The 71027-nt window shown below is 40.6% G+C and overlaps 5 protein-coding genes across 10 annotated transcripts in view; 4 read left to right on the forward strand and 1 right to left on the reverse strand.

Annotated features, from left to right (window-relative positions):
• Positions 1-6943, forward strand: part of ppp1r3ab (protein phosphatase 1, regulatory subunit 3Ab) — an 8362-nt gene extending 1419 nt beyond the window's left edge. The window contains exons 2-4 of the mRNA XM_085282791.1: position 1; positions 110-198; positions 953-6943. The exon at position 1 is cut by the window's left edge and continues 64 nt beyond it. Coding sequence (XP_085138917.1) covers position 1; positions 110-198; positions 953-3916 — 3054 coding nt within the window. The 3' untranslated portion in view covers positions 3917-6943. The remainder of the gene's footprint in view (positions 2-109; positions 199-952) is intronic.
• An 873-nt stretch (positions 6944-7816) lies between these two features.
• On the forward strand, positions 7817-14558 carry samtor (S-adenosylmethionine sensor upstream of mTORC1). The gene is made up of 5 exons (XM_085282798.1): positions 7817-8075; positions 10597-10738; positions 10862-10990; positions 11344-11458; positions 11765-14558. The coding sequence occupies exons 1-5, from the start codon at positions 7916-7918 to the stop codon at positions 12395-12397; spliced, it is 1179 nt and encodes a 392-aa protein (XP_085138924.1). The 5' UTR covers positions 7817-7915; the 3' UTR covers positions 12398-14558.
• A 1848-nt stretch (positions 14559-16406) lies between these two features.
• tmem168b (transmembrane protein 168b) lies at positions 16407-20207 on the forward strand. Of its 3 annotated transcripts, none has more exons than XM_085282794.1 (4): positions 16407-17531; positions 17630-17775; positions 17923-18197; positions 18727-20207. In XM_085282794.1, the coding sequence occupies exons 1-4, from the start codon at positions 16407-16409 to the stop codon at positions 19272-19274; spliced, it is 2094 nt and encodes a 697-aa protein (XP_085138920.1). In that variant the 3' UTR covers positions 19275-20207. The 3 variants fall into 3 exon arrangements, with proteins under 3 accessions (XP_085138920.1, XP_085138919.1, XP_085138921.1); XM_085282793.1 differs by having other exon boundaries at positions 17633-17775; XM_085282795.1 differs by having other exon boundaries at positions 16407-17234; positions 17633-17775.
• Positions 20208-21018: 811 nt separating this feature from the next.
• On the reverse strand, positions 21019-46914 carry ptdss2 (phosphatidylserine synthase 2). Of its 4 annotated transcripts, XM_085282803.1 has the most exons (14): positions 46468-46632; positions 45627-45959; positions 41833-41934; positions 37275-37357; positions 33081-33148; positions 32293-32427; positions 30673-30723; positions 30315-30428; positions 29400-29518; positions 29191-29305; positions 28299-28444; positions 27133-27318; positions 23951-24114; positions 21019-23216 (listed from the first exon to the last, which is right to left on the reverse strand). In XM_085282803.1, exons 2-13 carry the CDS (start codon positions 45830-45832, stop codon positions 23961-23963), a joined length of 1479 nt encoding a protein of 492 aa, XP_085138929.1. In that variant the 5' UTR covers positions 45833-45959; positions 46468-46632; the 3' UTR covers positions 21019-23216; positions 23951-23960. The 4 variants fall into 4 exon arrangements, with proteins under 4 accessions (XP_085138929.1, XP_085138927.1, XP_085138925.1 ...); XM_085282801.1 differs by lacking the exon at positions 46468-46632 and adding an exon at positions 46810-46914 and having other exon boundaries at positions 21019-24114; XM_085282799.1 differs by having other exon boundaries at positions 21019-24114.
• Positions 46915-53166: 6252 nt separating this feature from the next.
• LOC146570032 (cyclin-dependent kinase inhibitor 1C-like) lies at positions 53167-54941 on the forward strand. Its single transcript, XM_085282804.1, has 3 exons — positions 53167-53865; positions 54028-54145; positions 54711-54941. The coding sequence occupies exons 1-2, from the start codon at positions 53355-53357 to the stop codon at positions 54141-54143; spliced, it is 627 nt and encodes a 208-aa protein (XP_085138930.1). The 5' UTR covers positions 53167-53354; the 3' UTR covers positions 54144-54145; positions 54711-54941.
• Positions 54942-71027: the final 16086 nt, after the last annotated feature.

Genomic DNA, 71027 nt, shown 5'->3' on the forward strand with positions numbered 1-71027 from the left:
GGTGAAAATTTTCCTTTTCCCCACTGTGAAATGAAGAAATGACCTGAAATTGAAGAAAACTGCGTTGATAGCCCAGCAGGATCATAGATAAAATGTTTCTTGTCTCCAGATGTGGCCAACAGTGGACTAGAGGGTGACACTTTGAAATCTAAGAATGATCAGTCAGGAATGTCAGAGGAACATGGACAGAAATTACTGGTGAGTGGAAAAAAAATGTTGCCGATATGACTGATGACGCAACAGTTCCAGTTCTGTCCTGACATTGTAAATCCTCACATGCAAAATGTTGTAAAGCAGGGGTATCAAACATAAGTCCCAGGGGCCACAATCGGCCCAGCAAAGACTCCTATCCTTTTATTGTAATTCTGAACATTCGTTACAACCCAAAGAGTAGTGCTGACAGATTCTTTTCATTTTACAGCAACGTTTCTTTATCATGTAGAAAAAAATGAGATGTATTATTAATATTGTACCTTTTTTTTAATAATATCTCAGGGATTAAACATGTAGTTCACTGGTCAGGCCCACGAAACACTGAAGTGGGCCATAATGTAAGATGAGTTTGACATCCCTGCGTTAGGGTTAGGGTTAAGTTTTCTACATATATGATGTATTATTAGCAGTGTAAAGGCATTTAAAGGATCGGTATGACTGTGAGGTGCAGGAGGAGCAGAGAGCTTAACATGACCCTGGTGCACTTTTTCAGAGAGGGTCACATAACTGGAGTTGGGTACCACCAGTATAACATAATGTGCTGTGCACCTAAAAAAAATAAATAAGAAGTGATACTTGCAGTTTGTGCTTTCTCACAGTTTCAATTACATTTAGTCAGGCATGCTTTGTTTTTTTTTAATGTCTTCTTGTTGTGAGAAATGCAGCTTTAAATTTTACCTCACTTGGTTTTCTTTAAGGGGCATGTTGTTGAAATGAATCTATCTGTGTTGGTGGACAGATTGAGAGCGGAGTAAACGACAGCCAAAGGAGTCGCAGAAAGGCTGCACGGATGGCCCGGGTGAGGGACTACTTTGCTCAAAGAAACGGCGACGCCAACAACGCAGATAGAGACGAATCACCTCCAGGGGTACCACAGGCAGCTCGAGAAGAAACCCCAAAGGAAAGCCATACAGATGTGCAACTGTTTGCTGAGAGCAACCGCAAACCAGAAGGTTCCCAAGCAAAGTGCAGCAAACCCCTCCTCAGTGTTTCACATGTTTTGTCACCAGCACTTGACCGAACGTCTGAGAACGAGCCAGAGAAATCTGAGAGCATTGCTTTGGCTGCCTCAGTCACATTAGCAGAAGGTGAGAGTGCCACGGACATCCAAGATGACCTGTTTGATAATTTTGCTCAAGCAGAACAGCAACATACCAAATCTCAGGACAGTAGTCAGGAGGCAGACATGGGTCATGAATACATTAGCAGAACAGCAGTGAGAAATGAAAGCCTTGTTGGCCAGACCAGCAGCTTCACATTTGGCACTGTGGTGGCTCCGCTGTATCACCAGGTGTTTGGCAGAGTGGGAAGTGAAAGTCAGAGAGGAGCTGGCTGGGAAAATCCTGCACGGGCTACACTGAATATTGGAGGCTTACATCCTCACACTGGCATGAGACAGATTAGTTGCACTGTTTCAACAGATATTAAAAGTAACAATAGTAAAGCACTTCGAAATGTGATTAATAACCAGAAATCAAATCAGGAATGCACAGACATAGCACCATGCAATAATCGTGTTGAAGAAGAAGAAGAAGAAGAAGAAGAAGAAGAAGAAGAAGAAGAAGAAGAAGAAGAAGAAGAAGAAGAAGAAGCAAGTTTAAGTCTGACATTAAATGCAGAGACTCTGCAGGTTCTGGCTGGGACTGAAAATACAGACCGGAGATGCACAAGCACACTTAAGGGTTCACAAACTTGTTTAGAAGACACATTAAGCTGTCCTGAGACTGTAAACATTTTATCGCAAGCAGATTTGTTGAATCCACAAATACCGGCTGAGAGTTTACATCCCTGGGGAGAAGCACAGGAAGATAGTGTAACACATGACCCCCAAGGCCAAATTACAGCAGAAACAACACAGTGTCCACTCCCAGAGAATCCATGTACACATGATAAAACTAATCTGGATGAAACGCACGCAAAAAGCGATACACATGAAGTCAGGACCAGTCCGCAAACATCATTTGTAAAACTTGAAAGCTCTGGGGACCTGCTGGGACATGTTAATGAAGAACCTGACCAACAGAGCGCCGACTTAGAAGAAAAACGCCATGAATGTGAGTTAATCAAAGCTCTGTGTCCTGGTAACGCATCTTTTAGTGAGGTTAAACCATGTGAAGACTTGCATAAGTTGAATTTGCACCACAATGACAATTCAGTTACAAAAGCAACTGTTCCTGACTGCAAACTTGTGGAGAAATCAGATTTCACAACACCCGAGACACTTCTGGAAGCTCGAGGAGAAACTAACAACATGGGAGAAGGCAGTAAAATGACACACGGCTCACTCAAAGATGAATCAAAATCCTCTGGTGAAACTGAGGTAACAGGGGAGTTGGCTGAATGCGTGACTACAGAGACACAGGAAAAAACAGAGCATTGCAAAATCAAAGCTAAGGAGGAGGCTCTCTGTTTAGGAGAAATCACTGAAGTGAAGGACTGGGAAATGATGGTTAAAGAAGAAGAAAACAACATTTTAATACACGAAGAAGAAAGGGAGATAGTATATTTAAATCCGGGCGTCTGTGAAGTAAGAGAAAAAGAAATTGAAAATGAGGAATTTGTCAAGGGGAGGGCAGTGACAGGAGTAGAAGAGGACAGCGAAACAATCGGAGAGGCTGTCTCTGGAGAAGATGGTGCCAGTACTGAGGTAGAATGTGCTCAAGTCATAAAGATGAACAAAACAGGTGGAAGGGAAGAATTAACTGAGGAGAACCAAGTACAAGAAACAGAGGGACCAGTAGAGACAGAGCTGCACACAAAAAAACACTTTGCAGGAAAAGAGGTCAGTATTGAATGGGCACACATCCAAGAAAACGAGGAGATAAAGGGAGATGGGAAAATAAACTTGAATAAGGAAGGTGAAGGCGGAGCAGAGTGGGAGAAAGAACCAAAGGAGGGAAACGGAGAGGAGCTGGATCCACGTTACGAATTCCTAAATTACAGAGCAGTAGAGGCGGAGCTTGTAGAATCACATTCACGTGTGGCGAAACAGGAACAAAAAGATCCAGAACTGTGTTTGGAAGAGAAGTTAGAAATTACAGGAAGCAAGGATGGAGAGGTTTTATCTGCTCTGGTGCACAGTGGGCTGAAGGATGGCGACGAGAGCGTACCAGTGAAAGAAAGTATAGGAGAAGAGCAAAGTGCACACATTCAAACTGAAAAACAATGTCTTCACACCACAAAAGCTCAGTCAGAAGATGGAAATGGTTGTGCCGCTGCAGAGGGGGGCGCTTTAACGGATGAACCTGAAAGTGATCAAACAAGCCAGGACAGCGCTTCAGCAGAGTCAGACTCGGGCGATGAGGTGGAGCTGTACATGCACTGCCTGAGGGCCGTCGGCACAGGAGGATGGTCCCACGAAGACAAGAGCACTGTGAGCAAAAGGCCCCGTCTAAGCAGAACCAAACTGCTGTCTGCCACTATGCCGCCCATCACTGAATATCACGATGAAGAACAACACCTCAGTTGCCTTCAGGAGAAGCTTGAAGACAGCAATGCCGCTGTTTCCCCTGCAGAGGAGCGCATGGGTCAGAGTGTTTTGTCCTGGACAGACACGTTTTCCTGTAGCAATATTGCAAAATCACTGCTATATGCAACCCTGCTGGTGGTGTTTTTAGTTGTGGCATACCATTATGACTTTTTTGCCTGTTTGGGCCTCTACTTGATATCTCTGGTTTGGCTCTGCTGCCGAGAAGAGAAGTAACCAGTTAAAAATGACAACACAATGGGCTGAATTAAAATGTAATAATAATAATTTAAAAAAACAATATGTTTGATTTTAAAGGTTTTCAGAGTGTACATGGTACTGATGTGATACCCAATTCTTCTTCCAGTGATGACTAATGCATGATTTAGACTGATTTTTGCAGGAGATCTATGCTGTTACTTATACTGTAAACTCCTTTAACCCTGCACCATAACCTTCCGCGCAACCTGCTGCAAGCCCACCGAAATGTAACTACATGTCGGGGTGTCGCAGCATCGACTCGAACAGCGTGGATGGATGTGGCGTAGGGGGAAAAGGGGCTTCCGGTTACATCGTGAGTTAGGAAGTAGATTTCCAGCAGAAGTCCAAATTAAGCTCAAGAAGACACAGTTAGGCAGATATCACACACGTTTGCTGTCATAAGTCATTATTCTCAATGCTTCACTGTACATAAAACCTACATTACAATGGTTACATTGATCAGTTCTGCAGCTTTTTCAAGGTGAAATACACTACTCACTGAAGCTAATGAGAATATTTAATTTTAATTTTTCGATCATGCTTTAAAAAAATGAAATATTTTTCTGTTATACTACATTTATTTTTTAGTGTAGATGTCATGCGCATGTTTTTTGTTTTTAGGTGTAGCCTTAAAATCAGTATCCATGTGCAGGTTCATCCAGGTCAGGGTAGTCTTGAGAGACTAAGGAAAGGAAGGAAATTGGATTTCTTTGGGTTTGTGATGATGTTTTTCTAATCATCCAAGAGGCTTCTTCGGTTCTAAAAAATGGTAGAGGGTCCAAGTATTTAGACTCTGGTAAAAGGTATGAGTCATTACTGTTACCAGGGATTAAGGGCTGAAACCATTATGAGACCTTTCCCCAATCCATCATGTGACCGACTGAGGTCACCTGAGGTGAGGTAAATGGTTCTTAAATGGTGCTTTTCTGCTCAAGCTGTCAAAACACCGTATGCCACACCCATTCACACACACACATGATACTGAGTTACATCACTTTTTTCCTGCATCTAAGTGCTTTTTAACTAACATTTACAGTCCAGTGAACGCACCGGGAGCAACTCAGCGTTTAGTATCTTCTTTGGCCAGGTCACACTCACCCCAATGATTTGAGTGGGGTCATTGAAGTTCCTGGGATGAATGAATAAACCCAGATAGAAATCAAGTCACTTGGACCCATAACTTTTGTTTTCAACTTTGACTTTTAGCTGTGCAAGCTGAACACAGCTGCTGTATGACTTCAGGGAAAAAAGGATTAGCGTTCCCTTTTAAAAAGAAACACCATAACATTTATAAGCCGGACACACAAAAGGTATAAACAGGGGCTTCTTTTTGATTTGAAGTGTTTCTAAATAAAGACAGGATGGTTCCGAGGTATCATGTGAAACACGTTGTAATGCTGTCTTTTGTCTGGAAGCTCACTGACTTTGTTTAGTTTGCAGCCATGAAACTACCCAGTTAGTTGACCTAAAAAGGTGTTTCTCTCAGAAGTAAACCCTTTAGAGCAATAGCAATGCAGTTTTATTAGCATGGCTGACATGTTGACTAAACCCTATACCTCTTGGATTGTTTAATAACTTTTACAAAGTGAAAGATAGTCAGGCAACTGTCGTCTTTGTCAGACTAACAGGTGCCTATCTGACCTCTTTTTAGGTGTTTTTACTTGGATACAATGATAAATCAAATGTGCCGTGAGAATGGGGATAATGCATTTTTAAAAGTTCATTTCATTAGAAATACTAGCATTAAAAATTATATATATATATATATATATATATATTTCTATTGTGTATTGTGTGAGCCACACTTTATGAAGCATAGAATTGCTTTAGAAGCAAAGGGAAATCAAATTGATACAATAAAAATCATTTAAACCGAGATGAGACGCAATTTAATAAATTGTAACTCATAGGGCCATTTTTTCCTCCACCAAAATATTAGTACATGTCTCGGGTTCCACAATACATCTAATAAGCATATCTCCAGCTAAATAAACAGTGCCTTAGCCACCATGTGATGTGTGATATTTTGGGAGAGAGAAATACTTCACTGTCAGAGGGTTTAAGAATTTATAACTACAACAAAAGTTTAAATAAAGCTACAGTTGTCCTCACTTCATATGAAATCTGTGTTTAAACTGAAAATAAATAGACACCCTCTCCAGACACTTCATAAAGTACACTGTACTAAAATCAGGTTGGACTCCCCTTATCCCTTCAGAGCTGCCTCAATTCACAGATTCAACAAGGTGCTGGAAACACTGCTCAGATAGTTTGGTCCCTATTAACATAGCTTCACACAGTTAGTGTGGATTTGTTGGCTGCATATCTATGATGTGAATATTCTGTTGCACGCTCTATTGGACATAGATCTGGTAACTGTGGACGCCATCTGAGGTCAGTGAACTCACTGTCATGTTCAAGAAGCTGGTTTATAATTATTTGAGCTTTGAGCTCTATTATCCTGCTGGAAGCGTCCACTGGAAAATAGGAATACTGTGGTCATAAAGGGACGGACATGATCAGCCACACACAACAGGAAGGCATCTAAAATTTTATTCATGTTGTAGTATGTAGTCCCTGTGATAAAACTGTAGATTTCTAATATTTGTTATTACCTCGAGTCCATGTGGACATGGTTCTGCTGAACACAGATGTAATAAGTCCACTACCAATGCGGATTTAGTGACTATTTTATTTTCATTGGGGTTACACAGTGTCCACCGTAAGGCATTACCTCATATTCTGAAATGACTGAACATGCAGTTAATAATAGATGTTGTCCTGCAAACAGCATTGACATATATGGTATTTAACTTTTTCCCCTGTTGTTCAGACAGTGTCAGTTTGTTTTCATTAGCCAGAGTCAAATTACCATCTCAGACTATAATGCTCTCCATCAGGATTTTCCAAGCCAATTTCCAGAAACAATAACCATGGATTGGCATCACTTGTGGGTTTTCAAATTCTTAGCCTATTTTAGAAAACATTGCATCATCTTTTCAAAGGTTTAATATCTGTACAGCTTTAGAAATGATCCTTCTTACACTATCCCATTTAACAGGACAGAACATCCTCTCCAGTCACCCTGTCTTAAATCATGATGGGGGTTGGAGGCGGGGGACTAGATCCTATATATGGGTCTGTTATAATATAAAAATCGTTTGGCTTCATGCAAAGAAGGGAAATGATATATAAGGATGGCACGTTGAACTATGTTCACAGTGAGATATTTCTGGAAGTGCTCCTGAGCTTGTGCAGTGATTTACATGACAGTGCTGCCATAGGGCATCCAGTTTTGATTTTCAGCCTCTTCCCTTGCACACAGAGATTTCTCCAGAGTCTCATCACCTGTTGGTGATACTGTATATTGTGATAATGATGACGTTGATGTCATTTTGCATAATATACAGTGTCCCAACTTTTTCAGAACAAGGTTTGTATACATAATGCTAGCAAATTTATTTTACAGGAAGGGCTTCCAGTAGTTTCTTCAACACATGTCCAATATTTTAATTGGAGAACTAATAAAAGAAAGCAAACAACGACAAAAACACACAAAAAGTTATTCAGTTCAGTGGGATATTGTCTAAGAACATACATTTTTTGTAATATACTATCTTTGAATAGTTTTAGGGGTTAAACGAATAAATCAGTTGGCTAAAAAACAAAGTTTAGTTTTCTTTTGTAGATAAAAACTTTTGCAAAACACAAAACAACACTGTCTGATGTGTTGTTTACGATTTTTCAGCAATTTACAGATTTCCAAATGCACCTGAACGCTTCGCAGCACGCACGCCAGCTCAAGAATGCTTCCACGCCTGTGATTGGACGACGCGCTGTCAGTTTATGACGCGTGTATGCTCCAGGTAGCCAATCGGCTTCCCTGTTGTTGGCTCGTGCGCCGGTTCGCCGGTCGGGTTGCAGCCTGGAAAAGGGGAAACGACTGGCGGAGGGTAACATCGGTGGTGCGGTGCTATGGACCCCAGGGACAATGTCGAGACCGGGGAGACGGAAAACCAGTCGGAGCTATTCTACGTGCCAATTCCAAGTGAAGCACCGTGCAAGAAGGAGCAGGAGAAACTGTCGGGAGTCGTCAAAAACGTCCACAGAAAACTGCGTAGGAAATACAGGGAGGGTAAGCAGCCTCAGTGGGCCCCTCTGTTTCTCTGTGGCCCTGCAGCCTATGGGCTGATACTGTTAGTTATCTCACAAATGTTGAAGTAACGTTAAAAAGTTAGCGGTTAATCCGGTAATCACGGATTTGTAAGTTTTTTTTTTTAATTTTTTACTTCTGATTAGCTGTTGTGGTGGCAGACTCCAGTCGACAGCAGCGGGTTGCACCAAGCAAGCGAGGCCTTGATTAAAGCTCCTTAGAAATAAATTGTGGCAGCTTACACAAGGCTCTTCTGCAAACAACATCTTATCTCTCGCTCTCAAACCTAGTCAACACACATGTGACATTTGACTGGTGAAAGAAAAAGAGTAACTTCCGATTGGCTCCCGGTTGTCAATAAAAGATAACTCTGTAGACTGAGCAAACAGTTGCCGCAACTTATACAACCTAATTAGTGTTGTTTCTGAGATTTGCTACCGTTCAGAGCCAGACAGCGAAAATAATTTAATTAAAAGGCACATTGGGATAGGCCAGAACCCCCCCCCCCCCCCCTTTCTAGTGGAGGTTTAACTGTGTCTTGAAGGATAAAAGAGCCAAAGGAGATCTTCAACTGTGGAGCTGAGATTGGGGAAAAGAACCTCGTCTTACTTTTTGCCAGGAGAAAAACCACAAAGACGACACAGCAGGTTAAATCCTGTCTGTGGCTGTTGCTTCCTGCTGTTTCTTTGCACACACGTCATGTAAAGAAGGAAGTTTGTGCAAGTTTGTGGAAGGTGAATCATTCACTTTCTTTAAATTATTGGGGCCACTACATATGAGAGACAAGCATGAGTCTTCTCCTTTTTTATTTTTTGATAAATATTCTCATTTTGGTCACAAGGGAAAACACTGTCTCTTTGTTTACCACTCTAATGAGTTTTATTTCAGGCAATTTGCAATTTGGGGATGATTAAAGAAGCAACAAAGTGTCTGTTTAATAGCAGATTACTGTGATTTCTTTGATTTGTTAATTTGGTGGGTATTAATGTCTCTTTGTTTGGCAAGCCTTGAAACAACATACAAATAAAATGACCAAATCATTATTGGCCCTTTTTATGCAAAACACAATGCAACCACATGCTCTGATGTTTGTGTTCAAGTAGATGAAATGGGAGGAGGTAATGGATCTTTTAGTTGCAATCACTGTATCAGTTCATAAGCATCCAACCATCTGTCTTGCTTCAATTTAAAAAAAAAAAAAAAAAAAAAGGAAGTTTGGAAAACCCCGATCTCAGCTCATCAGCATGCATACGTAGCATCTGTTGTCTTATTTTACAGCCCAATCAGTGCAGTTAACTCCATATTTGAGTTAGCAGTTGAAAGATATATTGATGAAAGATGTATTTTTTAACGTCCTCTGAATTTTAAATTTAACTACAAATCCTACAGAAGCTAGGATTTGTTCTGGTGATGACGTTGTGCTGTGCATAGTGAGGGAATCCATGTGGGAGGAGTGCACAAGAGGTAAATTTAAAATATCTAGAGGAAATAAATCTTTGGATGAGTCAATGGCCAGGACACAACGGTTTGCAAGATTTCTTTATATTTTCTTCTTCCAGTATAAACTAAGAATATGAATTAATCTCCTGCTTGAATGCATGGCTAGTTTGTTTCATTTGAACGGCTCTGAATCAAAATTATACAGTTGGCCATTTCACTGCTCAGAAATATGAAAGAAATCCTGGAAAGTTTTTTTTTTTTTTTTTTTTTTTTTTGAATAGTTAAAATAGTGTCGTAGTAAAATGCAGGCATATTAAAATGTCAAGTCTTGGTGTTATTTGTGTATGCGCTGCCCTACTTTACCACCATAAAACACTGCATAACCCTGGTAGTGTATTTAAAATGAGCTTGGATTAATTTGTGGTTTGAATAAGACCTCAGCACTGGAGAGAGTAGCTGCTTGTTTTGGAGCCTAGAAGAGCATAAAGAAGTCATCCTGCGAGCAGATCTCATGATTGGTTAATAAGCGAAGCATGATCTGGTAGGCTTGGCATGGAATCACAGTGGTCATGTTTTGAAAGCACTGCTGTTTACCACCAACTCCTATATAGTTTTCTTTTCTCCCTTCTGGTCATGGGATTTTTCCCTTGTTGGCATGTTTGCTTGTGCTACTGGCTGTCAACGTCTGAGCAGCTGCAAATGGAAAATTTTGTGGACATAACTTTTATTGTGAAATGACTGTTTTGAGGGTGGGTTTGTTTTGTTTTATTTATTTATTATTTTTAGATGCACAATTCTGCTTCTGTGCAAGCAAAAACAAGTGAGACATAGGCAATATTGAAGTACCAGCAGTGACCTGAGATTTTTCAGCCGTTTTTTTCCCCCCCCTTTTTTCCAAGATCCGGTTTTGGTGATTTAGTGGATAACCAAAACTTGCAAGTAGGTTGTGAATGTTTTTCTGTCGTCATACAAGAGTAAGACTTGAAGTACTTGAAGCTGTTTTTTGCCATGTTTTGGATATTGCTGACCTTATTTTTAAGGGGGGTTTGATTTTCTCACTTAGTGGGCGACTTTGACAAGATCTGGCGTGAGCACTGCGAGGATGAGCAGACACTGAGTGAGTACGCCCTCGCCATGAAGAATCTTGCTGACAACCATTGGATCAAAAAGTGTGAAGGAGAGGGCCGGATTGAATGGTGTCGCAGGTATGAACGCCCCCAAAGGTCTTTGGGCATCTTTTAGGTTTTATAGAGCCTGGTGAAATCGGACTAATCTGAGCCTGTAAAATGAGCTTCTGTAAACGCAGTGTTTTGATGCCACTTCCACAGCGTCTGTCAAGAGTACTTTTTGGATGGTGGAATGAAAAGAGTGTTAGAGAAGGATCAGAAAAGTGCCACGCTTGCTATGGGTGTGGGTACAGCATCTACGAGTGCCCAGCCGTACAGCACCATCCCCAGGTAAGATGAAGTAAGAGTGTTATCTGTCATGAGTATGACAGATAACACTCTATATCATATATATCATAAAGTCTTTGTCCAAAAAACAAGAAAAATGAATTGCTACGACCTGCCCTCACTCTATAGTAATAATAATGTGCAATAAACATACACTGATTCTTCTTTTTATTACTTAAGTTACCGTGTTGTGTCGTGTTGTACGTAGTGCCGATGTGGGACAGTTTTCCAATTTCATTGTACTATTGTACTATGTATGACTGTGCAATTACAAAGAGTTATCTATAGTGTGTGTAATGCATATGATTTTGTGTATTATACTCATCAGGCATTGCATGTTGTTGTTTGTGCTACAGTTCGATTTCTCAGCTGGGGAAAATGCGCCTTCTTGATGTGGGAAGCTGCTTTAACCCTTTCTTGAAGTTTGACGAGTTCCTCACAGTCGGTATTGACATAGTGCCTGCGGTTGAGGTACGAGTGCATATTAATTCTGTTTTACATTTTAATTGACTATGTGCTTTTATACCATTTGTTTATTCACATGAAATGGATACAGTTTCCCACTTGGGTGTTTGCGTTATAGAGCAAAAACAACACCAGAAATGAGTCATGTCCTTTGCCAGTGCTGTGGTTAGACTATGTGAAGAAAATCAGCAGAACACAGAAAAAGTGACGCCCAACAGCTGCAAGTCATGAAAACAAACGAGCTGTGTAGAAATGTTTGCTGGCATAGATCAAGTTTGAACCCTGATTTCTGTTAAATTTGTGCTTTTTCAGAGTGTGTACAAGTGTGACTTCCTCAACCTCCAGCTTCAGCAGCCGCTCCAGCTGGCGGGTGATGCAGTCGAGGCTTTCCTCCGCCAGCTCCATAACCCCATCGATGCTCTGCCCGCTCAGCTTTTCCACGTGGTGGTCTTCTCCCTGCTTTTGTCCTACTTCCCCTCGCCATACCAGCGCTGGATCTGCTGCAAGAAGGCCCATGAGCTGCTGGAGCTGCATGGCCTGCTGCTCATCATCACGCCTGACTCTTCTCACCAAAACCGCCACGCCCTCATGATGCGCAGCTGGCGGGTCGCGGTAGAGTCGCTGGGCTTCAAGCGCTACAAATATGTCAAGTATTCTCACATGCATCTCATCGCCTTCCGAAAGGTGTCTCTGGCCACCACCAGTGACCTGGTGTCACACAACTACCCTGAGATGCTTTACATCCCTCAGGACTTTAATTCCAATGAGGAGGAAGATTGTGAAGACATCACAATGCAGGCGCGTTCCGAGTTTGAGGATGACCAGCTAGCTTGGGGCTTCACGGAGCTACCAGACACACCCTATGATTCCGATTCTGGGGAGAGCCAGAGCAGCTCCGTCCCCGGCTTTCATGAGTTAGAGGATCCCATCTTGCTCCAGAGCTAGGCTAAACCAGCAACCCTCCCGCCCTTTTCTCCACCTAAAGCCCCTTTCAGACATGGAAAGCATAACATCGCTGGCTTCAAAAGTCTGTAAAAGCGATGGAATTATATTTAGTTAATATTCCTAATGCTTTAAATCAAATATACCCCTGACAGTGAGAGAGAAGGCTACAGTACAAGCATGAGGTTTGACACACAGTATTATCAGTGTCAGCTTTTAGAAGTGTAACCACGCTTTTGAAAGTTTAATGCATCCTCTGGTCAGCTGAGCAGCTCACAATGAAGCACGGGACACATGCAGACTTGTGCCGTGCCCGCGCTAATGTTTCAAGGCTTGACCTAGAAAGATTGGCATTGCCGAAGAGCGACCAGGATGCTGATTGAGATGTGAAGCCGACACATTTCGATGCTGCCAGGTTACCGTAAATGGAGAGTGTGTCTGAAAAGGGCTTAATTGTCGTCTCCCCTCCAACTGCTGCGCTGCCAAATTTAACCAGCTGCATTCTTACCCCACTTCTACTCCTTCTCAAAACAATGCAGTTTGCACAGTGTGAAAGAAAAGTTTACAGATTATTTTCTCATATCCACACTCCTTTCAGAGTGTGCGCGCGCGCGCACGCACACACACACACACACACACACACACACACACACACACACACAAAAGATGGATATATTTTGATAAATAGTTAGGTTTTTTAAGAGTTGGAAATCGAATACCCGCAAGATCTCTGAACTCCCCGCTCCTCTTAATATCAAAAGTCAGCTTGTCTACATTCTGTACTCAGTCTCTGTTTGAAATAAGCTAGAGTCGCAGGCTGCTCTGTACAAAAAAGCCAAATACAGCAAACCTAAGCAGCGCGACGGGGGTTTGATTGCACTGGTGAGACAGAGATGGAATAAGTAGACGGGCGTGTTTGCTTCTGGCACATACAGCTCAACTTCCTGAAAATTTTTTTTTTTTTTTTTTTTTTGATGTTCATTTTAGTTTTCCAAGACATAAAAAAATAGTTTGGAAATAGATATCCATAGTCAAACAGTCAAACATTGGTGTTGTAAATTGTGGCAATGCCTTGGTAACTTGGCATTCTATGAATGATTTTGTGTATCTTTTACCAAAAAAAACAACAAAAAAATGGTATTTGTAGCATTTGAAACATTTTCAGAACCATACAGTAGTATTAGTAGGTTTACTAATGTGAAACGTTAAGTGTTTACTTATTGTGTTTAAAAAGGTACAAGTGCATAGTAGGTACAAGGTTTTTGTCTTGCTCTTCTCTTAAAGACTGACTTCATTCTGAATGATCTTTTTCCTGCTGTTGCATTTAATCTTTTTTTTTTTTTTTGTCTTAAGCAGCAGATTGGTACAACACTGCATGTCAGTGACTTTACACCAGTTTCCTTTGACACAGTTTTACAACTTTGATGTGAAAATACAGCACTCCACAAAAGCAGATGCAGAGTTCCTTAGAAAAATCACAGAGAGAAATTTACACTCACTTTTGTAAAAAAGGTGAAATATTGTAAAATTTAGAAAGCGAGGTCGGATCTGAAAATGCTGTATGCTGCAGGGAGGTTTTAGCTAAGACACTACCAGGTGAAATGTTATTGTGTGTTCCTGCTGGTTCCTGAATAGACTAAATGTGTGGGTGTGGCTTAGACTGTGTGACTGAAGAAGTGAATTTCTAGTGTGTGGAATTTCTTTTGGTTGGTTTTTTGTTTTTGTCAGTGGCACTTTATCATTGATCCCAAAGGGTGTCACAAAATGTTGTTTCTTTTCACAATTTTACAACCAATGTGATAGGCCCACAAAACGATACCAATAATAACTATAAGGTGCCTTCTGTGTTTTTGTTTTGTCCATCATATTAGTGGATATGTGTTTATGTAATGCAGTGTGCTTTTGCCATTTCCATATCATTTTCTGGTTAATGCATATCTCTGCTGTTTTGTTTTTTCTTCCTGATTTTTAACAGGAGAAAAAAAATTCACAGTACATATTCAGACTTTAAAGGGGCGTGTTTTGTGATTTTTGTCTTCCAGTGTTTCTTTTGGCCTATTTGCATGATATGGATCATCTTCATTATCAGCATTTTCAACAGTGCAGAACAATGTGTCCTTACAGTACCATTGTATTTCTCTTTTATAAATGAATGTAAATATAAGGTGGCGGTGTGTGTTCCTTCTTTTGTGCTAAGATTTTTATATTTAAAAAAAAAAAAAAATCAGTTGTTTACAACTTAGAACGTCCACGGCTCTCTTTTACAACTTGGTCAGAAGTTCTTCATCTTCCTCTGATAGTACTATACAGAAATAGTAGTTGTTGTTTGCTTTTTTTTTGTTTTTAAAAAAAAAAAACCATTCAAACCCCATGGCCGCAGAGTTTTTAATTAATAATATTAAAAAAGGAGTGTTAGTATTTTTGTAAGGAAGGGATGTCATATTTATTTTACATTGTGGGCCCCGTACAGCCCACTTTGATGGGGCTAGACCGTCGAGTAGGCCAGAGCAGTGAAACTCCCCTTTCTGTCAGAGCAGACACATTTAACTAAACTTTTAATCCCTGAGATTATGATAATATAAGGAAAAAGTGCAATTTCATGATAGAATGTGTAAAATAACAAAAGGTTCTTGTAGCTTATTGCCCAGATTTATAAAATCTAAAATTATCAGGTTTATAAAATTTAACAACTTTATAAAGTCTCGTTTTGTTAATTCAGATTTTTTTTCAGACCCACTTTAGAAAAACTAAAATTTCTTCAGTAGATGGTGAAGAAATTGGTGATGTGATGGAATTTTTGGTAATTTCATTATTTAACTATTACATGCACCACACAAAGATGAACTCCTTCAAAGCCATCCAGTTATTGTCTTTGCCAGGCTGGTTCTGACCCTCGCACCGTATGTTTGACACCCCTGTAAAGTGATGGGAGACCTCTAATCTCTAAAGGGTTATCTAAACATATATGTGGTCAAAAGAGTGGCTGGTAGGGTCTCACATTGAGCCCACACAGAAATCAGAACAACTTAAGTGTGCTTTAAACAATGCTCATCCAAAGTCTCTAAAGTTGTAGTGGAGAGAAGCAGAAATGCAATTGTTCATCTGGTGTTTTAATAATAGTAGCAGAGTGCACTGACTGGGACGTTGGTCCAAAGTCTTCCATAAGCGTTCAACTAGGGTTAAAATTTTGGGAATATGAAGCTATGCAACTCACATAATTTTCATGCTCGTCAAACCATTTAGCGACCCCTCGTGCCCTGAGGATAGAAGTAAAATCATGGAAGAGACCGCTTCCATGTCCACAGGAAAAAGGCGATTACTAAAAAAAAAAGTTAATTAAATTGTAAATATCTACAAGGGAAAATGTAGGCCTAAACCATGTCGGGGGAAAAACGGCAACAAACTGGATTTTCTAAATGCAGGGGTCAAATAATCGGATCTTCCTTGAATGTGTCATTTGTTAGTTCCTGCCAGCATGGAGAAAGTTTACTCTACTGTTTTGGCGGCGGGGGGTCTTATCTTAGTTTAACTGAGCGAACTCAATAAATAAATAAATAAATAAAAGAAAAAAACTGCATCAACAATACGGTTTGGACGTTTGAACTTTTCAACACCAGTTCTGACCCTTTATGCTTACCGTAGTCTTAGCACAATCATGGCGACTGTCATCTGACTGAAAAGTTTTGATGTGAAACTTTTTGAACTGATGTCTTTCACAGTCCCGCTGGCTGGCGTCAGAATAACCCAACTGCGATCGTTTATAATCGTGCCAAACGTCAGATGGAAGAATACAAACAAGTGACATCCAAGATGTGAGTGTTTTGACCGCTGACACTAACCGTCCTGAAGATGTGCCGCTGAGGAGCTAACGCCAGCTAAGCTAGCTACTTTCAACAAGTTAGCCCGCTGGCTAAACCGAGTTTGAATGTCACAGCGGACAGCAGACCGGGTAATATCTGACTTAAATGCCATTTTTTAGTTTCAGGTCGTTGGTATTTAATTTAAAAGGAAAATGTGTCGTTTTCTACGTTACTGTGTCAGTCACTGCCTTCACGCAGCGATGACCCGGCTGGAGGAAGTCAACGGAGAGATGAGCATGTGGTCATCAGTCCGGTGGCTAGGCTACTTGTCCGGGCTTAACCTGCTCGTGGCCCTGTGCATAGGTCTCTATGTCCGGTGGGAAACAAGCGCGGAGTCCGCTCTTCTTGTCATTTTTGTTTTGGCCCTGGTTGTCCTTGGAATAGCCATTGGCCTCTACTACTTCAGTATGGAGAGGATGAGCCTCAACATCCTCCACCTGTGGTTCGGTTTTTTGCTGGGTCTCCTGTGTTTCCTCAACTCCCCCGCCCTGGACGTCGACGTCAGGGAGCAGGTTACCAACTACCTGCTGCTGGCCAGCGTGGCTCTGAGGACACTGTGGGCACTGCTGGAGAGACTGGTTGGATGTGCTAGGTATCGCCCTGCCTTCTTGACCTCCGCGGAGCGCCTGGAGCTAGCTGGCTTTGCGATCGCCAGCACCGCGCTGCTCATTCAGAAGTCCCTGAGCGTGATGGTGCTCGTGGTCGCTCTGGGCACGGTCATGGTTGCGCTGCGGATGAAGGCGCTCCTGGCGCTCGCCAACCTGGCCTGCTTCGCTGTCATCACTGCCGTGCTGTTCTTTAAGTCTCTGAACATTACCACCAACCCGTTCGCCCTCTCCTGCTTCTTCAGCCAGCTCATCTGCGACCCTCTGCTCGATGTCTACTTCAGCGGCCTCTCTGTGACCGAGCGCTGGCAACCGTTTCTGGTGTGGAGGGGGCTGTGGCGCCGGGTCTCCCTCCTGCCCCTGCTGGCGGTGGAGGTGAGCTTCATCGTCCTTTCTGCTGTGAGACTTTTAGACCAGGAACAGTGGTACCGCACGATCCCAGCCTTCGTGGTGTGTGCGCTCTTCTGGGGTATTTGCCACATGGTGTTTGTCATCACTGTGTGGGGTTTTCACTCTAAGCTCAGCGAATGCCAGAGGCTGTGCTGGTCGGAGGTCAGCGGCCTGGACAAGGTGATGGCCTCCAAAGGCATGCGACATTTCTGCCTCATCTCTGAACGCCTGGTGTTCTTTACTCTGGTGTCCACGGTAGCTGTGGGTGCTCTGTGCTGGCAGGTAGGTCTGTCTCAAAAATGCTTTACTGCTGCAGCACACGGGTTATTCTGTTTCCTGTTTCATTTTTTCCTTTACGTGACTCTTGTAAATTTGCTCAGCAGGCCAAAAACAGTTTGTTTGTGAGCACTTTCCTGCTCATTCTGCCCCTGGAGTCTCTGTTCCATGGACTCTTCCATGAGCTCGGGAACACCCTGGGAGGAACATGCGTGGGCTATGCAGTGGTCATTCCCACCAACTACTGCAGGTAGAGGACCAGCGTTGTATCTGAGAATTAGAAACCTCTCCAATTTAGACCACATTCAGATTCATGTTTGGATTTACATCATTGATATTCTGTGCGCACAAATGAAATGGAATTCTGAAAGTGGCATAATTCTCCTTCCTGTTACAGTCCTGACGGTCAGCCGATGCTGCTGCCTCCAGGCCAGGTGCACGAGTTGAACAGGCGCTCTACGGGTATGTTGAACAACGTGCAGCGCTTCTTTGCCCACCACCTGATTGAGACGTTTGGCTGTGACTATTCCACCAGCGGGGTAACCCTGGAGGCTCTGCAGTCCAAGATGAAATCCTTTCTGGACCTCCGTACCCCAGACGGCCCACGCCACGACACCTACGTAATCTTCTACAGTGGCCATACGCATCGCACTGGCGAGTGGGCGCTGGCAGGTGAGAGAGGCTTTAAGTTGAAGCAGTCATGATTGGGACTCGCTTTTTTCTAAACCTGTGTATGTATTTGAAGGGAAAAAAAGTTTGGCACTTTCCAAAAAGGAAACCTGGGTTGTTGTAAAAACATATATTTTTAACCAAGTATTGAATTGAAGTTTAATTTATTTGAGTATAAAATGCTGTTTTGTTTATTAAATAGCCAGAAATATTAGGAAAATGGATATTAATGCATACTACATCCTAAATGTACAATCAGTCATGCATATGTCTGTAGGTACTCCACCCAGAGGCCAATTTTTAACTAGCAAAAACCCTGGCAGTAGGATAATGCAAAAAAAGAAAGAAAAGAAATAGAGACCTCTCCCAGGCCTCTGGCAGAGGACCTGAGCTTGAAGGATTAACCACCCCATTTTTTTTTTAAATATATATATATATATATATATATATATATATATATATATATATATATATATATATATATATATATATATATATAAATAAATCAGCTGTTTCATGCGCACATCTTTAGGTGGAGACACTCTACATCTGGATCACATCTTGGAGTGGTGGAGGGAAAAGAACACCAACTTCTGTTCCCGCCTTGTTGTGGTGCTCGACTGTGACAACTCTCTGCCATGGGTGAAGGCGGTTACCAAGGTGGAAAATCTGTATGTTGCCATCCAGGGAGCGACGCTCTCTAGAGCGGCGGACGTCGAGCTGCATGACCTGCCGCAGCTCGGAGACTTCACCTCCGAGTGGGTGGAGTACAACTGCAACTCAAACAGCAACATCCAGTGGTCAGAGAGGGGCAGGGCGGTTTCTGCTGCTTACGGCATCTCCAAACACTGGGGCGACTACACGCTGCACCTACCAACAGGAAGCGACGTCACCAATCACTGGAGCATGTACTTCCCCCGGGTTACCTATCCCGTGGTCCAGCTGGCGCTGTGGTGCGGCAGCCTGAACCTGCTGTGGACCTGCAGCGCCTGCCTGCGATGTCTCAAGAGACTCAAGCTCAACTGGTTTCCACCAGCAATACTGGACACGGGGCAGGGCTTCAAACTGGTCAGATCATAGAAATATGTGTGAACCTGTTTTTATTTGAAGAATATATTTCTAAAAAATATTTTCTAAAGTTTTTGTTTGTTGTTGTTAGGTTTGGGGGTTTGTTTGTTTTTTTTATTCTTTTTGTATCCCAAAGACGGGCAGCTGTTGGATTATAAGATTGTTAACCAGAATCCTTTCAAGTTACTTTAAAATAAGCCAGTTACTGATTGGGATGTTGATAGAGTTATTATTTAAAGTGTCTGAAAAGCAGTTCTGTTAATGTGTGACTGGATTCGAAGGTCTTATTCTTTCTTCCCCAGACATTAGACAAATACACAATGCAAGGTGAGACTGAACATGGACCCTATTTTGCACATTTTAGCACCGTATTGACTGTTAGATCTGAGCCACCTCAGTTTTCTGCACATTCACACAGGTGCCTTTTAGCTTCACCAAAACTCAGACTTGCTAGGCTGATTGTTTTTAACCTTAAACCAAAGAGTCGACGGTACGTTTTCAGAGGAGGATCTCAGGCATAAAAGCTGTTCTCTGCACTCTTCAGCTGCAGGTTTTGCTATTATTATTCTGTTATGATGAAATGATTCCTCGTACATTTTTCTGCACTCCTACAAATATTTTGTCACTCGTTGCTTACTGCATGCTTGAATGCACTGCTTTGTCTGTTCTAAAAAATATTTTAGAATGCCTTTTACCAGGTGATCTTTAAATCCACTCCTGCTGCTGCAGGGAGTCCTCAAAGACTTAATTGTACCAATGCACTACAAGCCAGGTACCGGAAGACCTGCAGTCTCTCTTGTAATGGACCACAGGAATTTGTTTTCTTCCTGGGGGTTTATTACAGTTCACTGAACTATGCAACTGTATGCCAATAGGCTGTGTGTGTGTGTGTGTGTGTATAGAAAGGGATTCATGGGAAGAAAACCTGTTGGAGCTATGCAATAAAAAGTCAAATATCACTCTAATGTATGAACTTGCTTATCTCCTTATATTATTTTTTAAAAAGGGGTATCATTTCATCCATCTCCTTAGTCTTGTCCAGTTCAAAGTTGCAGAGGTGCTGTTACTCATCAGTGCCATTGAGTCCGCTTGGATTCTGCTTATTTATCAGTTCTGATTACTGAGGTACCACTGTTGTTCTTTCCCAAAAGGAACCGATAGTCGTCAGGATATTTTATTCTGGTGGATTGGATAGTTTGGAACTGACAAATGTTGAAGACTTCTTTTTTGCATGCCCACTATCTTGTGATAATTTGGTAGCAGCGCAATGGTGATACTATTTGCAATGTTTATCTTGTGTAAAATCCATAATCACAAGTAACTTTATAGAAAACTGAGGAATCTGGAAAGCTGGCAACATTTCAAATTTCAGAAGAGGAAAAAGTGTGTATGCCACAGATGTGTGACAAAGCATTTTAGTAGTTGCTTCCCAAGTTTTGTGGCAGTTTCCCCCTTGTAGACGCACATGTCCAGCCCGTCTAACGAGTACATCAAGAGCAAAACAGATAAAGATTTGATGGAATTTGTTTCCATGGTGACACTGTATACAAACTTACCAAGCATAAACTTTCTGCCCTTACAACAAAAAAATAACAAAACTGAAACTCTGGAGTAGATATTACAAAGGACACAATACTTACCTATAGTATTACTGATGGGTGGTCACTAACTGCATTGAAGCACCAAAAGTTAATTCAATTTGAGGCAGTTATAACATCTGTCACCTGATTTATTCAGAAAAAAAGACTGTGCAAAGTTCAGTTTTTATTATTTTATTGAAAACATTATAAAAGTACGTGTTGCAGCAGCATATTCACTTTTTATGATCAACATCTTCACATTTACACAATCCAAGTTGAAAATGGCATTTACAGCAAGCAGTCAATGATCAATCTCCAGGAGACATGACTGCACAGGGCAGAGATAACGAGGCATCTACTGCCCCCATGAGGCTGCAAGTGAAACTAAACTGAACCGCAAACACTAAAGTTCCTGTTTTTGTTCTTTTGTTTTTTATCCCACTTTGATCCACACTGCTTCTACATGTTAAAGTTATTTTTTTTAGAATTCACTTGTTTCTAATGCAGAGCTGATGTGCAAATTCATAACTTGGGTTTAAGTTTTCATTTCAAACAAAAAACAGCTTTGACCAATTCGAGGCACGAACACAGGTACACAGTGGATACCCAGCCCGTGTCTGAAAGTATCTGATAGAGAAAAGGAAAGAAAAGAAAAAACCCTCAAGCAGCCGAATTAGCACAGCACAGGTTAAATAAGCACAAAATCTGAAATATCAGCTAAACATTAGTTTGAAATTCACACAGAAATCGCTGCAGTCAGAGCAAGAGCCACAACACTCAAACCACTGACAGGTGAAGTGATTAACATCGGTCACGTTACAAGGCAATTGTCTGCTGGGAAACCCTTGAGTCCATCCATAAGTAACTCCATCATGTACTTCCCAACTAAACATTTCCCCCATAAACAGGGGCCTCCCTCAGAAGGTCAAACTGGAGGACCCACAAGACCCAAAGAAGACCTTATTAGCATCCCAGTGGTTTAAATGTTGCGGCAGGAGGTGCAGCCTTGCAGAATCAATGTTCAGTTTAGTGTTTGTGACCCTCTAATCTGAACATCTGAATCTGCTGGATTACATTCACGAGAAAACGACTGCAGCCTCACTAAAAACAGACCAGAATTTGGATCTCATTTCACAGATATCATTTATGTAGCACAGAGTCACCGGGACACTGTGAGGAACACAGATTTAACTGAACCCCAATAGTCACAGGACACGCACGCAATGTTTTGGTAACAGTGAGAGTTTGGAGTGAAACTGGAACATGCTGATATTTCCAGCTTTTTCAGTTTGACCACCTAAATAATTTTAATGTAAAGCTTATTTTTTATTTTGAAACACTTTCATGTTTCACTAGAGCAGCAATTAACACTTGTGTTCATCATCAGATTAATCTGCTGATCATTTTAAGAAAATGTGTAAGCAAGTAGTGATGGGATGTTTTCAGGATGAATTCATTATCAGCTGACTAATCGTGGCAGCTCTACATTTAGCAGCTGTCACCGACACAGATCAAAAGCAACTAAGACAATTCCTCATAATTAGGACTTTTTAGCTGTAATCGTGGCTGTACAGGTGAATTTGGTTTTAGCCGCCTGACCTCCAGGTGACCTTTTGTAACACTATAACTAGACGCAGACACTGACGATGCTGAAACTCAGAAAGAATCAAAACGAGCAGTTTGAGGTGCATGGTACCTCATGGTGGATGGTACTTATGGCTTTAGCAAGAACCAGATCTTAAGCTTTGGCTGATTGCATGTGCAATATGGTGACCCTCGCAAAGCTGAGAAGAAGAAGAAAGAAAAAAAAAAAAAAAAAAAAAAAAATCATAAAAACCCCCAAAATGTAAAACTGGAAGAATGTTTGGCATAAAAGGAATCGAATATTAAATTCTAAAGTGACAAATGGTAAAAAGTGTAGAGGAACACCCACATCTCTGCCATTTATCCTTTTTTTGTTGCGGGGAACAAACGCGTCACAGTCTGAGGAAAAGTGAGCACAGCTTCCCATCAATGTGACTGTTGTGGATGTTAGTGCTGCAGGTTTCTCTGAACCTCATTTCACAAAAAAGGAATCTAGTGTTTAGCATCGAGTTACCCTAAAGAAATAACAGTGATAAGAAAACAGCTACAAAAAAAAACAAAAACAAAAAACAAACAAACACTCAAACTATATCCCAGACACCAAGTATATTATTTTCACCAGTTAAATAACTAGAATATAGTACATCTTGATTTTATTCTTGTTGTTCTTGTCAAGAACAAAGTTTGAGAGGAAAGAAAGGCTTTGACCAGTTTTCCTCTTGTGTGTGACTAAAGGAGGATCCTGAGCAAGAACCCTCAAGGCTCAGTGCTTCTAGGAATGAACGCTGAACTGTAAATGAAAAGAAAAAAAAAAAAAGCTTCAATCGTCTTCCACATGTAAACAATACATCATGTACCTGGGACTAAACCTAGTGTAAGCTGTCAGATTGAATCAGGAATCAGCTGGTAAAGTAAGTGTCACTTAAACTAAACTGAACAGCCATGTGTTGTTATCATTACTTGCGCCCAGTTTGATACTGAAGATTGCATAGCAGTGGATAGTAGAACAGAATCCAGATCAGTCATTACACCTTCAGAAACTCCTCTAAATGCTCTCCTTTTTCTCACCTGCACTGATATGACTGCACAACACAGGGTTAAGCATATTTACAGTGGCAGATGTTCCTCCTCCATTCTTCTTCTCTCGCTTTTTTGTTTTTAAAGACAAAGTGCAGTTGAGAAAATGGAAAAATTATTGGTCACATCTACTTTCCAGTTCTGTACTGATTCACCTCATCACCAAACATTCAAAAAATATATATTACTAATGCAAAACTATCTTGTCTGTTAATCCACCAAATGTTCTTTGAAACAGAATGAGGTAAATACCAGAAGTAGGACAATAACTACACATACACCGAATGAAAATTGCCCCCTTCACCCCCTTGCCTGTGTTATATAACTACTTGGTTCATGTAGGCACAAGAACAGTATGTGTCCATCCTCTAAGTGTCTTCTTGTGTTACATTTCTCCTCAACTCCTCTCACTGTCCCCCTTCATTCGCTGCAGACAGCGTGACTGACCGGCTTCCTCTCAGGACTTCCGCTGCCTCAGCGTCTCGGAGCTGCCGTTCAGTTTGCTGCGACCGGAGGGGGCGGCTGTGCTGCCGTTGCCCAGCGGGCGGTCCCAGTCAGCGGGGGCTTCCTGTTTACGCCGGCGCGTCTCTTTGTAGCGGAGTGTGATGTCACTGTGAGAAGACAGAAGGAAAAAAGCACACGCATTATTTATAGTGCGTCATCCCTGAGGGTCATGTCTTCCCAGATGGTTTCTGGTCCACTAACTTTTCTCACAGAATGTTTATTTGTTATAATTCCTACGCCTACACTATACACTGGATTATATTAAAAGAAAAACAAACAAACGAAACAGCTGATTACTTTAACAAACATCACAAACAGAAGATAAAGCTCTGCTCTCAAAGTCTCACGTGAGCTGCATTTCTTACTTTTTGAGAATAATAAAAATTCCTAGTTTCTCTTTGTTAAATAAATCCATCACTACAGGAATCGATTAGTCAGTCTGTATGAAATCCCTGCTTTTAGGAAGGTCGGGGGGAAAAATGAATAAAACAGAGAAGACCACCGACAGAGAAAACCAAATCAAACGACCCCTTTTAAGCAAGCACTTGGTGACAGTGGGAAGGAACTGGAAGGTAGATCCAGGCTCAGGGATGGGCAGACATCTGCCACCACTGGTTGAGGGTGAGGGCAGGGACCTTTTGTGTATTTGACAACAAATGTCATTTGTGTGTCCCAAAATAAGCTGGATGCCATTCTAACAATAATAATAATATACTTTTTTCATTATATACGCTACTACTTGGCCACATTATACAGTGAAATAACATTTTGTTTCACTGCTATGCTGATAACCCACTGCTCCATTTCCCAGTAAGGTTCAACAAGTTTCATCAACCTTACAAACTATTTAACCAACATCAAGAAACAGATATGTGCATTTAAAAACAATAACAATAACTATTATTATTATTACTATTATTACTATTATTATTATTATTATTAAAAAAATTTAACTCCAATAAAACAAAAATTCTTAGATCTGGGTTGGACAGCCTGCATCCAAGTACCAACTTTACCAGTTTACCGAGTTGCCAGAAATCTGGGTGTGTTGTTTGATTTTAATCTCATTTTTTAGGAATAATGCGAGGATATGATCAACACTGAGTTTTCAGTGACGTTCATTTTCAGTTTTACCTTCTCTCTGGTTAATGCAATAGTTTCTTAACAGGTAACAATCAGAAATCAATACACAGACTTCTGCTTGTGCTCAGATTGTGCAGCAACAAGACTTCCTACAAGAACCAGGAAAAGTGAACATATTACTTCAACCCTAATGACTTTTAGAATCGATTTTAAGATTTACTTATTTCTTTTAAAGCATTTCATCGCCTGACTCCAGAATATGTACTTCAACTGCTGCATAGCAACCGGGTCACGGTCTGAGATCCCCTGGCAGGAACCCGTTAACTGTGTCCATCTCATGCTTACAGATGAAAGGCGATCGCTTCGGCTCTTTATCTTAGTTTTCTTTTGATACTGAACTTATTTTAAATGATATATAAATACATTTTAACATTTCTTTTCGTGTAAGTTTATTCTGTTTCTGGGAAGCACTTCACAAAAACATACAAAAAGTACTTATCATTGATACTATGTTTATTGTTAACATTAATATTATTTTGAATGCTCCTCATGAGGACCTCTGTAACACTTAATGGAAGAGCACCAAGCAGTTACACACCTCAAAACAAAACATGCACTCAGCACTTGCCTCGGTCCACTCATACTAAATGAAGCATATTAGGTAACAGACTGGGAGTGTGCAATAGGGTCAAACAGTGCTTGCAAATTCTTAAGGTTCTCGGTTAAAAAAAAATAAAAAAAAATAAATCACTTTGATCAGAATAACTGGATAATGGCACACTTTTGTCTTTAGTAGACCAGAAGAAGTGGTTGAGCGGATCTCATTGCTCTTGTCACGTGATGGTTAGTGTCTGTGTGTGTCTGTGTGCGTGTGTGTGTGGGGGGTATCAGTTCCTCTGGGTTTCACTGCCCTGACTCACTTAAACAGTGTCAGCACAAACTGAATGCCCTCTAGCGTCACTAAACTGACTGGAACAGAGTAAAAATGATGTGAAGGGAAATGAAGATGATAAAATTCACCACAGACGTTCTCTAGAGGATCTCATAGATCCTCTAATAATGATTATAGATCCAAATGGTGATGTGGTAGAAGAGTGGAAACAAACAAACAAAGAAAATAAAAACCCTACACTTTTCCTATACCTAGGACATTACTGCATTATTGCTGAGCAAGAGCAGGAAGTAGTAAGGAAGGGGAGGGAAAAGGCAAGGGGGGGGAGAACCGACAACAAGCCTAACATGCCAGGGCAGGCTGCACCTAACAACACAGTAAAGATAAGGCAGCTCAAAAATTTTTTAATTACATTTCAAAAAAGAAAAGAAAAAGAACACACTCCATGAGCTCATGAGGAATAACTAAATCAAATACAGGAGCACACTGGATGTGTGAAGACATCTTTCTTAAACTGTAATTAAACTGTATTTCCTCATCAGTCACCATGAACAGTGCATTTAAAGTAAAAGTGAAGTGCAAAACAGCAGCATGGAAGCAGATTGTCATCTTTTCCTGCATGAGTGTATAAAGTTCATTTGGAAAACAGCTGCTTTTTGCCAATTTCCAACTTCCCTTTCTATAATTAGCATGTAAGATGTCTCTACAGATCCATAACTGGACTCTACATGAAACAGACCAGTGGAAAACCCACAGAAAGCTGACACACACAAAAACAATAACTTAAAAGAGAAGAGCGACCCAAAGGCAGACTGGACCTGTCTCAAATAGACTGCACGATGTCCAGTGAACCAAAATAGAAAAACAGAGCGATACTTTGGACTTTGGTCCCAATGTAGTTATTGTGTTTACTAGACACAAGCTAGAAATGGTTAAGAAGCTGAAATCTTTCCTCCTTACAGCCTAGCTGTTTTTACACGAAGAGCACAGACTTTCATTACCTTTCAACAAACATTGTTTGTCACCCTCAGCTTCCCCCCCCCCCCAAAAAACAAACAAACAAAAAAAAAACCAAAAAAAAAACCACCACAAAACAAACAACAACCACAACAACAATTAAATAAATAAAATAAGCCATCCCACTACTTACCGGATGAAAAACCGCCACATGGTCCAGATAAGTATGAGGAGGATTCCTAAAAACCAGCACTGAATGATAAGAGAAGGAATGGGCAGCATGATGGTGTGGGGGTCATACTTGACCACTATTAGGAACTCCGTTACTGTGATTGCTGATACCAGCCACGCCTGCTGGCCGAGCTTCTTGTGGAACTTCCTGTTAGGAAAATGAAACAATGTTATTATGGAAAAATTATTCAATAGGGAGGATACATTTACTTTTTTAGGTTTATTTTTAATATTTACTGGTTACATGTATGCCTGTGATGTAACACCGTAACGCACAGCACTCTATCACTACCCATGCATGTGAATAGTCAACAGTTAAATGATACTTCCATTTCTAGTCTACCAGAAATACTACAGTCTGAGTAATTATACGAATTTTGTTAGTGGACAACACTGGTTAAACAGAACTAGTACAGTACTGCAGTACTTAGCTATAGCAAATGAATGGATGTATGTAGGCTGTTCTACAATGAACTGGAATGCAATCAGAGTAATTCCCAACAACATTCTGCACAGCAGCTGTGACGACGTTAACCTGCAAGTAAAGAAGTCCACTAATGGTAGTCATACTTGGCAAACTAATCTGACACTGTGCGTGAGCGCCACACATTTCCCTTCATTTGGTATTTAAACAGTTAAAAATGGCTTTAATATACATATGGAATACATGGACATATTTAATTGAGTTTATTTTTAATGAGACTATAATCCCTCAGGTTTAATCAGTTAATCACTAGAAATATCTTCCAACACTAACCCAACACTGGAAAAATAGCAGAAAACGAAACATTTCTGTCTGTTTCTGTTACTAGTAACCATATTCTTATCAATGCACATGTTTGCTCATGGCTGGTATGTATGAATGGTGTTCTTACTAAATAATTTTGCTGTGTATAGTATACAGAAGACTCACACATTTCTTCACTGCTGTGCTTATCTAGTTTTCTGATTTCAATTTGCACTACGATAACCAGTTTAAAACTCAAGAGCAAACACTTGACTAAACTGAATCAGTGCTGAATGTCAACAAGTTCTTTATTCGGTGTGTATAAAACACATACAGTCTTTTATTATACACCCGGTCAAACTGTCCAACTCCCAAAAGAAAAGCTGCACATTGCTACTCACGGGTCATCCATGAAGTCGTAGATCTCCCTCATGGCTACGCCCCCCACGTTGACAAAAAAGACAAGACGAAGCAGCACCAAGTAGTGTTCAGGAGGCATCCACAACACAAATTTCAGGTAGAAGGTGTTCAGCTCTGCCAACAGAAACTGGCGAGATAGGAGATAAAATATCTAATTTAGAAGCACCAAGAACACAAAAACAACACAGAAAAGAAAAAGTTACAACAATCAGTCCATGTTGGGCACGTCTTTCTTTTCCATTAGCTAACAAGAACTAGTCTTTTACATTTCGTGAACTAATTCAGGTGTCAGACAGGGAACCAAAAACAGAAATAGGGCCCAACATAACTACGCCCATATTTGATGAATTACAAATCTGATCTTTTTTCCTCTCTCCTCGATTCATGAAACACATTTCCTATGCGTCTGTTATGTGCAGTTATTTGAGTCCTTTCTAAGACGACAGGATAGTGCTGTTTAAGCTTAATGTTGATCGATTGTCACAAGTTGTGGATTTGATGTTTATGCTCCACCCGCCTCTGCTCACATCAGGTGGTTGTCATGTTTTCAGCGTTACAATGTGTTGCTAACAGGGAAGTAGCAGAGTGGCATCTGGCGGACAAACTAAGCAACGCCAACATTCAAACCATGGTTGAAGGGTGTTTCTATGATCTCTTCTTTTACTCTATCCAGTTTATCAATAGTCACAAATCCAGATAGAGATATATCAGCAATATATTAATCAATATAGTGGTTAGGCCAGTCCATGAACATGTATTATCTATATATCAGAGTCTAAATACATTACGCTTTCTGTGCATTGTTATTGCATGGTGATGTCATCATTTTCTGCAGTGAGACAAATGCTTTCCCTTCATGTTAGCATTTCTTACCATAAAGATGATGCCTAACACAGCAAGCCAGCGGCGAAGGTTTGAAGCAGGCTTCCACTCAAACTTGACCCAGCTGTAAGGTGTGAACTGGAATGCTATACGCTTTATCTTCCCCCTGCCAAGTACAGACAGAGATATCATTAAATATAAACAAATACAGAAGCCCAACATAAAATGTTTGCAAAGAAATGTCTTTCATAAAGTCATACTTGTATGTAGGAATGTTCCAGAGGCCCTGCCACTGATACGGTTTCATTGACAACCAGGCCAGGGTCTTCATGCCACAGTAGATCCCCAAACCATTGCACACCAACACATCCATGATCCACTAGATGGAGAAACAATTAAAAAAAAAAAAAAAAGGGTAAGTGAGGTGCAGTAATCCTCCAAACCAACTATCACACACCTCTCCTCCACCTTGAATATAATTTACATTTACTATAACTAAGGTTTTTTTGTGTGTAACAAGTAGCAACAGCAATCGCAGTATTTATCTTTACAGTCGTGATTATAATTACATAATACCTATACCGTCTGTTTATATTTGGAGTTTTTCCTGTTGCTTTCCAGCAGTGCTCACTTGGCTTTACCAGCTACCCCTTCTGTTAATTAGACCACTTTGTTAGTTGCTGGTATGAAGTTCTTATCATGCAAACAAATGAGCACTTTGTTGCCATTACAAATATCACTAGCAAAATAATCACTCGCATGCTTCCACTTTCTGTGCTTTTACTTATCAATGTGCTGACGAGCAAGAGATCTGTGAACCTCCCAACTTAACACATGATGAATATAATGTGTTCTGCAAAATGTCCGTAAAACCCTTTAATTTTACTTTTAAATTTACAATGCAATCCTTGTTTTGAACATTTTATCTATTCACACTTTGGTTCAAAGAAACTTCTTGTCTAATATGGACACATTTAAAAAGTATGTCCACATTAGGCAGGATTATATCTGCAGTAAACACTGTTACACTTTAAAGAGAAGACATCTTGATCTTACCATTTGTGCCTTATTACAAAAGACTCACTCAGAAAACTAGACAAAAAACAACCAAAATAACCTCAACGTGTGTCACACAGTATTTTGTAATTAGAAGAAAACAGCACAAATGTACGTACATGGTCCCACCAGCACTCCGAGAAATTAGGCAACTGGTGCTCCAGGCTATACTCCAAGAACTCAAACATGACACTGATTATCATACACATCCACCAATCCCGGATCATTAGAGTCTGGAGGGAAATAGAGTGTGAGAAGGTCAGCAAGATAACAGACAAACAATAAAAAAGGTGCAACTTTATTTGTCAATAAATGATCACACGAGAATGGGAATGACCTCACTTGGCACTTATTGACTAGGTGCTCTGTAATCATTGCAAAGTCAAACCATTTAAATCTGTGATGTGTACATAACAGCGAGGACAGCACGCTCAACTGCTTTTATGAAACATGTCAGACAGCTAATTCCAAACCTACCTTGATATACCATCCGAGAAAGTGAGCTGGCACGAAGCCATCCATCTTGTCCTGCAGAGACAAATGATGTTTAACAGCAAGCCCAACTACAATTTTGCCCCTAAATCTTACACGTGAAAAGCCCTTTCATTAAACCGTTGATCGTGTTTAATGATCGTGTTATTGCATTTCTAAAGTTGGGTGCCAACAAATACCCTCTCAGCCTTTTACGACTGAGGGGTAAAAATAACTTTTTTGTTTTTAGGGTCAACTGGAAAGAAAAACAGATGTGAAAATGAGAAAGGGAGATCAGAAATCAAATGTGACATAATCAGATGCAAACTATAAAGTGACATTTAGAATATGCAAATATATCATTCCCAGAAAGCCTATATGTTGTCAATACAAACAATTATTAATCACTCCAAGCCTGTATATTGACTGCTCTCCATTTATCTACACATAAATACAATGCACTGTAAGAAACTGCACACAACTGCTCCTTCAGTGTTTTATATCCCAGCAGCCACATGTAGGCACCAGAACCCTGATCTTGATAACCATGCAGCCACTGATTTGTGAAATTCCACATCTGAGTGCAGTGCCAACCATCCACCATATTTACTGCAAAGTAGCCCATTTAACAGGGAGATGTGTTGCATTACACTGGTAGCGGATTATGATAAGCATCCTATGGTTTCTAACTTTCCATTAAAACACAGATCTGTGACTGTGTGCATTTCTTAACATTTTCAAACTGCATTTCAGTTCATTGAGCACTGTTTTAAGTTTCACTGCTCCACTGATATAACCCAAAACAGCAAGCGAGCTTGGAGACACACACAGCCTGTGCTCTAAAAAGTCCTGCTGCTTTCTATTTGTGCTCGGACAGTTAAAATAAGACCATCTGTGTTCAAATAAAGCATCGCATCTAGTTCACACTGGAAACAGGAAGAAATGAGCACAGAGAGTACTGGGTCACTGAACAGGACAAAGCCTCTTTGGGCATCATGAAGCACAAATAAAATGCAATTAAACACACAGTTCTACCCTTACTATTTGGATCATATTATTTCTGCTTAGTAACCCAACACATTTTTATGTATTAAAAATTCCTACAACCAAAGTAAAGTTTATTGATAAATATGTGGCTTTAATTTGACATTTTAAAAAGTCATTCACAGAAATGGGGTTTTAGAGGCCAAAATCAGACTATTAGTGGAGGTGGGCTCTGGGTCATGGCAGCAGACAGAGGAAGGCCTGGTTCTATTGATGGACTGTAATCTGCCCCAGACTCAAGCTGCTGCACACCTCCACAGTAACTGTATTCTTGTGTGTGTTTGAGAATGAAAGAGAGATAAAGCAGAAGAAAAAGAGATAAGAGAAGTTTTACAAAAGGCCATATTTCTTTTCTGTATCTGAGCCACTTCCTTATAGCAATAATTGAGGACAATATGCACAAAATTATAAATGCATGACTGGACAAGAAATTTTACTTTTAGGAAGGCGGCCTGTTTCTTACTCAGTTTTTTTTTTAACGGCATAATACTATCAAAAATTCAAGTCTTACAAACATTCCTACCTGCAAAGATACACAGGAGAGAAAAGTAACATAAAAAGCAAAAAAATTCATTCTCTCACCCAGATGTTGTGGAAAGGGTCTGTAGTGTTTCCAGGGTCATAAATGAGGCAGTTTCCCCCATAATCACGCTCAGGGAGAGGAACCCCCAATTTGGGGTCAATGTACTTCATGAACTGTCGTCCATCGTGCACCGTCTGGATAAAGGAGGATAAGAATAAGAGCAAGCACCACCAGAACTTACATTTCTACACAGGCTACATCAGATGGTGTCCTCCTTCAGTTAACGGCAGATTTCTGTGGCATAAAAGTAAAATTTTATTGCTTTTTACCTAGCAACAACTTAAAATTATCCTTTTACAAACAGGAAGTAGATGGTTAAATATAAACCCCCCCCTTTATTCTTCTTCTTTTACAGTGTCCAGGGCTGTCTGAAGGGCCTGGCTCAGTGACAATTTAATTAAATTGGGAGAGGGAAAAGAGACTTCCAGGGATCACAGCAGAAAAAGCACCAGAGACTGGAACAGACATATCATAGTGGGAGAGGGGGGGGGGGGGGGGGGAGCCCGATATTTTGCCCAGGCTTGACTACACTTTTAAGAAGTACTTATGGACTCCATCTGGCCTTCTTTTTGGAGACCACGATTATAATTAAATGTCAAAGCAAACGTCCAGAAAACCCATGTCATAAAAATCACTGAGTAGAAATCTCAAAAAGAGAAGTTTGATGTGGGAGGGAAAATTGTCATGTGATTGTGTACAGAGTTCCCATGAGTTAAGAATTTGCATTGCACGTGTTGATCTGACATGTTTTAGCCTTTCCAGGAAGCAAAATTCTCACCACACCAACCTGAAACAGGATGAAGATGAGGAACAGTTCATAGACGACAGTGACGCAGAGCCAGAAACGCCAGTAAGCTAGAGCGAGAGAGAGAAATCAGTTACACTTAATACAAACTAAATTAGTACTATGTTTTTTAAACACAATGAAAAAACAAATAATAAAAACGTTACATGACAATTTCCTATTTGTGCTGAACATTCCACGTTCCAAATCTAACTACTTCTATTCCCTGCAGTTATGAACATTTGACACTCAGTCCAGACTAATATTTTACTGCCCAGTTACGTAACTTCAACGTTGCTGCCCCAAGTTTGACATTTAGTTCCCACTAGTTTTCCAACAAAAACCACCATAAACAAACGTATAATGTGGGTTTTGGTTAAAGACATTTAAAAAGAGCACCTGACGACACACAGAAATGAGCTGCTAGGGGTCCTGGTTAGGGATGGGTATTGATAAGATTTTCACAATTCTGATTCCATTTTCGATTCTGTTTAACGATTCGATTCTTTATCGATTCTTTTTAAAAAAGGAGAACACTAAGGTCGAGTAGCTTAGAACTTTGTTTTATATCTTCTCTTTGAACAAGATAGAAATTTAGGAGTAACATGGCCTTACAAACCCAACAGTAGGGATGGGTATCGTTTAGGTTTTATCCGATACCGGTGCCAAACCGGTACTTTTGAAACGGTGCCGGTGCTCAAACGGTGCTCAAACCGGTGCTTAAAGAATGGAGAACACAAAATTGGTCCAAAAACCTCTCATGTTCAGCTGTTTTTTGTAAAAAGATAACAATGTTAGCCTTTTCTGCAGCTATGGGGCATATATGGTATCATTCTTGGCTGGAAGCAGTGCTTAAACAATGGAAAAAAAAAACAAAAAAAACAAAAACAAAAAAAAACAAACAAACTTTGTCCTAAACCTCTCATGTTTAACTGTTTTCCACTTTTTCTTTGGTCATTTTAGCCTTTTTGGCCAGGGTGAAGGGAATATCTGCCATCAAACAAGAGGACAGCCGCATGTAGCTATGATGATGTTTGCTAGTTCACCTTACATGCATTAATGTAATAACGTGGTTAGCCTACTCAACGTAAATTACACACGAACAACATTAAGCTATTCAAGCTATCAAATACAGCGCATTTCTCGGCTTTAAAAACAAAAAAACAAAACAAAAAAAAAAACCGCTATGCGTCGCCAGGTGTTTCATCGGATTTGAGGTGTTACCTCCTTTGCACAGTATCACCTTAAAGCACTTGTTGCTGCTGAGTTTGCATCTTTTGCTGTGAAGTACAGCCAGACTTTTGACCGCTTCGCCTTGGGCATTTTTAATCTGTAGCTCTGCTCTAAAAGAACGTACGTACCTGGCCCCGCCTACTATCCTCGGAAACGTAAAATGATTGGCTAGAATCTAAAGTGTATCACAGCTCAGGAAAAAAAAGCACCGAAATAAAGCACCGAAATGTGCGCTGCTTTTCGGTCTGGTTACTACCGTTTATGTCAGAACCGGTGCCATGATGGCACCGGATACCGGTACCCATCCCTACCCAACAGTGAGATCTTATGAGATCCACAGCCCACGGCTCTTCAATGGGGTGTCACAGAGTCCCCGGGGAAAAAAAATTGTAAATGTAAAATAATAAAATAAACATTCTTCTGTAGCAATAACAAAGTATAACATAAATTATTCTGTAGCAATTACACAAGAATATCCAGTAATGTCCCTGCCTACAATTAAACACATTCACTACTGAAAATCGGGGCATCTGCTGTGGCAAGCCTTTGACCACAAACTTAGTCACTGCTCGGTGACATTCGTCTATCCTGGCCTGAAAGGAAACGCTACTGGTAGACTGCAGCGAGAACTGCCAGCATCTGAGCCAGACTCTGTCTGTCTCTCTCATCATGGTCACCTAAATGCACAGTAATGGCAGGTTTTGTAATAAGCCAGATCGCGCTAACATAATATGCACTGTTAGTTGATTATTTACCTGCCACATTAACGGGAGAGGACGTGCAAACGTTACCGCTGCTGCTGGGTTGAGATTCACGAGTCCGGAGCTGAATTAAAAACACGACATTCATTTAAGGTCATCGTGTGTTTTGTGAGCAAATGCTTTTGCATATTCGTAGTGTTTCCTCCCTTAAATGAAATATCTACTTTGCAAGTATTGAAAGTTGCCCTGTTGTCATCCGCTCTCGTAAAGTATAACCAAACTTTTGAGCGTTTGAGCCGCCGTGTTTCCTGCCAGGTAAATGACGCTCCGCAACGTGGTGACGTCATTCAGGGCGACTGGAATCGATAAGGGAATCGTTTGCAAAAATGGCAAACAATTCCAAGGAATTGAAACAGTGGGAACTGGTTCTCAACAAGAACCGGTTTTCGATACCCATCCCTAGTCCTGGTATTTGGTTCAACCCCAAATCATTAGCTCATTTCCACTAATAAACATCTGCCTGAATTACCTCAGTATACACATAATGTCATAATGTGTTTCTGAAGATTTAAGACAGAGATACTGATTTTCATTAAGAAATAAAACATCAAGTAAAAGGACTGATATATACTGTGGTAAACACCAATCTCAGTCCTAAAGTCCCACATGAGGAGTGCTTTTATTTCAACTGCTATTGAGCTGAATTATAGTGGTGATTCACATTCACAAGCTCAGTTTCCTTTGACACACCCAGCCCGTGATTCAGCAGGAGCTACAGGTTTTAAATCTGAAGGAGGAAAAAAACAAAAAAAACAAAAAACCCTACTGGGTCTTTTTCCCATGATGGTATTCTATGGAGAGCCAACTGTAATGTGAATAACACCAGAACCTACCCTGCTGGATTAACAAGCAAAAGACTGAAGCAATTGCATACACACACAACCACATCCCTCGAACAGCCCACAAAGGTGCGAGTAATGCAGTCAAATACTCGCTCGACCACTTCACGCCTACCTACAACCGACAGTATTGAGCATGTCGCTGCATCTGCCTTCCACGCCCTGTTTTCCCTCCTTCCTTCCTCCCTTTCCCGCTGGAGTTAGCTGTTGTGTGTGTGTTGTGCGGGAGATGTTAAGTGTTTTCTGCATGAAAGCTCTGTTTAAAAAGCTGTGAGTGCTCTTATTTAAATAGTAGCACCTTTTACAAACTGCATCAGATTTAAAGAAGGAAAAGATTCTGTTAGGATGCAAGTTTACAAAAGCATTAGAGCAGAAATCCAACTGCCACAGCTTACGTGCTGCAGTCAGGCACGTAGATTTTTCTACCTGAGCAACAGGTTTTAGTACAAGCATAATCAATTGCTTTTCACATGTCCTACAACAGCTCTGCATTTCAGTGTCATATAATGCAGACAAGTAACAGATTGTGCTTTCTCTCCCTTTTCCCATGCATATGCCCTGAAAACCCTGCATCTGTATTGTAATGAAATGTCATCTCTTTCCATCCTCTCCCGCTTGGATGACAAGATCAAAGATGTTTCATATAAATTCGATTGCATGGCACAAGCAAAAGCCTCTTTGTGGAGACCTTACCAACAGTTTGATTACATTAAAAGGTAAAAAAAAAAAAAAAAAAAAAAAACTGTATCAGATGTGAGCTTGTCACAAACTGCCATTTTCAGTGGTCACTGACTAATGCCACTGCAATGCCTAAAGCACTGTTTATTTACTAGAACCATACAGCCCATTATAAATTAGTCACTGAGCTTTAAAGCCTCATAAAAATGAATGATTTGGGATCGTCCGTACTGTCTGCAAACTCATTTAAATTGATGACTGTCTTCAATCAGCTGCTGATTCTAACCAGGATGTGTATTTTCCATTAGGAGGATGAGAATGTTATTACTACCGACTGAACTGCTGACGCAACTGTCAGCTGCTTTTAATGCAAACATATTTTTTATATAATCAGTTTTCACAATCCCCTTTTAACCTTTGTTTTAAAGCATTTCAATCATTTCACTTATCTGGAAGCTTTAAGAGGCAAAACAAATGTCAAACTGGCATATCCTGGATGTTGTCCAGTATTTAATGAAAGGTAATAAAACAGACCAGGGTTCAATAAAAAGAGCACTACATGGCTTTAATATGAACTTTGACTTGCATTTCCAAGTGCCAACTTTGTTAACTTATGCTATATTCTCAATATAAAAAGAGATCCAACATGAATTACTTTAACCTGGTGATAAATGTGCTTTTCATACCTGGATGCGGTCTGGTGAAAGGTCCATCTTTGGCCTGTGTCACTCCAAAACAGAGGAACACCAGGATGCTGGCCACAATACCCCTAGAGGACACACATTTGGGAATTCATTGGAATCACAAAGACTTCTGTATCAATTCCTCATACATGTTCTTACTGAACCACCAACAAACAAACAGCCTATTTTCATGTCTTTACACTAGGAAAAAAGTGAACCTCTATGCGAACTACTTCTCCAAAAACCTGGAATCCAACATTCAAATTACAGATATCAGACTGGAATGTGGGTAAATAGAAAAAACTGTTTGTCCTGTGTAACAAAAAGGGTCCAGCTCTGTGTCTGAAGGAAAAACAAAAGGATAGTAAGTGTTTACCCAAAACAAATTAGTATGTGAGAAAAATTAAATCTTGTCCTTAACCCAATTGAGATGTCAGGCAATGCCTTAAATAGGCTTTTTAAAGCAATCAGAAATATTGATGAACTCACAGCATTGTAGGAAGAATGGCCTACAATTCCACCACATCACTGTTCAAGTCTCAGAAGTAGCTACAGGACACATCTAAGGGCGATGGCTCAACATGTTCACCCAGCGTGTTCAATAAAGACATGAAGTTCACCTGTTTGTGTTTATTAGCTCAGTCAAATTGTGTTTGTCCATTACTGTAACTTCAATTAAAATCAGTATGCATTTCAAAGGGGCCGGAAGGCTTTTATTACAGCTACACATACAAGTCTCAGCATTTCAACCCCGTAAACCTTTAAGATCTGTGATGTCAGATCAATCAGACAAGGCATGAATGGGAGCATAATGGCTTGGAGAATTAATAATTAAATAACTTGAATCTGGAGGTCTGGTCTACTGCTTCTATTTCAATATTACAACTTCATTTGTGTTTATTAAGAACCAGCTAAGACCAGCCAAGTTGAGCTTAAGTTGCTGTTGATTTAAGCTCTGAAAACCGGATGACCAGACTAGAGATGGACCGATCCGATATTACGTATCGGTCCGATACTGACCTAAATTACTGGATCGGATATCGGAGAAAAATAAAAAATGTAATCCGATCCATTAAATATCACGAAAGCACCTCACAAAACTTGCAACACGCCGTAACTCACCTCAGAACGTTAGCACGTCGGAGCAGTATGCATCACGTGATAGAGCGGCTGTGGCATGCGGGACCTGTCGGTGGTCTGGATAGCATTTGGAGCTTCGCTAGCAACCCGGCATTTCATCTCCGACAAAGTTATCCCCGAGAGAAGTAAAGCAAGTGTGTAAGTCCATCTCTGAATGTTTGTAAAGCATTCCTGCGTTAAGCTTAACCGACTGCCTCTTCTTGCTGCTACTTCAATCATGAAACTGCTTAACGATCAGCTGATCGGCTTTTCTGTCGCGAGTCCGTGACTCTAGTTTGCTTTTGGCCCACTTTGCACCAGAAAGAGGAAACCAGCGGCTGAACAACAGCAGCACGTTTAAGCTTGATCAGCTGTTGTTAGAATTTATTTATTATTACTTTCTACTCCAGGATCTTTTTCTACGTAGCTGACGGCTGGTAACTGTGCAGGGGCGGATCTAGGAAAGTTTAGCCAGGGGGGCCAATAGGGCATTAACAGGGAAAAGGGGGCACAAAGACACACTTTTCTTTCTTATTCTCATTTAAAATGTCGAGCTTTTAATTATTTAATATTTATCTGAATCTTACACCCAAAGTTTTAATCTGATGTAAAATGTATAGAAGTCCATTATTGTATATAGTAACTGTTAAGTCTAATATACCCTAGTAAGCTATAGTACTTTTTCCTTTGGGAAGGTACCATCTGTGCAGTCTGCAATTCTGTTGAAGAAAGATGTTGAATCTATTTAATATTTCTTGAAAAAGAATTGATTTCTGTGTATTTTTTTTTTCACACTGCATCAAATTAAGGTTGATTACGTCGATTAAGCATCATGAGGTGGCGCGTGAGGGGTGGTTCCCTATTTTTTATTTATTTATTTTTGTTGTTGCTGGGAGTTGGAACCCTATTAGTTAGGCTGCTTAATATTTATGCTAAGTACTCTTTAAAATACCAGAATAGGGAGGATGGAGTAGGTTTAAGTTTATTAGATTGATCAGTGTTGCTGAACTATGAAATTTTTTTTTTTTTTGCATACAGGTATAACAGAATAGCTTTAGTGTAGTTGTTGTTTTAAACTTGAGTATGAACTTATACAAAATGCAGAAAGATATTTTAAAAACAGTTTTGTTGATTAAAAAACACTATATCGGATTCATATCGGTATCGGCAGATATCCAAATTTATGATATCGGTATCGGACATAAAAAAGTGGTATCGTGCCATCTCTAGACCAGACGAGGACCCTGTCCTGACCTTACAAGTAAACAGAGCAGGCTTAAAAGACTGAGCATACAATGGGATTACAGTGCGTGCTAGCCAACAAGCGTAGGAGCATGAGCATGTGAGATTTAGGGATCAATTTCTTCGCTGTTTGAGTCTGGAATCAAATGAATGTGTGTTCAAAGAATACAACACACAAAGTGAAGTTGTGTGTGAACTAGTGAGAGTGGTCCCGGATTGCAGGGTTGACTGGGAGTTGAGGAGTAACCAAGCAGTGCCTGAGAGTGAGCTCCGCTTCCAGGGTGAAGCTCTTAGGGTATTTATCCCAAGGAGCCAGACTACGCTGATGGCAGCAAATCCTGTTAAGGAGCATCCACACAAATGCAACCTACAAATCACCCCATCTGTCGCAAACACACATCACTGATAGAGCCTGTTTTATGCCTGACCTTCTCAATACACCTAAGTACAAAGTAAGAACAACTAACTATAACCCTGCTTTGTGTCACAGATTTTTAGCTGTAACACACGTAAATGGGAGTTTTAAGCCACATGCAAACTTGCCTTGACTAAATCTCCCTGTTTGAAATACAAGAAGCTATAACAAACACTATCAGGGACAGGTCTGATCATTTCCATATTTATTCAGCAGCATGGCAACAGCTCCAAAAAAAAAAACTTTAGCCACAAGAAAAACAAGTTCTGCAACAGCTTATGTATTCCCATAGGAACACTGCTTTAGTGCACCTCCTACTCCTACCTGCCTTTTCCTACCAGGAAGCACAAAGTAGCTGGCACAACTTCCAGCAGTCGCTCTGCAACTTTCTGTAGTTTGCAGTAATAAAAGAAACTGAAATAATTTGGCATTTATCCAAGTCTCTGTGGTTTAATAAACGTGATAAAGTTGGATGTATATTTCTCTCCAAAGTTTAAATAAAACCCATTAAATCTACTTGCTAAATGCTCAACTCGTATTTATAGTGTTCTTTTCATGGCCATGACTGTTTTATACATGGCCTTGTAAGCTCAAGGTGAGTGTGACTGTAAAGGCTAGTGACTCATCTCAAATGGTGACTTTTGCTCCTTGCCCATGTTTATAGGAAATAAGTGGTTTATTCCAAATGTTGTTTAAAAAAAAAAAAAAAAAATCAGAGTAGCTACTGGTTGGTTGGTTGCATTGCGGCGTTACCCCCACATTTAGATTTGATCTATTCTCCAAGTGTGTCGTGACAAAAAAACTGAGCAATAAAATGTGCTGTTCCTCACGAAGCAGATGAACTCAAACCTCAGCAGTCTGCACCTGCTGCTGTTCCAGTTAGACTGTCTGACTCATAGCCCATCTCCAGAACAGAAGAAGAGCTGCTGCTGCCAGTTGCAGTCTATAACGGAGATAAAAGTATGTAAGAGATGCCCTCTGCAGAAGCAGCAGAATGACATGGAGGATGACCACAATAGCAACTTAGTTCAAGACCCAGCCAGAAGGGAAAACACAAGGTAGGAAGGGCTGTAGCTAGCTGGTTAGCTGGAACTGAATTTCCAAGACTTTCAGCGAGTAAAGCTTAAATGAGTTGTTAAATATACAATGGGCCGACACAATGGTAAAGTTCCATATAATATCCCGCATTATATGGAACTTCACTTTGGAGATGGTACTAGGTCCAAATAATCAGGAGACTTGGTTTTGCAGAACATCACCTTGACATTGCCTTGTGGCACGGCCCTATCCAGATCAGTCAATTGTGCCATGAAGACACCAACAGACCGCTGTAGCACGATCCATTATTGGCATCTGATTAGCAGCATCCGGCGTTCCAGAAACTCAAAACAAGATTCAGTAGCAGAATAAGCTGTCTGGGATTGGCAGAGAAGATTGGCATGTTTTATTTCCATGGTCACAACCTGCATATTTAACTCAGCTGCTCAACCCACAAATGCTTGTTGCTTCAAATTGTGGCACCATTTAAGGGGAAACAAACAGTATAAGATGCATTGTCAGCAAACATTGTTACAACAAAATGACCAAACACAAATTTCCTAATGCTAGTTACCAATAAAATAATCTCTCTCTCTCCCTCTCTCTCTACATAAACTGGTGCAAAAATGATATCATGAAGCTTCAGTTTAAAAGCCTCCTGGGGTTAAAGTAGATTTTTGGGTGCCTGAGTTTTGGAGTGTTTTGGCTTTGGTGACACTGAGGAAAGGAGAAATGCAACCTACTGACCTTTTAGTGTTGTAGGCCGTGTCCTGAGGAGTCTCCTCCAACAGCGTGACGTAGACCAGAGCGCAGGTCAGAATGAACAGCACTGTGACAGTATGGGCTCGCCTGCAGTGAAAGTGGGGGAAAGGACAGAGAGAAGGACGAGAGTACCATTTGTAGAACAGGAAAGTCAAATACCAGTCAGCACAGGACATAAAAACACAAAACAAAAAAAACCCCACAACAACAACCAAAAAAAACCCTAGATAGGCTGATGTTGTCTGACATCACCATGAGACAACGTTAAGCAACACTGAGATAACACTACAACACTGGAACGGTCTAAACAAATCTGAACGTAAATCTGCTCGTTGCTAAAAACATCTTTGTTGCCTCCAAATATCAAAAGGCATATATAGGGGTAAATCAAGGACAAAATAGGAGATGAAATCTGTTGGGAAACTGAGTTGCTACAGCTAAAAATAGTTACAAAGTTTGTGATAAGCTTCAGTTCAAACCTTTCTTTAACTTGAAGTCAAAAATAGCTTTTGCATCAAATGTCTTGTGCCTGACAGTGGATGGAAAAGCTTTATATCAGGTCTGTTTAAACAACAGAATTTGTATGCTCTGGCAGACAAGGTGAGCTGGAGTTTGATAGCCATGTTGTTGGCTACAGGCCCAAGCTGTATCTTCCATCACCCCATGTCAGCAAACATACTTTGGCCTCTGTGGTGTGACATTCTAGTTGTTTAGATATACGTCCACGCAACCTGAGGTATTTACCTCAGCTGACAGGGCAAAGTTTTACGATAATGTCAGGGTCAAGAGAACACACGCTATATAATGGGAGATTTCTCGATTAGAAATAGACAAAAGGACCTGAATGGTATTTGGAATGCTGACAAGTGCATAACAGTTGATAAGTTCTAGAAAGACAAATGGGGTGACTGCTGAGAACAGTGGCAGAGTCACCGAGTTTCCTTATCACTCCTGGAATGTTGACGCTGATCAGGCTGCAGGTGGACTGAGCCAGTATTCATTAGGGAGGAGGGATTTCTGGGAATAAAGCTAATCCAGATATCTTTAAAACTCATTTTGTCTGTTGGTTAAAACCCCAAAGTAATGGGTTATATACCCTGACACCAAGTAGCATCCAAACATGCAACATGTAGGTGAACTGTTAAGCTTAAGTAAATAGAAAACAATCAACACAATCAACACTGGTGTCGACCTGTTTACATGACAGTGTGTACCAATGACTGATCTGAGTGTTACTCGTACTAGTTACAAAGCACTTACAGGAAACATTTGTACGATACCTTTTTTGTTACTTAACCATTATGTGAATACCTAAATATCTGTAATAAGCTAAGACAAAACCGTGTGACAACCAAATGTCAATCATAACACATCTTACACGACAGATGCCATCACGCCTCAAGTTTTAAACCTGTGGAGAACAATTATAGCAAGTGTATTTTATTCCTGCCAGCCCTCTCATTAATGAAAGGGTCACCAGCTGCAGTAGCCTTAATATTTTGGGGTAAACAGCCAAGCGACATATACTTTATAAATCTATCTAATCTAAAACTACAGAGGCAATGTGCTGCTCTGAGAATTTAGATTAAAAGAAAAAAATAATTAAAGGGTACCTGAAAGTGAGGTATAGCGATTCTGTAAGAAGTTTTTTAAAAATAATAAAGTGCCAACTTTGAGTCACATTTCTTTTGGCTGAAGCTTGATGTGCAAGACAGCACACCAGGTATTGTCAGCCTTTTTCCTGTTCCACCTCCTTATCCAACCTGTTTGGCTGGAGCCACAGGGGGAGGACATGATTTCTCTCTTCGCTGACAACGATACACCACCAAGAGTGGAAAGGTGCAGCGGAAATACTGGTTTTGTGCAACAGAGCAACCAGCTAAGCTTAGAAACAAAGTGCACCTCTAAGCTTGAAGTTAAGATTTAAAAAAACAAAAAAAAACAGAAGAAAAGATTCTGCTTTATGCCAGCCTCATGACTAATCAGAGTCTAGATTTAAGGATGAAATTGGATTAAAATAGCCTTCGACTTTAATGACAAGCAGAGACAAACTAACAATTTAATACAATGCGTCTTCTTGTCAGTTTCATCTAATTAAACATTTGCCAAAACCAGTGTAAACAAAACTGCCATTATTTTGAAATGCCTCAGCACTAAATCAGTTTAAGGGAAAATAAAAGTGGAACGCCAGCACAATCACATTTAATAAGTCCGAGTTCTTTATAAGGCATATTAAAACTTTACCAAAAAAAAAAAAAAAAAAAAAAGAGTTTGCCATTGTCAGTTCCTTCCTGTGCCAGTGATGCAGGCTGAATACCATTTTTAACCAAAAGCTGCTGCCATACAGCTTTCTACTATGAACTCTGAACCCTTGGGAGACAGAGTCCATGTGGTGCCCTACCACCTACACACTTGGAAATACACCAACAACTGCCATCTTTTTCCTAACCTGCTTCATACATGCAGGTTTATCATCTGCAGTCAGCACTTGAAAATGTTCCACAAAAAAGGTTCAATCGTACAAATAACTGCAGAATGTAAATTCAAATGACTCACAGGAAGAACCACTTTCCGTTCTTGTTTTTTTAATGCGTTCATGTATGTAATACTAGACGGCAAAAATTCAGGATGCAATCAACAACACCCACACACTGTTGTTATGTTGACCCCTAAAGCAAACCGCTAAAAAGCCCTTGTAAAACTCTAAACTTTACAATGCTACGTCGTAAGACTGCATCTGGATGACTGCCGACACATTTAATTGCCACATAAGTGGGTAAAACCTGGTTTAGGTTCAGTCTAATACAGCAACCCTGCCCTCATGTATTTGTCAATATTGTTCTGGACAAGTGACCCTGATTATTAATCCACATAAAAACAAGATTCTTGTATTTTCATAACTGCAACAGACAAAGGTATTTTAGCTCCTCACTAGCCACCTCACTACAGAAATCTGATGCCAAGGCCGTACCACAGTAATGAGAAATTCTCATTAAGGTTCCCACTGGGAGGACCAGTCTCCTCTGCTGTCAATGATATTGGATAGCTTAGCAGATTCTTATTCAATCCATATTTTTTTGTACACAAAGCAGAAATGAAAACCGCACAGACACTCAGAGAAGCTTAAATATTCCTCGAGTGACAGGCTGGAAAGCTAACGTAGCTATAAATTAAAAAGGGCTGCAGAAGAGAATGTCACTTTTCCAAACTAGCTGCATAGCATATCATAACGAAACCCGTGTCCTGCAACATGCGTGTGGTATTCCCATTGTGCATGCTTTTTTCTTTTTTAGTTGGCTCATACATACTTTTGTTTACGTAGTGAGAAATAAAACATGCGGTGTTAGGAAAGGCTAATGAAGTATGTGCTCATTTCTACACTTTGCAGGACAGGTATTATACCTGGCACATCTTCAGATCTGTTGTGAATGTCAAAGAATCTCTCAAGTGTCATATCTGAGCCCTGAGTTTGGATGTGCAATGTGAGCATCCATGACAACACTGCAAACCCCACAACACCTCCAGAAGTGACATTTAGTGGATCATGTTTACTGGAATAGTTGCACCAGGATGGAAAAACAACAACAAACATTTCAGTTTGACCTGGCATTTACAGCAAGGTCACATTATCTGCTGTCATTAATGGAGGTCGCTCTGGGCCTGTCTTTCAGTTCACCTTGAAGCACATATTACACCCTGCTGTCAACTAACAAATGTTTCCTCCCCTTCTATCTCTGCAGGAGCCGTGAACTTGCACTGACACCGACACAAACACTCACCAGAAAAAGGTGTTGGTTCCGTCGTCGTAGACTTCGCACTCTGTGTTTCTCCGGTGCAGATTCTCCCTGGAGGTCTGCTTCATCACCTTGGCTTTGATCGCTGTGCTCTGATCCGGACACGCTGGATCCACGGAGCCGTTGTTAACCTGCTCGCCGACGCTCTTGCCCGCAGCCACGCCGCTTTTCTTCGACTCCGGCTTGGTCATGGTTCTCACCGACCAGCCGCCCTGCGCTGCTTTAAAAAAACTGATCCCGTGCGCTTTGGTTTATCCCTGAGCTTTCCTCCCGTCTACTGTCATCCGCGTCAGCCCCACCCAAGTGGCTGTCAGCATCCTGTGGTGGTCGGGGGAAATGAACGTTACCAGGGCGACACTTGAAGGGTGGGGAGAATAACCTGAAAATCACGCCCTGCTGCTGAGCTGACCTGCCCGGCACGGACAGCCGCACTCACATGCAGATGAGAAATGCAATTGAGTCAGGTTTGACACCGCCTACTTATTTTAAAGCATTTCTACATAACCTTCAGAGTAACACTTCTATGTGTCAGCAATGGCGACCACTTTCCCACATGCCCACTGGGGAGAGGAGGGGTTGGTGGGTGGGGTATTACACGGTAAACAAAATCACTGTGCCTGCACTTCGATGGGTGCGTAGCGTTGATATAAGGCAGCTTGGTGAACTGCGTTAGCTATTTGTAGCAGTTTGACCTTGCCAGCGAGACTGCGGTGACTGACAAGCTCCTTATCAATTAACCAATCAAGGCAAAACCGTAATTACTTATGCCATTATTGATTAGCTACCTATTCCTTGCCGGGAAAATAATCAAGCTAACATTACTTACCAGCTGAATTTACGGGCTTACTGACCGGAGTCCGAATGTATTTTGCCATTAGAAAAAGCTACATTTGTATAAAAGTAAAAGAACCAGAGGAACAAATGAAGTATACTGGTGTATTACTGTAGCCCGTCTTTATTGATACTACTAACAGATAAACCGCATCAGCTACCTTACCGTCTACGCGCGTCACGTGGGCATAGCGAAAGCGCCGGTGTGTGGTTGAGCAATCAAGCGGCTTCCGGTTTATTCGTTTCACCAACAAAGTTCTCTACGATGCGATACATTGACGCAATCTTATTTTGAAATACAAATATTTCATTCGGAAGTTAAACTCTCGTTACTTACCGTAAATATAACACATTGATAGCCTGACCTATTTGGCGGGTTTAGTTAATCCGTTTACATGTAATATTGATAAGTAAATGGTAAGTTTTAGAAATTTCGCAGTAACAGTAAGTTTTAATGCAAGTAACTGCAAAAAACGGCACTGTTAACTTGGTTAGACTATAAAACTATTATTAAAACCGCATTGTTTTGGCTAGTGCTATATATGGGTATTTGGTATGTCGTCATTTCCGCCTAGTTTAAAAGTGACGTTATTTGCATACAGAAATGTTTAAATAATCAGTTAAATATAAATAAACAAAATGGTGTTTGTACTTATTATTTAAAGCAAACTTTTTTTTTTAGTTTTGTTTTTCATATGACAAAATGATATGCGTAATTGTTTCAGAGAGCATACAAAATCATTGCCAGATTATTCAGTAAAACTCAACTGCGCTGACTTTCTGATGACGTGAAGCACTACATTCATAAAGTCAGTGAAAAACATAAGAAGCATAAAATGCAAACAACTTTCCACAATTTCCACAAATAGTGTTTATAATACTCACCTCTGACGTTAATAGTCAGTTACTTATTAAACAATATGTTTCCTTTTTTGACCTTCTTGAAATTGCAGGTTTACTATCCGATAGCTCATACTTTTATTGATTATTATTATCATACTTATTATTGCTAAAGGTCCCAATTAAATATTTTGATTTAATTGGGACCTTTAGCGCCTGATACACAAGATCTTGTCTCTACTAATCAATGTGGTGTAAACATACCCGTAGATGGAGCAGTCTGCCAAGATGTTAACATGTGCCTGTACTGTCTGTTCTCTGACAGCTGTTACAGAAACTTTTAAAAGTTTGCCACAGTGAGGTTGGTATAATATTTGCTAAAACGTCCTCACCGAGTTTTTTTTAGTTCAGGATCGTAACAGAAGCTCCTCCTTAAGACGTCCCTCTCAACATACCTGACTGCACATGGCAGCTATTATTATGTGTTGTGTAACTAGAGATCTTGCCAAAGGTGAAAAAGCAAGGTGGGAAAGCTGTTCTGAACTTTATGTTTTCAGTTATTATTGAAACTAAACTAACAATCCCTCTATTTTGTATATATTCTTTTTTCTTTGTTCTTTTTAAACATACTTTAATACGTTTGTGAAGCCGTAAAAATCAGATAAGGGTAGCATGAAAAATACTTACAGTGATTACACAAACATTATGCAGGGGTTAGTAATGGGTAAAAGGTACTGACTTGTAAATAAGAGGACCTGAATAATTTAGCTTATTATATAATATTATACAACAGGATATTTTAAACTAACTAGGCAGCTCATTCTTTGTTTTGACGACACTTTCTTTAAAGATATAAAACATTGTGGGTTCAACTTGAAAGAAAGTTAGATGTGAGATGTAAACATGAGGTCAGAGGTCAAATATGATATGATATTTGGATGCAAAATATAAGGTGATATTTAGAATACCCATATATCATTGCCTATAAGCCTATATGTTCTCAGTACAAACAATGGCAGTAATAAATCTGTATAACATTATGCAAAGCTAGTTAAAACTTGCTTATTATCACTTTGACCTTCAGCTCAGTCTATTGGCTTTGAAGGAGAGGTCAGAGGACAAATATGACATATTTTAAATATTAGTATGGTACTTTGTATTTGTTGATAAATTGACAACACGCACTACACGTCTACAAAGTTTCACTGGAATTCATTCAAAACTTTTTGAGCAATACAACTACCAGTTGTATGTTTATAGTTTTCAGTGTAAGGTTTAGTGTAGCATCACTGTTTCTAAAGACCTCACTGCCCAAAGTAGCCATCATATGAGTGCAGTGACTCATATGAGTGAAGCATGTGTTTGGCTTTTGTTTTCATAACGGGAATAAATGGTGTAGCCTGAAGCTTTAAGCATTTCTTGGAAACAGTTTGATTGGCTGGCTTTTAAAAACAGTAGCATTAAAGTATATATATTGCTTTAAATAGAGCACTCCTCTGCCTCTCTATGATTAAGAACATGTCATGTTGCACTTTAACCATAGTTATAATAAAAGTTTTAAAATTATAAAGCACAACATAAATCAAGGAAGTAAAGCCCCTTGCAACTAAAGTAATGGAGAGGCAGAGTTCAAAAAATGTTCAGGGGTCATGTAGATGAACTATAAAGTCTTTTGCCTGAAGAGAAATAGAACAAGTCAGCCACAAACCGCAGCACATTTTAGATATTTACTCATGCATAAGTGCTATAAAAACACTGAAAGCACTATTTTAACTTCTGAACAAACAGCTCGGCACAGAATGTTTTAAAGGACTGGACACAGGCTTATATAATTACAGCTCACAATTTGGCAGAAATGTACCATCCAGTTGGATGGTAGCTGGTGGATTAACTAAGCAAATGAAGCATGTACTCCTTCAATTTTCTGTCAGAAAAAGAAGTTGATTTCGTGACATAACATTTTCATTTTCAAGTTTGTTTTCTTTTGCTGACATGTAATGAGGCAATAGTCAGTAATGGGTAGTATTTTCAAGGTCCTGACAGCAATGCACAACTTTAAAAATAACATATGCAGATGTTTGCTTATGTCGTGCTGTTGCAAATGGATGCATCAGTAGCACAGCAGAAGTTTGAAGTGTCTCTATGTTTGCATTTCTCTTTGTATTGTAGAATATGCATTTCTTGTAAAAGGTCTGATGATCTTAAATGTCGTTTGACGGAGTGGCTCATCACTCTTGGAGTGGGTCGTCATGGGTGTGTCACATGTTTGCCAGCTTCAGTCTTCAGAGAAAGCATGCAGACAAAACAGTTTTATAGCTGTCATGTGGAACAGCGGGCCTCGATGACCGTATATTCATCTGCTAAAAGTCCCAGCAGTGATGCCTGCAGACACTCTGCAGGATCAAAAGGATCAGTTTGTTCAGGTGAGGGGTCTGCGTGTGTGTGCTTTTTAGTTACTCAAGAGCCGCGACAATAAAAACAGAACACAAACAATGTGTTTGCACAGTCAACCTGAAAAACACACAAGTCCCTAGTTAAATGCATCAATTGGGATTAATGCACTCATTATAAATCAGTAGACAGCTGTTTTCTTCCTATTGTGTTTACATTTTTTCCTCTTCAGTTAACTTTAAAAAAAAGACCATAGCTGTTGGCCTCTTTTTTTTTCATATACTACATATATGCACATTTGTTTCACTGCTTTAACGTGACCAGTGGAAAAGAAACATGTTAAAACAAATAAAATCCAATCCAAAAACCTACTGCTCATATGCACTTTTTAATTAAATGTTTTATTTGAGTTCAGTTTAATTTCACATTCTGTTCTATTTGGTTCAAGGCCTTCCTTTGATTAATCAAGTATTTGACAATAGCTTAAACACAGTTAGAGCTCAACCCTCTTTGTCTGTTCCATCAATCAACATGTTGCCCACAGTCTAGTGAGCTGCCGGGGTTTTTTTATTTTTTATTTTTTTTACTTCGATTGGGCCCTCTGGATATTTCCATTCAAGTCAAAGAGCAAGTTAAGTCATCTGTACCGTGTGTGTGTGTGTGTGTGTGTGTGTGTGTGTGTGTGTGTGTGTGTGTGTGTGTGTGTGTGTGTGTGTGTGTGAGAAGATGAAAGAATCATACTCCTGCATGTGTCAGCTAAATGAGTCAGGCTACATAGCTGACTGACCACTCCTGATGAAAGAGATTATTTTCCCCTTTGAAAGACGAATGAATCCAGACTTTCTCTTTGCACTTTAATTGACTTGAAACCATCAGGTGATAGTATCAGCTGGTGGAGTACACCCGAGGAGCAGAAGAGTTATTCCCACAATCAAAGAATTGTGAAGCAAATCTGTAACCAGCTTGGGACTGAGCGAAGTGATGAGATAAGTTTTGGTTTGCACTGAGTTATATGTAAATAACCAGCAGCAGAGGCACTGATCAACCTTATCTGTGATCTGCTTAGGAGGATGTTGTGTGTGCAGTTAATTGGTTACCATCAGTATAAGCAAAATAAAACCGATTTATGTGTTTATTCATTTACATTGACTTTACATGGCTTCAAATTAGGTTCACCAGCTGGGTCAAATTTTAGTAAAGTTGTATTACCAGCAGGGGGCGCCAAAAGACAACAGTCAGATTTCTGCCCGCTTACGTTCATTTTCACTTTAATCCTCAAGTGACCATGCTGTTTTTGTGGGTTGACTGATTTGTGGTTTACACACACACACAAACAATCTTAGTTCTGTGAACTATGACTGCAAACAATACAGTGTAGTGAAAAGAAACTGAAAATTCCACTAAACATTGAACAAATACCCGTAAAATTTTCAGGAGTAGACTGACAAATTTGTGCTATGCAGCATGTTTATTAAACAAAATCACTAAAGCACATTTCAAGCCAGGATGGCCACTTCAAGGTTAAAAGACTCAAAAACAAATCTTTTTGTTGTTGTTGAAGAGCATTGTTCAAGCATGCGTGCTTTAAATGCTTCTTCTTAATAGACAATTAATTGTTCTTGTAAAAAGAAAGCTAATTATTTTCAAAATCATTAAAAAAAAAAACCTCTAATGAACGTTACACCCTTATAATATCGTTTCAGTCCTCATGGATTCAGTTTACAGTCCCGAATCAGGAAAAGTGTCACATATTACTGTCGCTGTCACATGAGACCACCTGACCTTTACTGGAAGTGTTTTAGGAAGCCTGCACACATATGGCCAGACCCTGCGTCCCTCGGTCTTCTTCATGCTGCTTTGATGACGCTCACATGTAAACCTCTTGACCTTATGTGACATCACGTTGTTACACAGAGCTTGCATTCATCCTCCTTTTCAGGATGAATGTGGATAAAAAAAAATTTATAGAGATTTTCCCCTGAATATGTTACCAGTGTCACTTAAAAATATCTATGTGCACATGTGTAAACTAGGAGGTGATACACTGTAAGTCTTGCTCCTTTATTTTCTTCTGGGGATGATGGTTGCGTTTAGTTTGAGGTTTGAGCTGCAGTATCAGACTGGAACCTCTACGGGACGCCATGCACCCATCATTGCTTGCAAAAAGGCGTTGCCCGTCTCTCGTGACTGTTTCCCTGCTTGTTAAGACAGCCTGAAGTCAAACTTCTGGAAGTTGTGCTTCCAGTGCCTGACTGTCAGCACGACACGAGAAAAATAAAATATAAATAAATAAATACAGCGGAATTTCTGGAAACTCGTTTGTGTGGTGAAACACTGGCAGCTGAAGCACTCAGTACATTTTGGTGTGGATCCGGATCATTTTCTTCAAAATTGCCAAATATCGCATTGTCTTCGGCGGAGAATGAGCTCCCCGAGTCTCCCCTTATAATAAAGCTTGCTATGATATTTAAAACGTAAATCCTGTATTGTAGTAAATGCTACTGTACATATTTTGAAGTTATTCATAAGTAATAATGACTATTTACCAGTAACAATCCCCAGAGCCACACGCACACATTAGTGATAACAGGCGGATTGTGACCTGCGTGATTTATGCATTTGTGAGTGGATAGACGTACATGTTTAATTGCCAAAAATAACACGGCGTGGTGCTTAAATTCTCGATTTGCTATATTATATATTAAGGTAAAATAATGAATAAAAAATGCAACAAAACGCATTTAGAAAAGAAAAAATGATTTCGAAAAGTTGCCTTGCTTTATTAAGTAAATGAGAAAACACATTTAAGAAACTGCTAAAATTGTGGTTTATTGAGGTCTCACTAATGTTTACGTTGCTTCTGTACTGCAGACAGAGTTGCTCACTGTGGGGCAAATCCCCGCAGACTGGAATCGCTGTCATTGCGATCGGCGACAAAAAATAAATAAATAAACGAAAACGTGAAGAAATCGAAAAGTGGGTGGATTTATGTGCCGGATGATGGCAGGGTCAAACATCAGTTAAGTGGTTAGATCGGGTTTCAGCATTTGTTTTTCTTTCCTTACACATTAAAGAATAACACACTGAAGCTGTTCAACTGCTGAACACTAAATATGAAGTATGAAAATAATGTGATGGTGCGTTTTTACGCCCTTGGTCGGAGGCATTTACAACTAAACACGGAAGACAAAACCAAAAACCAAGGTGTCCGAAAGTAGAATCAGATACACAAATGCGAAGTAAAACACATTCCTGCTGACACAAGAAAAAAACTGCTCCGTTTTCCCGAGGGTTGACACTCAGAGAGAGAAAAAATCAAAATGCTGCGCTCTGGTCGGCACGAAGCCAATAGGTACAACGGGAAATGGGAAATCAGGGTGGGGGTTTTGGAGAGGGCTGGACTTCAAGGCAACCAATGAGAAGGGCGATCAAGGTGCCCGTTAGGAGGTTATATACTCCAAAGACTTACTATGAAAGCTGTACATTTAAACGGAACGGTGCGGCGTGCATAGGCACGAGCGTAAGAATTAGGATACACATACAAACGCACTTCGGGCTGAACGTCAACAACATTTATCAACATACAACCTCAGCAGGGATCAGTCTATCACTTTGGATTCTTTTTTTTCCAGGGGAAATTTGTTTTTGGAGATGTCCCACGTCCAGTTATCAACCACGCTAGAGAGGATGGTGGCCAGGAAGACCTTCCCTCTCCAGAGGCGCACCGGAGTCTGTCGAAACCTCTTCGGACCGGTGGATCACGACGAGCTGAACCGGGAGATGAAAGAAAAATTGCGAGAGATTTCCGAACGGGACCAGCAGAGATGGAACTTTAATTTCGAGGCCAACACCCCGTTGGAAGGGGATTACGAGTGGGAGGCGGTGACTGCGGATAAGACCCCGGTGTTTTACCAGGACTCTGTGCAGGACGGCAAAATCCGAGTGCCCGTGCCCACGTCGGATTCTGCTCTCCCGGAGAGCCCTCGTGCGGACGCACTGGATCGCCTGGCCGTGCCAGAGAGCAGCAGCTCTCCTTGCGCGGGGGAGATCAACCAGGAGAACCGCATAGACAAGATCAACTCAGGGAAAGCGACCACCAGGCAGCTCCCGTGTGTCAGGCGCAAGAGAACGGCCGCTCCTGACAGCAACACACACATCACAGGTAAATTCAGCGGCTTTCGTATTTTGAAAATCGAGCCTGCTATTGGCTCCTAGACCAGCATCCACACCATCCTCCTTTCCTCCCGCTGTGCGCAGCGCATCATTTCATAACGGCTCATAAATCCAAATTAATTTTTCACTATTGTTGTTTCTTTTGTCACAGACTTCTACGTGAAACGAAAGAGGCCTACTGATATAAAACCGAGTGACATGACCGCCTGTCTCCTCTCCAAGTCTCCAATCCAGGTGGAACAAACTCCGCGGAAGAGGATCCGTTGAAGGTATTTTCTAAATCAAAATCAAAATTGTTTTCTTTTACACACTCAGAGGAGACAATGAAGCTTTATTATAAAGAGAGTAACAGATTCTCATGTTCAGCATCCTCGGTTTTTTTTTTTTTTTTGGGGGGGGGGGGGTGTCTTTGTGTGTGTGTTATGGTTTTTACGCTTTAATTATTGAATTATTGCAGCGGATTACGTGAGCCAAAAGGCACAGACAGCCTTATCTCTGTGTGTGTGTGTGTGTGTGTGTGTGTGTGTGTGTGTGTGTGTGTGTGTGTGTCGGGGGGGGGGGGGGGGGGGGGTGATGGGGCGAGACTGCGGTGGTGAAATCGCAGTAGTAGTGATAGTAGTTGATGTAGTAACACCAGCGGTTGGGGGAGGGGAGGGGTGTTCGTGCGTCACGATGTGGCGGGAAAAAGGGCTCTGGCAAAGGGTGACGCCTTCTGCTGAGTGCGAGTCTCAGGTTTCCTCAGAAAGCTGACTCGCCGTCTTTCTTAGGAATGGCCGGGTTTTTTTCCTCTTCTTCTTTTCTCAGAAAACTTATTGCGTTTTGTTTCTTCCTCAGGTGTTTTTTGTTCGTTTTGCACTATTTTCCTGCGCATTTTGAGGATCACGGGAGACTGTTTCTCCACCACCCCGTCAACCGACCCATCCACTCAAGCAACTGAAACGCAGGAGAGAGAGAAGAGGACGGTGTTGGGGGGGACAAAGAAGTCCGAACGGTCGGCTGTGGCTCGATGCGCCCCGGCGGAGCGCAATCCGAGCTCCTGACCAGGCTCAGGACTCTGAACGGTTTGGGGGTGGGGTGGGAGGGGGGGCAGGAGAAAAAGAAAGAGAGAGGAGATTTCTCCGAATGACTTCTATCCAGTACAAATGTAGCATTTCATTGTTGCTTTTGCATACAGCCACTCGACAGTGTTAAATGTTTTAACATCTGTGCAATTATAAAAAAATTCTTTAAAAGAATCGTCTACACTGGCCAAAAGTGTACAGCTTTATAGAGACAATACCTTATAAATGTTTATTTCTGTTCTCGTTTGTGTATGCGTGCGTGTTTATTATTATTTGTTTTCCCTTTGTTCGGTAAAATGTATATTTTTTTAAGTCTATTCTAACTTATAATTTATTTATGTTCGTTCATATTTGATAAATGCCTTGTTGATTTAGCCAAAGGGCATATTTTGTAATTTTAATTTTATTATTTACATTTTTCTTTTGAAATTTTGTGGGGTTTTTTTGGTTTGTTGTTCTTAACTTTCGCAATCATGTAGCTTCCTCATATTAGTCCCACACTTGAAAAAAATAGTTTTCTTTGTATCTCTGAGCCGGTTTCATTTTGTGTGTATTTCTTCTATACAAGTGACCTAATTATGTCTTGCGAATGACGTGAATAAAAATTTCTTTCTTCCACTTTAATTTTAAACACATTTGTTTGTGTGTTTTGTTACGAGAGTAACAAGAAAAGGGAAATTGAAACAGAGATAGGAGGCAGATGACGTCTTTGTGTGGTTGCCACAAAGCTGCCATCATCAGCGGCCGGGTTACTTGTGAAACTGCTTCGTGCTCCTCGATCACTCTGAGATTGGGTCACTCAGTTGCAAAGTTACACAAGAAACCCTGCGAAGAACACAAGAGCACACATGCTGTGGTGACAGACACGTCTACCTGATTTCACCTTCCCCCCGATGGAAGTGTGTCCTCTTCACGCAGACTCTTGCGGGAGGAAAACGCATTGAGTCGCAGCCGTATGCTGCTTGGCAGCTGCGGGATATAAGGCGAGGATTTAAAGGCCCTTTCGCTCCCTAAAAGAAGCAGCAGCTGCCTTTGGATCCCGCTTTGTCTGCCACGAAGACACCCCCACATCCACCCGCACTCGACAAGCCCCTCTAAAGACCCACTCTCTCTCTCACACACACGCACACACACACTGTTTACCACGGCGTAGATACACCGGGCGTGGAGGCCACCTGCCAGAGCTGGAAAAAGAAAACTACTAGTCTTTGTAATTGTCCTCGTCTATTGAAACAAACCATTCAGCAGGTCATACTTGCAAGTTTACCCTTAATTGAAAGAAGCCAAATGCTGTGTCTGTGTGAATGCGCTCCGGGCCCTTTGGGCTGTTTTCACAAGTAAATAAAGCCACATTTCATAATTTTCCACAAGTTTCTCCATTCGTTTGAGCAGCTTTGACTGCGTGACACGAGTGTTTCTGACAAAAAAAAAAGGAGACTTTTGATGGCCAGAGTGACTTTGTCATTTCCATGCAGCCATAAGCTCTGACGGAGCTTGTTCTGATTTCCAACACAAAGCGCTCTCCGGCTCCATTCTTTCTTTTTTGTTGCCATATGGCAAATCCATGTAGACATAGCCAAGACCTATTCAGTCAGCCACAGAATGTCCTGCATCACGGAACAAAAGACACTTTGTCTGCCTGGTCTATTGATACGAATGGGCGAAAAAATATTATAATTAATCTATGGCTATATCCAGCTAATTAACGCCCATATGCCCACGGGGAGCTGCGGGGGCCATTCAGCCGCAGTTTTAAATTCTCAATAGTTTACATGTTAAAGACAACAGCTGTTTATGTGTTACTTTAATGAAGTCCCAATGTTGGAGACTGGACACATTCTGGGGGCTCCAATACCCCACCGTGCTAAAAAGGCTCATCTTCCTTTATTTGTCTCTGCAGCTGTGTAACTATATAAAATTTGTCGCAGTAAATAGAACTTAAATTCGTATTCGTCTTTTCAAACAGCTATTGAACTGGATCCATTATGGGAGAGGTCACGGGTTAAAGCCTGAAAATCAACTGGTAGACTTCCGTTTAAGCAGAATTAATTATTAAAGTGATAATTAGTTGTATTTGGAGTATATATATAGAAAATCAAAATAATTTTATCCGACTACACATAAATAATAAGCTGTATTATATCACATTTCATTTATCAGCTTCAAGGTCAACGCCTAAAACGGTGTTAGTGGATATTTTAAGGTTTGAGCTTCACAGAAATTGCTGTTTGGCAGTTATGACTTCATTCAATTGAGCCCAGATATGATGGACATAAAGGAAAGAGATGACAGCCAACATACAGACCCCATTAACATGAATATCATTAAACAGCCAGCTGCTGATGGAGAGAATCAGCCTCAAGGGCCCTACACTCTCCCGTCTGACCTTTAACTCACATCAGATACATTTGCCTCAGTCACGAGCAAAACAGTGCGCATGTGCTTCATTAGGCCCCACAATACACGGATAAAAATGTAGCTTTCTTTTTACATTAGCTATGAGCTACGTGATTATGTGATATAGCAGACTTTCGATCATTACACCAAAATAAATAAATAAATAAATAAATAAAAATACCATAGCCATTTCTTGCGATGTTGTTATATGTTGAGCATTAAATTTATATTACGATTTATCATCATTTTCTCAAATCTTTAAAGAAATAAAAGTAGATCTTACTGTCATTTACCATATTACAATTACGATTCGAAAAACACTTCACCCCAACAAACGAAAAAGGAATACATTTTATTCGTCCTTTAATGTGACACTAGACAATGAAAATATGTAAGTTGGCAAAAAAAATTTATAAGTCTGACTCTTATTTGATGTTTTTTGATTAATTAAGATAAGTTAAGTTTTATAAAATTGAAGGATTGGTGGGCATACGGGTTAGATTCTCGCATTCGTGACTTTGTTATGAACTATATGTTAGAAAATGCGTCGGTGTTTTGTTTAAAACGCCCTGCCCTATTGTTTTCTATCTATGTGCTTCTTTAGTAGGCCTATATCTTATTGGTTTCGAGCAATGTAGCAACCAAAAATATAATTCCAGAGAGCACATTTTCCACTCAAAACACACAATTAACGGGGCAGTCTACAAAGACTGCAATTAAATATAGAAAGGAGGAAAATCAGTCAGGGGGAATTAGCATTTTCCATGACCATCTGGCATCGGCGCAGGCGACAGGGAACAAAGGCAAGCTGGATGGAGAGGAGAGGCGAGTGTGCCATCGCATTGACCTGCAAATGAGGCTTTGTCACCGAGTTAAAGCTCCCTGACCCCCTTTACCCCCCTCCCGTACAAAACACTTTAAAAAAAAACCTATAGTGTGACGAATGGGGGCCTAAGTCCAGGCCTGTGTATGTTTAAGAGCTGCAGACCAAAACTGTCAAAAGAAGGAGTTATTGAGAAAGTGCAAACAGTGCAATATTGCAGGTCTGTTCGTCTCTTTATCATTAAAATCTGCGTGTATTTCAAAGAAAACACAAGTTCAAATTAGTAGTACAGCTGTGTTTATGTTCCCTGCTATAAAATAATTATAATTATTGAACAAACACGAGGCTTCTGGTTTATGTGTAGATAGAAATGCAAAAAGAAAAAAAAGAGTGACTCTCGATAAGCTCTGATATATCTTTAGGCCTTGTCGATCTTGGACAGCTAGCTGGGACACCTGTCCTCCTCCACTGAGTGCGGATGAGTGGAGTGGGTAGACACGCATGTGAAAGGTGATTGTATTGTTGTGTAGGGCAAATTGGCTGTTTGTGTGTATGTGTGTGCACGTTGTGTGTGGGGGTTAAAGCTAAAGTAAGTCTTAAACACAATGCTCGCACAGTTAGAACAAGCAGTGGATCTTCGTGGACCGTGTAAGTCACAAAACATCACGCACACGGTGAGATGCAAACAGCCTGTTGGATTACATCAAAAATCAGAGGCCTTTAACTAAGTTAAAAATTAATGTTGAGACAGTTTCACGGGTTTAAAGGAGAAAATTCACGTGAGCATTCTCACGATGATACACAGCAAAATCTCCAGTGTTAAATTAACACTGGAGAGTGTCTATATGGGTCCACACCTCTGAGTGTTAAATACAACACTGTTGAGTGTTAAATTAACACTTTTGACAGTGTTATATGTTTAAAAGTAACTTAGTCAGTTTTGAAGATTAACAATGGCTAACACTGAGCAGTGCTGATTTTATAACACTGGAAAATAACTCAAAATGTTAGAAATATTCCAGTGTTAGAAAATCAGCACTGCTCAGTGTTAGCCATTGTTAATCTTCAAAACTGACTAGGTTACTTTTAAACATATAACACTGTCAAAAGTGTTAATTTAACACTCAACAGTGTTGTATTTAACACTCAGAGGTGTGGACCCATATAGACACTCTCCAGTGTTAATTTAACACTGGAGATTTTGCTGTGTACCATTCAAAAAACAAATACCAAATAATATCAGGGCTGTAGTGTTATGTCATGCATATGGTGATGACACAACAGGGAATTTCCGTATATTAAAGTACAACAAGATAATTCACAGAAAAATGTAAGTCATGTGATTTTCAATTTGGATTCTACCATATGCAGACATATCCGTGTTTCCCCCTTTCCTCCCTCCTGTCCCTGGCCTCCCCCCTTTACATCCACTCAGTATTCATGCCTGTAGATAACAAAGAGCACGGCTCAATCCACGCAGGAGGCGGTGTGACAGGGAACTCGTGGCAGCTTTTCAAATATCTTCTTTCTGTGTCTCGTTCTCTTTTCTCTCTCTCTCTCTCTCTCTCTCCTTTTTGCATCACGACTTTGGTCTCCGGTGGAGGAGGCGGAGGGAGGTGAGGGTAGAGGATGGGGTGGGAGTGGGGGTGTGACTCGGGCTGGCACCTCAATCTCTAATTCACTTTCCTCTCCGCACGCATCAAGGGGATCGGATTTAATGCTGCGCAGAAAAATAAAGGCTCCTCCTTCGCAATGTTTCACAACAAGAAAGAGGGAGTGGCTCACATAGGTTTTGGACTAGAGTCTGGAAACATGTGCAGCACAGTATGATATCAATTTGATAAATATATGATTTTTGTAGCTAATCCCAATTTAGGAATTTTGTAGCTCAAGGCCAGTTTTAAGTGTGTACAGGATGTACAAGTTCGGCACAATTCAAGTAACCAAAAAAAGTCCTAATCACTATAATAAAGTTTAATATGTGATTTTTATCATAAATGTTAGTTTTTTAAAAATCTTGTCAAATTGAATATTTTCTTCTTTCCTTCCTTCTTTTTTTGTAGGCTTGACAAAAAAGTCTTAATTTTGGTATATTTATATAAACGTCCCATATGATGCTTCTCTGACTAGAGCCCATTGTGGGTTGTAATTTTAAAGGTAAACATTATACAAGACAAAAATAGTGTAAAAGGTATAAGGTCTAAGTTAAAGCCTCTCTATTTAAATAAAAGGTGGCTTGTTTTTCCCCTGAAAAGGTGAAAAGGTCCACCACGTCTGGCACAACAACAAACCGTCTTCATTCCACCACTGAAAGGCTCAAAATTAGTCACCGTGTTTCTCACCGCATGCCTGTCTCAACCTAAATAAAAGCCAAATCTCTATTTGTCTTGAGTTTGTCTTCAGGCGCTTATGTTAGGTGCACAGATGAGGCCTCTATATAACATGTGTCTTAAAGACTTGGAGAAAACAGCAGCTGGATTTGCCCAGCAGGAAAAGCAAGTGTAACTAATAACATTAACAATGGCACAGTACCATTAAAGTGTCCCTGTCAGCCATAAGAATGAGTGAGGCACCTCAGTACAATACCAGGATTCTTGTACTGGCTGAAAAATTTGAATGGAGGCATAACTGATGTTGTTAGCTACACCAATGTCATATTACTCCTGCGTATTTGTACTGTTGCTTCTAATTTCTAAAGTAAATAACAAACAATTGACACTTGTGTGTGTTTTATGTTTGCCTACTACACTGTGTTATCATTTTTCCCGATTGCTTAATTCCTTTAATAATAATTAATTCAGTACTGTTATTATCAATAGTACGCAGCTACAATCTGCTAGGTTGTGCTAAAACTTAGATCATGGACGTGTGATGTGGTTTCCATTATTTGTGTGGCCAAGAACAGTGTTAAAGCTGAGCTTGGCCATCATAACCAACACTGCAGTAATGATTAATCACTTTTGGCCTCAGTTCAAGTTCAGGGCTGTCAAAACATTAGTTACAGTGACAATAAATGAGAAACTTTCCATGACACAAAATGTATCTTGTCATCCACAGTCAAAGTTTTAGCATAGCATTGTCATGGTCCTGGGTCTTTTGACCCAGCGTTTTAAGTTTGAGTTTATTTTGTTCATTAGGTTATCTAAGTTCATTTGGTTATTAGACTCCTTGTGTTTTCTTCCCCTGTATTTAAGCGTCCCCTCACCCTTCGTGTTTCATGCTGCGTGTCTTATGTTATCAAGTTTGTATTATCATGCCTAAGTGTTTCTAGTTCTTATTATTTCCCCCTCAGTTTCCAACCATGTCAAATCTCCCCTGCTCTTCATGCGTTTCATGTCTGTGTCTTACGTTGTCAAGTTCTGGTTGTCGTGTCTTAGTCTGCATGTTTCCTGTTTTATTTTGAAAAGGGGTCTTGTGTTCTGTGCTCATGCGGTTAGTTTTACTCTTGCCTGTGCATCATTATGTTTATCCTAGTCAGCTGTTTCCTCATGTGTCTCCACTTCCCCTAATCACCTCCTGTGTATTTAAGTCCTCTGTTTTCAGTGTGTGATTGTCAGGTTGTCTGTTGTCCACGCCATGTTTCTGATGCCATGCCATGCTTCCAAGTTTCTTGTCTAGGTTTTTCTTATTGTTTGTTTAGATTCCCCAGTTTAGGTTTGTGTTAATTTTGCTTCAGTTTGCCTTGCCCTTTGTTTGGACCTTTTCTACCAGCCATATTAAACGGCTCGCCTTTTGTTAACATTTCAAGTTTTGTTCCCTGTTCCTTGGAGTCTGCGTTTTGGGTCCTTTTCTCAATTTATACAGTCTGCCCTCGCCAGATTGTGACAAGCATAAGAGATTGTTACAGTTAAGTCAGGAATACTAAAGTCTATTAACAATGTTAAGCAGCGACCTCTTACTTACTAAATCCATCCATTTCCTTAATGGGGGCAGCAGACTACAGCCCCCCCACATACACACAACACGGTGGGGGTGGGGGGTGGTGTCGGGGGCTGTAGTCTATCTCAGCTGTCATAGGGTGAAAGGCAGGGTGCACCCTGGATAAGTCGCCAGTTTATCACAGGGCTAACACAGAGGGAGCCACACAAACGCACACCCTTACATCTACATCTAAGCCCAATTTAGAATCACCAATTATCCTGACAAGCATGCAGAAAGATCGCACACAGGACCAGAACCGTCTTGCTGTGAGGCAACAGTGCAAAACATTGTACCGCTGTGCCCCCCGACACTCAGAATGAACAGTCTGATGCAACTTGCTGCCTCAAGTTTTCTCAAGCCTTAAGTAAAGCACACCTAAACGTGACAGTGTACGTTGTACATATTTGCAGCATTCCGCAACTTAAAAAATGTCTAGTCGAGTGCTATGTGGTGACCTCTCAACCTTTTGTGAAAACTATTGTTTGTTTCTTTTGCTTTTTTTAATCAACACAATATGATTAAATGTCATTTTAAAAATAATTAAATAAAGCAAAGGGCAACATGGCTGTGGTTAACTGCACAAAGCATTAGTCTCTGTGGAACCATGACAGATTACCATGAACATATGGCATATGTTGCATTCCCACACAGGACACACACCAGTGATGCTGTGTGAGTATCAAGTGCCTCTACAACATGAATGACAGATGGGAATGTTTGGAGTACTTACTTGTTATCTGGCAGTAGCTTCATTAGACATCAAGCAGCAACCTGTTGAACCTGGACTGTGTGGTATCCTCGAATCAAAATAGCATTACCATCAATCAGTTGGCGGGTAGATAGTATATCTTTATTATCTACCTTACTGTCAGTCATCCTAACAAAAAGCAAACATACATACATACCCGAGGTGGGACTCATCAGAAACCCCATGATACGATTTTATCACAATGCATCACTCAGCACCGTCACTAAAACCTGTCGTAAATGTACAAATGCTGGCATAAGACTGCTATCAGCGGCTCAGTGATTGAATGGGATCAAGTTGGCACTTACATGCAATCGCTTTCTGACAATCCAGCAGGTAAGTGTAACAAATAGTCAGAAATCACATGCGTTGCTGTCTACATAAATTGACAATGAATTACTCCATTTGTGTGCAGCAACATTTCTGTTCTACAGTAATTTAACCAAAATACAACCAGGTGACAGGCAGTTAAACCGAGTCCCCTCAGGTTGCACATGTTAACTCTTTCAGACGGAAAAATGCCAGAAATCTGTTTGCATTTATCAATTATAAAGTAGACAGCAGTTAGTTTTAAACCTTAAAAAAATCTGTCCGAGAGTGGTTGCAGTCTGGAGAAAGGTTGCCTCCTCTCAGTTCAATTCAATTTTATTTATATAACACCAAATCACAACAACAGGCCCCTCAAGGTGCTTTATATTGCAAAGTAAAGACCCAACAATAATACAGAGAAAACCCCAACAATCAGATGACCTCCTAAGAACAAGCATTTTGGCAAAAGTGGAAAAGAAAAATGTCCTTTTAACAGGAAGAAACCTCTGGCACAACTAGGCTCACGGAGGGGCAGCCATCTGTTGGGGGTGAGGGGAAGGAAACAGGACAAAAGACATGCTATCAGGTGAGATGAGACCTTGTGATTGTACTATACTGACAGTTGTTGCTCCTAATATCCTAATATCACAATGCAAAATATTGCAATTCTTTGCTGTATCGATTCTTCTCCCCCAGCTCTAATACATATGCAGAAGATACTTTAATCCTACTCAGTTGTCGTAGTCTGTGATAGTGTTTTCTCATGTTAGCAATTCAGAACACATTGTGTTAGCAAGAGTGTCCCAGCGGCCGCTCATGCTAGGTCTAACAACAACCTACTGAGGCCCTTTGAGCTTTGCACATACTGTACATATCAAAAAGTGCATAGCTTTGCTTGGGAGTGATGGCCTTACAACCAGAGAGCCATATGCAGCTCCACGGGAAGAGGTCTGCTTCATTGTGACAGTAATTGGACAGAGAGGAGAGAGGAGGAGACACAGATAGTGTGATGACACTTGAGAAATGAGATCTAACTCCATCCCAGCGCCAGTCCTGACAGACAGAGTCCTCCACCTCCATTCTTTTCCTTTGTCCCTTTGTGCGAATCCCTTTCAGTGCGTCTCAGGCAAACCTGTTCCCCTTCACATCCCTTCTTCCGCGGGATGTGAGTCCTCTGTTGAGCGGCTGCTGTCTACGTTTTATCTGTCCATCCATCCATCTCTGAGGCCTCTCCTCCCTGCTCCTCTCTTCCCCGGTCCTCTCTATTGGACGTGCTGTTCTCTTCTCCTTCAATCATCTTGGCTCATAAAACTTAGGGAGGAGGGCTAGCAGGCTGTGTTTTCAGGGCTGGCTACACTGCTATGGGTGCACTGACTTGGACTAATGCTATTCACGCCTCACATTTGCTCACCAGGTCCAATGAAAAGGGATGGCTGTGGAAGCCTTTATGGGACACGTAACAAAGGGCCATCATTCATCAGGCAGCAAAGCACCCAGCGGTGGCAGAATTTGGGTTCATCCCGCTAGCACTCAGTCGCTTGCTTTAGCCAACATCGTGTTCAGGCATGGGTGTCTTTCCTCTAATCTTCCGCACTCTTTCATGGCTCTTTTATCTTTTTTTTTTGAAGGCATTATGCACAGATTCAAACATCTCAGGTGTAGGTATTTTAAAAAAGAACGAACCATACATGCATTAATAAATTAATGTTGATTCTGAGCAAGTGCAGCGTGTAGTCTTCATTCTTCAAGGCTATTTCTTTAAATTACAAATAAAGCATCTTGCAAAGTGTTAAAAGCTTATGTTTTGTTTGCACCAATTCTGTTCTGTGCTGAACTTTCACATTATGTGCGTGTGTGAATGTGTCTGGTGTCGATATAGATCTACAGCCATGCTCCCAGGTCACCAAGCCACTATTAATCTTCACCTTTCCTTTGGCTGCCCTTTCATACAAGATCTGAAGCTTTGGAGGGCTGTTGGCAGCTCATAACAATATCCAGAATGCCTCAGGGTCTTGTCAGCCTGTCCTAATTTGTGGCTGTGGTCCTGGGGTTGAATTCAGCCATTGCTGGCTGCTTGACCTGGCGGATTAGCAACATCTTTTACTCTTCTCGCTGGGCAGCAGAAATGGGTTGATACGCAGTCTGCAATTACACAGCAGGAAAGGCCTGCTTGGACACACACACACACACACACACACACACACACACACACACACACACACACACACACACACACACACACACACATATAAACTGTATGGATGGAAAGACAGATGGATGAATAGCTGGCTAAGAAGGAAAAAAGAAGCAGGTGATGTGACGGAAGGCTGCTTTGAAGAAGAATTGAGAAAGGGAGAGGGCAACTGAATTGAAAGGGAAACTGTCTCAGTGTGTGTTTTGGTGCTTTGTACTTACACAGTGGGAATTCAGCCTACATTGTGTACATGGAAATCAATGTATCGAGGAGCTGAGCAACAGCTTATCTTCATAGCGACCACGCTTTAACCCCAAAGAGGATCAGAATGTCAAATATGAAAATGTTGTGTTTTCCTCAGCAGCCAAGATTGTAGCAATGTAACAACAGTAAATGTTTTTGGTCATTATTGTTTGTTTAAATTTTAGAATTGATCATATGCCAGTCGCTCATAAACTGATTATGGATTTTTTTTCACACATACTTCTAGCACAGGGGTGTCAAACATAAGGCCTGGGGGCCAGAATTGGCCCAATGAGTACTCCAGTCTGGCTTTGGAAAATATAACTCAGAGGATTTTTTATTTTTATTTTTTGTAGTTTTAACTGTATTTAACACACGTTTTACAGCTTTGATAAAGAGCTCCCCCATGGTCATTCATACCTTACCAAAGTAAGCAAGTTCTAGATTTCTGTAACTTCACACATTTAAATTTTTTACAATATAAGCCCAAAGAGTCGTGCTGATTTCTGATTTCTTCATCGTGCAGAAAAACTCGGACATATTGCTGAAATTGCACTCCCCCCCCATGTTAAGATTTGTCAGGGATTATATGTAAGTTAAATTTCCATACACTGACAGAAAGAGAGTTTCATGGGTCCAGCCTGTATGTGGTAATCGACCTGAAACAAGTTTGACTGTCATGGTCCTGGGTCTTTTGACCCAGCGTTTTAAGTTTGAGTTTATTTTGTTCATTAGGTTATCTAAGTTCATTTGGTTATTAGACTCCTTGTGTTTTCTTCCCCTGTATTTAAGCGTCCCCTCACCCTTCGTGTTTCATGCTGCGTGTCTTATGTTATCAAGTTTGTATTATTATGCCTAAGTGTTTCTAGTTATTATTTTCCCCTCGTGTTTCCAACCATGTTAAATCTCCCCTGCTCTTCGTGCGTTTCATGTCTGTGTCTTACGTTGTCAAGTTCTGGTTGTCATGTCTATGTCTCATTATGTTTCCTGTTTTATTGTGAAGAGGTCTGGTGTTCTGTGTTCATCATGTTCAGTTTTACTCTCCCACTGTGACGTCATTATGTTCATGTGTGCCAGCTGTTTCCTCATGTGTCTCCACTTCCCCTAATCACCTCCTGTGTATTTAAGTCCTCTGTTTTCAGTGTGTGATTGTCAGGTTGTCTGTTGTCCACGCCATGCTTCCTATGCCATGCTTCCTATGCCATGCTTCCTATGCCATGCTTCCTATGCCATGCTTCCTATGCCATGCTTCCAAGTTTCTTGTCTAGGTTTTTCTTATTGTTTGTTTAGATTCCCCAGTTTAGGTTTGTGTTAATTTTGCTTCAGTTTGCCTTGCCCTTTGTTTGTACCTTTTTTTCCAGCCATATTAAACGGCTCGCTTTTTGTTAACATTCAAGTTTTGTTCCCTGTTCCTTGGAGTCTGCATTTTGGGTCCTTTTTCAATTCATACAGTCTGCCCTCGCCAGACTGTGACATTGACATAGTCTCTTTAAGCATTGCTTTTTTTCAGGCACTTTCACAAAATAAAAAATTCCTCCTGCTGTTGTTTTTCTCTCTCTTTAGCTTTCAGCCCAAAGATGACGTACTGTGGTTGAGGGCTGTTGACATACCCTGTCAAATTGAAGCCACAAGACAGGTAGTTTGTACAACACAGCCTGCTGAATTAATTAATTAATTTTTTGACGTAGAAGGTCATTTTCACTACTTTGTGGTCTCCCCTCCCCACTTATTAACTGCCTTCTTGCTAATTAAGGAAGAGATTACAATGCACAGAAAGGCCCGATGTGTCACAGTGTGATGCGTCATAGTTCTCAGCATCCTGCATGAACAGACAGAAGAAGAAAAAAAAGGGAACTGCTGCAACAGAGTGCATTTTGAGAAATTAATTCTAAAGAATTACTGCACATCTTCAGTTTGTTTTCATTTATTCGTTTAGCTTGGTCACCTCCCTTGGACTGTTTTGCATCCTTTATCTCTTGGAATTCAGAGATAATTATTACCAACTTCTGCAGTCGGCAACTTTGTTAATTCATTACAAAAGTTGTTTTCAGTGTGGTCGATATTATGGTAGTAGCAGAGGTTGATGTCCAAGAAGTAGTAAATATTGTATCTGGATTTAAGAAAAGAAAAAGAAAAACTCTGCAAAATACAACACGTCTCCAGAACTATATACACAGATGCATTTGCAGAGCTTGAGCAAAACAAAAGAGTAGACCTAGATAACAACAGGCAGATACACAGCAGGTCAAGCGCAGATCAGAATTGGCAGTGGCGCAGAGCATCTTACAATGTGCACAAAGCCCTCGACGATGGGAACAGGGAAATTGGCAAACCTAACACGGTATCCTGCCATCATCCCTCACTCCCTCCCTCTGTTTTACAACAGATGCTATGTTCCATGAAGACACTGTCAGCTGCACAAGAATGGGCCCAAAATTTGTCGACAATGACAGCGGACAAAAACAAAAAAAAAAAGAAGAAAAACAAAACACACACACACACACACACACACACACACACACACACACACACACACACACAAAGAAGCATTCTCAAAGTCAGCATCCAGAGTTAACAATAACCACACCGCACCATGGAGGAGGGCACCGTCCAAGTGTATGCACAGACCTCTCTCTAGGAATAGGACCTATCGCTATGGAAACACGCCCCTACCCCTACTCCTACCCCTCCCCACTACTATTACTATAGTATACACATACACTCACACACTTGTCAGCTGCAGTCCAGGCGCTGTCTGAGCCCAGATGGTGGTGAACTGCATAACTCACTTATCTGTCTCTGGCCTCTAAAGGAATGCTTAAAGGCCTCTTCAATTCCCAGTGGACGTCACCAAAAGAGAGAGCGAGAGGGAGAGGCACGCCATCTGCTCCCAGATATGGTGGGTACCCCCCTTTCCTGTCTGTCCCCCAAATTCACCCCCACGCCCTTTTTATTCTATTTTTTTTACCTTTCACCCCTTCAAACCTGCGTATGATCCCTGATCTGTTCCTAGAGAGTGGTTGAGGATGGGATAGCAGCATGGACAGGGAACAGCTTTCTTTGATTTGTGCAGTGAATAAATGCACCTGGACTTTTAACTTGCACTTTTGTTCTTTAGCTTATTAATTTACACCTTTATGTTCCATCCCATGCTCTATGATCTCAGGACTCTGGCCTTCTAAAGGTTCCTAGAGCCAGAAAAAAGACAACTGGAGAGCGTGCTTTTTCTTTTCGTGCCTCATTTTTGGGGAACAACCTCCCTCAAGATGTTAGGCAGGCATGCTTTGTGGAGGTTCTTAAAACTAAATTGAAGACACATTTGTTCACCCTATCTTACATGTCTTAATTCTATGCCTTTTTAACATTCTTACTGTTTCTAACTTGTATTGCTATGTATCGTTTTTATTTAATTGTCTTTTCAGTTTCGAATAGCTGTACAGCACTTAGTTTGAAAGCGCTTTATAAATAAAGTTATTATTATTATTATTATTATTATTATTAATAATAATAATAATAATAATTCAAAAATAAACAAAACACCCCAAATAACATATTAGCAATCACTGTGTAGATTTCCAGATTTTTTATTGTACTTATTTAAAATTCAGGATTGGTTGGTTGTTTTCTACATTTCTGTGGATCATTTTTTTTAAATGTTGACCCACAATTATTATTTCACAGCGCTGAAAAAAAAAGTACTCAGACATTTAAACGTTAGACATGATTCTGGTGAGGATATTGGGAAATTTACATTGCGTGAGTCTTTGCTTTCCATGTCGTGTATGCAAAATATAACCTGACACACTACTCTTTTCATAGAAATATGTTCAACCGTCACTGGTTTTATACTCTGAGAGCAGGTCAGTGAGGAACCAGGACAACAACACCTTGCGTACTTTGCTTAGGGGCTTTACAAATTATAATGCTTTCTACTTACCTGTGCAACTTTCTGTATGGGAATCTTCTTGCTGCTTGAGATGTGCACAGTTGCTGCACACGATCTTTGTAAACATATTGCTTAAAAAGGAGCATTATTTTTGGAGGTTTGGAGAGTACAAGCTTGATTTTATTTTACATTATAAGTTGATATTTATAAAGCTTTATTATGCCAGGAGCAAAGACAAAGATGTAAGTACCCAAGACTTTTTGAGAGATTGCAAACCTCGTTACAAAGTGTGAAGGTACCGATATGTTTTAAGATGCCAACTCTTCACTCTTACTCTTTCAGCCCTATGTTAAGGAGCTCTCCCATTCAGTTCACATTGTTCCGCATGGTGCCGAATAGTTCTGCTCTGTTTAACGAGGTGAAATGTGGTGATCTCTTCACCACCCACTGAGCCAAACGTGGCTCAGGTGTGTGTTCACCACATGTTGCTTACGTGCGTGCTGGTGTGTGGTCCAGTTCGTTTAAGCATAATCAGATGCTTTTCTTGGTCTTGTGCACCCCTGCATGTGCATGCAGAGAGAACAATAAATACTGGAAACTTTTTCAAAGGCAATAAGAGAGGAAGACGGAAGGGAAGGAAATCAGGTGTGTGATGTAGTTGCTTTGTCCTATAGCTTAACAGAAATCTCAAAAAAGGATAAAGTAAGCTGGAAATTATGAAGTTAAAGTCATCCACCAATGCATCTTTTGCCACTTGTCCAGATCTTTAACGACCTGTCAGCCTCCTTATTCCAACTTGGTTTGTTTTGTTCTTGAGGGTATTATGAATTTAGGCATCTTGGAAAGTCACTGATAAAAGACAAAGTTAGGGTAAAGCATCGCGACATTTGTGTCCTGGTGTTAAGAACCCAATTTTGGCTGCACTCATCAATCTCCAGAACCACATTGAAAAGTAGTGTTCAGCTCAGTAGTCTACAGGGAGTGCAGAATTATTAGGCAAGTTGTATTTTTGAGGAATAATTTTATTATTGAACAACAACCATGTTCTCAATGAACCCAAAAAACTCATTAATATCAAAGCTGAATGTTTTTGGAAGTAGTTTGTAGTTTGTTTTTAGTTTGAGCTATTTTAGGGGGATATCTGTGTGTGCAGGTGACTATTACTGTGCATAATTCTTAGGCAACTTAACAAAAAACAAATATATACCCATTTCAATTATTTATTTTTACCAGTGAAACCAATATAACATCTCCACATTCACAAATATACATTTCTGACATTCAGAAACAAAACAAAAACAAATCAGCGACCAATATAGCCACCTTTCTTTGCAAGGACACTCAAAAGCCTGCCATCCATGGATTCTGTCAGTGTTTTGATCTGTTCACCATCAACATTGCGTGCAGCAGCAACCACAGCCTCCCAGACACTGTTCTCACATTTGATGATGGACCACAGGTTCTCAGTGGGGTTCAGATCAGGTGAACAAGGTGGCCATGTCATTAGTTTTTCTTCTTTTATACCCTTTCTTGCCAGCCACGCTGTGGAGTACTTGGACGCGTGTGATG

The sequence above is a fragment of the Mchenga conophoros genome, linkage group LG7, assembly GCF_057382185.1.
Source record: "Mchenga conophoros isolate Kocher_MC1m ecotype Shallow Benthic linkage group LG7, M_conophoros_male_GT1.1, whole genome shotgun sequence".
Classification (NCBI taxonomy): Eukaryota; Metazoa; Chordata; class Actinopteri; order Cichliformes; family Cichlidae; genus Mchenga; species Mchenga conophoros.

Excerpts from the sequence above, each read along its gene's own strand:
- ptdss2 (XM_085282801.1), bottom strand. The coding sequence starts at position 45,832 with ATGACCAAGCCGGAGTCGAAGAAAAGCGGCGTGGCTGCGGGCAAGAGC. Across the intron at positions 32,428-33,080 it reads TCATCTTCATCCTGTTTCAG|ACGGTGCACGATGGACGACA; the intron begins GTTGGTGTGGTG and ends TCCTTTATCCAG. Across the intron at positions 30,724-32,292 it reads ACCCTTTCCACAACATCTGG|GACAAGATGGATGGCTTCGT; the intron begins GTGAGAGAATGA and ends TTGTCTCTGCAG.
- LOC146570032 (XM_085282804.1), top strand. The coding sequence starts at position 53,355 with ATGTCCCACGTCCAGTTATCAACCACGCTAGAGAGGATGGTGGCCAGG. Across the intron at positions 53,866-54,027 it reads CAGCAACACACACATCACAG|ACTTCTACGTGAAACGAAAG; the intron begins GTAAATTCAGCG and ends CTTTTGTCACAG.
- samtor (XM_085282798.1), top strand. The coding sequence starts at position 7,916 with ATGGACCCCAGGGACAATGTCGAGACCGGGGAGACGGAAAACCAGTCG. Across the intron at positions 10,739-10,861 it reads CGGATTGAATGGTGTCGCAG|CGTCTGTCAAGAGTACTTTT; the intron begins GTATGAACGCCC and ends CCACTTCCACAG. Across the intron at positions 10,991-11,343 it reads CCGTACAGCACCATCCCCAG|TTCGATTTCTCAGCTGGGGA; the intron begins GTAAGATGAAGT and ends TTTGTGCTACAG.
- tmem168b (XM_085282794.1), top strand. The coding sequence starts at position 16,407 with ATGTGTCGTTTTCTACGTTACTGTGTCAGTCACTGCCTTCACGCAGCG. Across the intron at positions 17,532-17,629 it reads TGGGTGCTCTGTGCTGGCAG|CAGGCCAAAAACAGTTTGTT; the intron begins GTAGGTCTGTCT and ends AAATTTGCTCAG. Across the intron at positions 17,776-17,922 it reads ATTCCCACCAACTACTGCAG|TCCTGACGGTCAGCCGATGC; the intron begins GTAGAGGACCAG and ends TTCCTGTTACAG.